The sequence below is a fragment of the Aulonocara sp. 'chitande type north' Nkhata Bay genome, linkage group LG11 (genome assembly GCF_057382095.1).
Source record: "Aulonocara sp. 'chitande type north' Nkhata Bay isolate Kocher_YH1m ecotype deep benthic linkage group LG11, A_spYH_male_GT1.1, whole genome shotgun sequence".
NCBI lineage: Eukaryota > Metazoa > Chordata > Actinopteri > Cichliformes > Cichlidae > Aulonocara > Aulonocara sp. 'chitande type north' Nkhata Bay.
Window position 1 is genome coordinate 29,687,391 of NC_141354.1, and position 61,174 is coordinate 29,748,564.

The 61,174-nt window shown below is 41.2% G+C and overlaps 1 protein-coding gene, 1 long non-coding RNA gene and 1 pseudogene across 2 annotated transcripts; 2 read left to right on the forward strand and 1 right to left on the reverse strand.

Annotated features, from left to right (window-relative positions):
* The first annotated feature begins 9,549 nt into the window (after window positions 1-9,549).
* LOC147319363 (C-reactive protein-like) lies at window positions 9,550-12,490 on the forward strand (annotated as a pseudogene).
* An 11,163-nt stretch (window positions 12,491-23,653) lies between these two features.
* Window positions 23,654-24,585, forward strand: LOC147319364 (uncharacterized). Its single transcript, XR_015131414.1, has 3 exons — window positions 23,654-23,937; window positions 24,028-24,195; window positions 24,332-24,585. It is a non-coding gene; the product is annotated as an uncharacterized LOC147319364 (long non-coding RNA).
* Window positions 24,586-27,199: 2,614 nt separating this feature from the next.
* On the reverse strand, window positions 27,200-33,734 carry LOC147319365 (metalloreductase STEAP4-like). Its single transcript, XM_086309993.1, has 7 exons — window positions 33,704-33,734; window positions 33,190-33,274; window positions 31,077-31,355; window positions 30,899-30,993; window positions 30,639-30,792; window positions 30,328-30,498; window positions 27,200-28,931 (listed from the first exon to the last, which is right to left on the reverse strand). Exons 1-7 carry the CDS (start codon window positions 33,730-33,732, stop codon window positions 28,668-28,670), a joined length of 1,077 nt encoding a protein of 358 aa, XP_086166119.1. The 5' UTR covers window positions 33,733-33,734; the 3' UTR covers window positions 27,200-28,667.
* Window positions 33,735-61,174: the final 27,440 nt, after the last annotated feature.

The following is a 61,174-nucleotide window of genomic DNA, read 5'->3' on the forward strand; positions in this document are numbered from 1 at the left end:
TTTTCTTCTTGTTGTTATTTAATGGTGGTTGGCAACCAGCGAAAGGAGCATTAACCACCTCGAGCAATATTTTCTATTTTCTATCCCCATTGTTGACGTGTGCGTCATACGTCACATTGTACGTAAGGTGAAGGTGTGGTGTCGGCTATCCCACCTGTCACATTAAAAAGCTTTAAAAACGTAACAATCGCTTTAAAAACACAACCCAACGCGCTAAACTGTGGTAATGTGTTACATTATCATGTATATCCAGGACATCTCTTCTGAACCAAGACGAAGTGGTGCTACAAAGGAATTATTTCTTTAGGACAGTGCATCTAATAGCAGTCTGGCCTGCAACAAAATGCACCGCTAAAAATACAGTTTCTGCTTGTCCCAGAATTTATTAATTTTGAGAGTGAAGTTGTAGTACTGATGCTGGTTAGTGGTGTAGGTTTCATGGATGTGACACCTTAACTTGTGTAAAATGACGACCAGAGCATATTATTAGGTTAGTTCACTGTAGTTAGGCAGAGGTGTCTTAAAAAGTACCACCTTATACAAAACAAATGAAGGTCCAGTATAAGAAAGAATAAGAAGAGAAAAAAAGGAACACCCTGCTAAATGAAGTCATTTTTAAACATTACTCTAAATGTAGCCATTAGTTTTTGTTGCTGGCCATACAAAAAATAAGTATACTTCAGTTATATTTCCCAAGTATACCTTACCTAGTACGTATACTAATAATGCTTCTTGGGACTATATTGGCCCCCGTTTTAGTACATAACAGTATTCTTGAAATTAACTTTTAGATGTACTTTTTGTTCACCATAATTGTACTAGCATAATGTCATAATGTCTCTATGACTCTATGACAATGCTAACCTTACAAGTATACTATTAATTAATAGTATTAATAATGTTTCACATTGTTTGAATAAACAAATACATTTATTAATATATGAGGTCCCATTCAGTTCAAGGAATTAAATTTTAGTGTGGCTGCAACTTACTCCTTAAGTTAAAAATTATGCTGTATATTGTAGTTTATATGTTATACTACTTTCACAGTGAATCACATTTTATAGTAATACACTCTGAATGAGGATTTAAGTAATTACTCTTAGATCTACAGTAGAAAACAACAGAAATCCGGATGGTGTAATAGTATAATCTCAGTAACATCACCAATTGTTACATTTGCTGTATTTTACAGCTGTTTCCATGAGTACGATGAGTTACCGTAAAAATAATGTAATCTCATGGAATTTTCCCACATTTACATGCAAATTACAGTACTAAACTGCTAACATCCTTTAGAGTTTTTTACTGTTGATTTTGCAGTACTAAGCTCTGGAAATTACTGCAAAGGCTAACAGTGCACTTAATACAACCAGGGCACCCTTAATTCACTTTAGTGTGCTTATTTCATGTTGAGTGAGGGTGTAAGTACCAGTGCACCACTTGCATCCCTAGCATTTGCATTTGCACTAATCTGGTAAATAGATTTCTGCATATAGAGGTCTAAGAGGGACGTTAAGAGGTCTGAGGGATAATGCAGGAATTGTGGCACTATATCCAAAGAACTGACTGGTCAGATGGTGATTTCATCCCTCACTTGCTCAGCATACACATATCCTTATGTTTTTGGAAATGGCAACATTTTTATACTACAGACTCATTATTTTTTCTTACCTTTAATTATTACTATTCTAATCATTTAATTTTTTTTTTTACTTAATAGTGGCTGTATTCAGCTCTGTGTCAAGGACATTACTGTTTTTAAAAACCCTGATGTAGCCCTGTGCATGTGTATGTGCGCTTGTGGTCTTCATTTCAGTAGTAGTAGTTTTAACTTTTTTCACCCTGTAAAACATCCCACATACAAGACGAACCAGTCATGCAAACGGATTTATTTTACATGGCACAAAAAGGTTTTTAGGATTTTTGTCATTCCCCAGTTTTACTTAAAAATGTTTCCTAGACATAAATGTAATTCACCAGACTTCTGCACGCACAGAGGGAAAATAAAACTATTGTGTGTAGTGAAATCATGATTCCCTTATATGAAGGAATATTACCATCAAGATAATAGGTATAATTAATATTTTGTTCACCGTTTCATCACCATCATGGCTTGTGGTTTTACTGACAGGCTGTTACATTTTATGTTTTTCATTGCCAAATTTCTGCACAGCAGCTCAGTGGTTACAAGGTAAAGTCTGACACTCTGACAGTTGCCTAAGGCTCTTTATGCAGGTCACTGCTTAGTGTTGTCCTCTGCTGCACCATACAAATGCTGTTTTAACAAACTTCTCAGAGAATAACTTACATCTCGTGCCATTTCCTCTTTATGTCTGTTATGTCACACTATATTGTTGACAGTTGTTTATTCACATTGTTTCATATGAAGTTGAAAAGCAGGTTCACACTTGAAACACTCCTCTTCCCATCATAGGCATGTAAATGCTGGCATATATGTTCGTTCTTGCTCTTCCCTTCCTCATTCTTTATTTGTCATCCTCTCTCACAGATGCCAGGCCTCACTGAGGCCTAATTCAAAATGCAGCCTTTGGCTTAGCTAGTTATTATTATTTATCTGTTATTTTCATTATGATAGTATGGTTCTTGTTGATAAAATACCACACCTCCTACTGCTACCTCTGTAGTATTAGAGTCTTTTTTTACTTTGTGATAACATTTATGAGAATGAAACATTCCCTCTTGTGTTGAGAAACTGATAAGAACACCCATTTTGCATTTAAATCTTGTTAATAACAAATGTTTTACAAATACAGAGTCGATTCCCAGAACCGTCACAGAAAAGTCATTTTCTTCTGTTTTTGTATGTTTATCTTTCTCTTTGTCTTTCAGCAAGATAAGATTGGGGGAAAAATGCTTAGCTAAATTTCCTGAAACTTGATGGAGGCAGAGCATGAGCAATAGATGAAGCCATTAAAATTTGATGCAGACGACAATTGCTTTAGAAAAATATGAAACTTTTTTATGAAGTTATAAATTATGAAAGAGTAGTATTGTAGTAGTTTGATATATTGCATATTCTAAACAGTAGCAATGTCTTGGGCACAGATATATACAAAGATGCTTCAATGTATGAATACCTGAGGACCAGTTACACCTGTTGTTCTGCACTCTCTTGTTAAGAAGGGAAACAAAGAACAATAGTACTCATTTCCTTTCAGTAGTAACACAATATTAAAATAGTACAGCATTTTATATTCACGATTATATCTAAAACCAGCTTCATACCTGAGCGTAAAAAATGTCAAAATGTTCCTCAAACTGATTCAAAAGTTTTGCTCCATTTCTTGCCTGCCAACTACGTCTCATCCTGTCTGGAGGTGAAACTTGGGGAGTCTTTCCCTGCTGAGTTCAGTGTGCTCTGCCTTGTCATTTCAGTCTGATCCCTCTCCAGGGTTCATCCCTCCAGTTCATGATTCTGTTCTCCATGACAGACACATCACAGATGTCCTCTGAAGACATGGTGTAATATTTGGATGTGACAGTACAAATAGGCCCTTGATGTTGTGCTTAGACAAGCCATTTCAGCTAATCAAGAGCAATGATTTTATCAGACCACCGACAGCTGCTTATCACAAGTAATCAACCCTTATTTAATTTAAGTCTAACGGGAAAAGGGTAAGTAAAAAGACCGTAAAGGAAAAAAGAAAGAAATCAGGAAATACTGTCTCGCATATCAAAATGCACACGTTTACAAAAAAGGATGCTCACAAAAGAGCTTCTCACTCTCATCAATGCTAGTTAAATAAAGAAATTCTGGACTTCTGACTAACGAAAAGATCAGATAACTGCAGCATGAAAAACCAGAGGACTGGAGCACGATCCTAAACTTTGGTTGCATTTGTTGAAAAGGTGGCATTAAATTAAAGTACCATATTATGATGGTGGGGTGTGGTCTGTGGATCAGCTGCAGGAGAGGTGCAGTGGGTTCATGAGTAATGCCAGGGGAGGCTGGCCGGCGCAGCTGGTGATAGTTATCTAATCATGCCTCCCCTATTTCTTCTCTATCTCTTCCATCTCTAATATATTGCATCCTTTAGCAGATTGAGGCATCTAACACCACTGACAGTTACATGTAGCTTTCCCAGTGTCTTGGTTTGCACATGGATTTTAAAAAGAAACACTTTGTAAGCTGCTGTAGTCTGTTTTATTTTGACGTCCCATATGACTAGGACTTCAGCCAAATTACCTTTTAGTGGGTCTGCTTGTAGTCCTTATTGCCTCAATTTAATGATGCAAGGGTGTGTTTATCTTTTTTAAATTGCATATACGCTGATTTATTTCCTTGTTTTATTATTATGAGTTTTATCACCCACATTATTGAATTTTTATCATTTGAATTTTTATTTTAACTTTCTCTCACACTGTCCATTCATCCATTTTCTTCTCCTTATCCTCATCAGGGTCACCAGGAGGGGCTGGAGCCAATCCCAGCTACCACTGGGTGAGAGGCAGGGTACACCCTGAACAGATCGCCAGTCTGTTGCAGGGCTAACACAGAGAAACAGGCAACTATTTACACCTATGGGCAATTTAGAATTACTGATCAACCTAATTCCTCTCATCCACTCTCAGCAACTCCATTTAAACATTTTCTAAAATAAAGAGACAATATTTTTAACACCAGCACAGTCCTGACCTTTAAAGTTCATTCTTCTTAAAATGGTCACATTTACAGTAAACCAGTGAAAAACATGTTGCACACTGTTATTTACCAGGACATGGTGTAATCATGAATGCTCCAACTGAATTGCACATCGATTCCAGCTAGAATGGGGAAGCTGTGAAGGCATGAACTCAAAATTACAGTTCATTGTTGATCTTGACAAAGGCTTTTTGTCTAATGGAAAAGAGCCAGAGTGTTAAGGTGGCTGTACTTTGTTTTCCTTCTGAATTGTGTGTATATATATATATATATATATATATTAGTTGGTGCAACGATACACAAAATTCACGGTTCGGTTCGATACTTTGGTGTCACGGTTCGATATTTTTTCGATACAAAAAAAAATGTTCATGCCTTTTTAATTTGTCATTTATTAAATTTTCACGGCACATTCCGCACCACATCTCTGTGCGTTCATCATTTGTTTGAAGCCAGCTCACATCCTGCAACTACTTTTCTGAGAATACGTGCTTCTTTTGTGGTTCGGACTCCTTCTGACATTTCTTTGGAGGTGGAGGAACACCAAAGTAATTGCTTAAAGGAGCTTCTTCGACATCTTTAAGAGTTCTAAACAAATGTCTGTCCTCCTCCTGAAAATCTTATGTACGCAAACACGCGTTGCAACTTCTTATCTTGTGCACATTTTTTATTTTTTATTTTGCACCACTATGCCTTCTTACTTGAATATTGTATATTGTATATTGCATAGCTTTTTTTTTGTTATACGTAAAATTGTATTGTATTTATTTAAATTTTTACTTTTTAATTATTTTATTGCATTTTTCTAATCACTAGGGTTTGAGAGTAACGCAATTTCTATTCTGTGTATGTCCTGTACATGTGGCAGAATTGACAAATAAAGTTGACTTGACTTGACTTGACTTGACTTGAATGCGCACCTGTGGACCACTTATGTGCAGCCCTGGTTATTTAGCTCATCATATTGCAGCCACAGAAATTCTTTTGTCCATGAAACCATAAAGCTGCACTTTCTTTTTGCCTTATAGTCTGATTTGTCATAACTTTTCCTTTTTGTGGTAAGCTTTTCTTTGGCTGTCACTTCTTCACCCTGACCTGTCTTATTTGGCTCAGCAGAACTAAAATATATATCCTGCTGCTTTTACACACGCACTCACATAATGCTCAGCGATCCTCTGCGCGATCAACCTCTCACATGTTTAAGCTGCCGGAGATTTCACTTGTCATGTTTGCATAGTAAGCTAACGATTGATAAGACGATGTCAGAGGAATTGGTGCGCAAATGATCGTCACTCATCAATCAGTACTGTCGCTCTCTATACACAGTTCGCGCGATTGGAAAGTGAAAGCAAAAAACAAGCGCAAATTCAGCTGGTTTTAGTCACATATTGACAGTGGCTCACCGATGCCAATGACATAATTACCCAGCTACATTTCTGAAAGAATGCAAAAGCATTGACATATAATTTTCCTTCCTGCGATAGCCCGACGGGCAGGGCAGAGAGAGATTTTGGTAGCCCGACTGGAAAAATTTTGCGAGCCCTGTATCTGATTGAGGAATCCCTCATCTTTGGAAAAGAGAGTTTATTACAGAGAAATGCCTCTTTCCAAAATAAAAGCTATACTATACGCTTCTTCTGGGCTATATTCTCAGCAGCATATTGAACATATCAGGTCCCCATAAGGAGAATCATGTGCTAACGGCTGTCTAAATGACTCGGGTAAAGTTTGTAGCATGCGTGCTTGTTGTTTTGGTCGGCTTCCACTTGTCTTTGCACCAGGATGATGTCGGAGTAAATGTGCAGTCATATTCGTTGTGTTCCCACTAGTGCTGTCAGCGTAAATCTCGTTGAAATGACGTTAACGCCACAACACGGCAAATCCCCGTTAACGAGCTACCACGGATCGCCCCGTGCGTGGGGCTGGACACGGCGTCAACACGTTAACGAGCTAACTGCGCTAATACACTAGCTAGTCCATGACGCGCTTACCTTCAGGGTCATACGTCACATGAAAACCAAAATAGTTCCAAACGCCAGATATGAATGAGGGTGGGGGAGGTTCAATTTGCCATGTTGCAAGGAGAGCTTAACTTCTGTCTCGCTAGCTTGCCCTGCGCTCAGTGAATCTGCACTCGACTGCTCCGCCTAGGCTGCACTGTCGAGTGCAGATCCACTGAGCGCTAAACACAGACAGCATCGTCAGAAGGAAAGTTGATAAAATAAATTAAAAATTTTGTATTGTTCGATATATGCGTACCGAACCGAAAGCACTGTATCGAACGGTTCAATATCGATACGAGTATCGTTGCACCCCTAATATATATACACTCAACAAAAATATAAACGCAACACCTTTGTTACTGCTCCCATTCCCCATGGGATGGACGTAGAGACCTAAAATTCATTCCAGATACACAATATAACCATCCCTCCCAAACAGTGGTCACAAATCAGTCCAAATGTGTGGTAGTGGGCACATCTGCTATATTGAGATAATCCATCCCACCTCACAGGTGTGCCACATCAGGATGCTGATCTGACATCATGAGTAGTGCACAGGTGTACCTCAGACTGCCCACAACAAAAGGCCACCCTGGAATGTGCAGTTTTGTCTACAGCAAAATGCCACAGATGCCACAAGCAATGAGGGAGCGTGCAATTGGCATGCTGACAGCAGGAATGTCAACCAGATCTGTCGCCCGTGCATTGAATGTTCATTTCTCAACCATAAGCCGTCTCCACAGGCGTTTCAGAGAACAAGGCAGCACATCCAACCGGCCTCACAACCGCAGACCTCGTGTAACCACACCAGCCCAGGACCTCCACATCCAGCAGGTTCACCTCCAAGATCGTCTGAGACCAGCCACCCAGACAGCTGCTGGAACAATTGGTTTGCACAACCAAACAATTTCTGCACAAACTGTCAGAAACCGTCTCAGGGACGCTCAACTGCATGCTCATCGTCCTCATCGGGGTCTTGACCTGACTCCAGCTCGTCGCCGTAACAGACTTGTGTGGGCAAATGCTCACATTCGATGGCGTCTGGCACGTTGGAGAGGTGTGCGCTTCACGGATGAATCATGGTTCACATTGTTCAGGGCAGATGGCAGCTGAGAATGTCCCAGTTCTTGCATGGCCAGCATACTCACCGGACATGTCACCCATTGAGCATGTTCGGGATGTGCTTGACCGGCGTATACGACAGCGTGTACCAGTTCCCACGAATATCCAACAACCTCGCACAGCCATTGAAGTGGAGTGGACCAACATTCCACAGGCCACAATTGACAATCTGATAGACTCCATGCGACGATGTGTTGCACTGCATGAGGCAAATGGTGGTCACACCAGATACTGACCGGTTCTGGGTCCCCAGACCCCCAATAGCGCAAAAAACTGCACATTCCAGGGTGGCCTTTTGTTGTGGGCAGTCTGAGGTACACCTGTGCACTACTCATGCTGTCAGATCAGCATCCTGATGTGGCACACCTGTGAGGTGGGATGGATTATCTCAATATAGCAGATGTGCCCACTACCACACATTTGGAATGATTTGTGACCACTGTTTGGGAGGGATGGTTATATTGTGTATCTGGAATGAATTTTAGGTCTCTACGTCCATCCCATGGGGAATGGGAGCAGTAACAAAGGTGTTGCGTTTATATTTTTGTTGAGTGTATATCCGCGGTGTGTGTGTGTGTGTGTGTGTGTGTGTGTGTATATGTATGTATATATATATATATATATATATATATATATATATATATATATAGTGGGGGGGGGGGGGGTGTTATATATATATAGTTAGTGATCGATGTAGCGGTTCCGAATGACAGCAATATCAGGAAGAAGGAACACGAGAAGCTGGAGAAATACCAAGGGCTCAGAGAAGAGCTCGAGAGGATGTGGAGGGTGAAGGTAATGGTGGTCCCCGTGGTAATCGGAGCACTAGGTGCGGTGACTCCCAAGCTAGGCGAGTGGCTCCAGCAGATCCCGGGAACGACATCGGAGATCTCTGTCCAGAAGAGCGCAGTCCTGGGAACAGCTAAGATACTGCGCAGGACCCTCAAGCTCCCAGGCCTCTGGTAGAGGACCCAAGCTTGAAGGATAAACCGCCCGCAGGGGCGTGCTGGGTGTTTTTTTTATATATTAGGGGTGCAACGATACTCGTATCGATATTGAACCGTTCGATACAGTGCTTTCGGTTCGGTACGCATATGTATCGAACAATACACATTTTCTTATTTATTTTTATCAACTTTTCTTCTGACGATGCTGTCTGTGTTGAGCACTCAGTGAATCTGTGTTCGACTACTCTGCCTAGGCTGCACTGTCGAGTGCAGATCCACTGAGCGCAGCGCAAGCTAGCAAGACAGATGCTAAGCTCGTTGCAACATGGCAACTGCCTCAACGCTACCCGAAATTGAACCTCCACCACCCTCATTCAGATCTGGCGTTTGGAACTATCTTGGTTTTCATGTGAAGCATGACCCTGATGGTAAGCACGTCATGGACAAAAGTAAAACAGTATGTTGGATGTGCTACGCAATCTCAATTACATTGGTGGGAACTAGTGCGTTAGCGCAGTTAGCTCATTAACGTGTTGATGCCGTGTCCAGCCCCACACACGGGGCGATCCGCGGTAACTCGTTAATGGAGATTTGCCGCGTTATGGCATTAATGTCATTTTAACGAGATTAACGCTGACAGCACTAGTGGGAACATAACGAATATGACTGCACATTTATGCCGACATCATCCTAGTGCAAAGACAAGTGGAAGCAGACAAAAACAACAAGCACGGATGCTACAAATTTTACCCGAGTCATTTAGACAGCCGTTAGCACATGATTCTCCTTATGGGGACCTGATATGTTCAATATGCTGGTGAGAATATAGCCCAGAAGAAGCGTATAGTATAGCTTTTATTTTGGAAAGAGCCATTTCTCTGTAATAAACTCTCTTTTCCAAAGATGAGTGATTCCTCAATCAGATAGATTTATTTATGTTTTATTATTTTGTTGTTTCAGCAACATTAAATTTAAAAACTGTACTTTTGAGTTAAAATATATATTTATAATTTTTTTTTCTTTTCTTTTTTCTCTTTTTCTTCTCTATTACATTTTCAACAAAACAGGACGCTCTCACATGAACATATAAACTATTTAGTTTAGTTTAAAATGTAGCAACAACTCAGGGTCCTTTCTAGTCCATCTTTAGATTTATTTACAAGCTAGTGATACAGATACTGATATTATAATTTTAATAAATGACAAATTAAAAAGGCATGAACATTTTTTGTATCGAAAAAATATTGAACCGTGACACCAAAGTATCGAACCGAACCGAACCGTGAATTTTGTGCATTGTTGCACCCCTTATACATATATAAATATATATGTATATATATATTTATATATATATTTATATATGTATATATAGGATATGCATATATAGGAAGGCTAGAGGGAACATGTTCCCTCTAAGCCTGAAGGGAAAAAGAAGGAACACACATGTAAAGGAAGCACTTAAAACATGCGGTTATCCTAATTGGGCGTTTATAAAGTCAGCAAAGATGCACAGAAAAGAAGATCAGACACCAGCGAGGGAGGATAAGAAAGTCAGACGCAACAACATTGTCATCCCCTATGTAGCTGGTGTATCAGAAAAACTCAGGAGGGTTCTCTCCAAGCATGACATCCCAGTGTACTTCAGACCCAGCAACACACTCAGACAGAAACTGGTTCACCCGAAAGACAAAAAAACCCTAAACACAAACTTAACAACATGGTATATGCTGTACAGTGCAGCGAGGAATGCCCAGACCTCCACATCGGAGAGACCAAACAGCCACTTCACAAGCGCATGGCACAACATAGAAGAGCCACCTCCACGGAACAAGCCTCAGCTGTCCATCTGCATCTAAAGGACAAAGGTCACTCTTTCAAGGATGCCAATGTTCACATTTTGGACAGAGAGGACAGATGGTTTGAAAGAGGAGTGAAAGAAGCCATCTATGTCCCCTGTGAACGACCATCTTTGAACAGAGTCGGTGGCTTAAGACACCAACTCTCTGCCATCTATAATCCAGTTTTGAGATCCCTTCCCAGACACCTTAACACCCACTCACATCCTGGGCCATCTGACCTCAGGAAATCACATGATAGGGTGGGGCCAGGTTTCACAATGAGCTCACCCAAAACCCTGGCTGATTGTGACCCACACCCACTTTCACACTTTGGCTCATGTGATTAGGTAGAGGATCATCAGGGGGTCCTTTGTCCCTCTTTGGGGGGAAACTCCCACTGGGTTTAAATCTGGGACTCTCCACCATTTGACCTTAGAACTGAAGAAGCTTCCCGAAAAAAAGTTGAAATGTCTTCAAGCAACTCAAAGAAGTCCAGACGCTTTTCTTTCCAAGGTCCTAAGACTACGATGACCTGGATGACTGAGAACCTTCACAGACACACTTTAATAATTAGGTTATTTAATAACATGGTTGACTTTTAAAAAGACCCACCCAGAATAAGTACGAAGGAAATAAGAAGAGCAACTACTACTAAAGCTACTTGGAAAAGAAAGCTTGTCTCAGGGAGTTCAGGCTGTGTGGTCATATTAAGTGTAGTTTGGTATGATCATCTGGTTGTATAAACTGTGTTTTTGCCCTCGCATGCTTCAGCAAATTGCTGGACATGTTTTCCTAGCAAAAAATAAAAGGGTGGATCAAGAGTTTTGCACATGCTGTACATCATTAAATCTTGTATTAAATAATAGTTCAATTTATATTTATATACTGAATGGCTAATGGGGCCATGAAAATAATAATAATGGATTGCATTTATATAGCGCTTTTCGGGACCCTCAAAGCGCTTTACAATTCCACAATTCATTCACTCTCACATTCACACACTGGTGGAGGCAAGCTACAGTTGTAGCCACAGCTGCCCTGGGGCAGACTGACAGAAGCGAGGGTGCCATATCGCGCCATCGGCCCCTCTGGCCAACACCAGTAGGCAGTAGGTGAAGTGTCTTGCGCAAGGACACAACAACCGAGACTGTCCGAGTCGGGGCTCAAATCGGCAACCTTCCGATTACAAGACGAACTATTTGCACCACTTGGGATTCCGAATCTGAACTGGTGCAGCTGTGGCTTAACGGAAAGCCCTCAATAAAGAAATTCATTGGGGGATTGGTCATCACTGATCCAGTTGTTATCATAGGATAGGTAAATTCATACTTTCTGGGTATTCTGGAGAATTTATTTATTGTATGAATATATTTCTGTGAGAACTCATCCTAACTCTCTGCAATTTATACAGGAGCAGGATTCCCATGGCGGGGGATTTGACATCAATCAGTGTTTTGTTGGGATGATGTCTGATCTCCGCATGTGGAACTATGACCTTTCCCCTTGTGAGATCCAGCTTAGAAGATCTGAACTTCACTCCTGGGAATGTGATAAACTGGAGGGCGCTAGAGTTCGAGGCCACAGGCAGAGTGCTAGTAGAAAATAAGCTGACTTGTGAATAAAGTTACACTATAAATAAATCAAGTCATTCAGAAGAAGCTTGAAAACATCTGCAGCTGGTCTTTGGGTAGGGTAATGTCATTAATCAGTTTCATTTCTATGAAAAAAACAATCTCATGCTTAATCAGAATAATCAATTTAAAGAAAAACATGTTAATTAATTGCTTTGTATGTGTATAATAGTTTGGGGTTTCTCTTTTACACCAGCTCCTGTCATCAATAATAATAAATAGTTTCCTCAGTATAAATACTCTTCCCTGTGTTTTCTGCCAGATTGTCTTGGTGCAGCGAAGCATTACGATGTGTGATCATGTGTCATTTTATTTCTCTAATGTTCTTCTTCATAGTTCATTAAAAACAATCATTTTGAACTGCAGTCTTGTGTCCAGTGTCCTTTATGACTATACTGACAAACCATTTATAACACTGTAGTATAAAGCAAGGGTTCCCTGGACTTTTTGACCTCTGAACATAATTCAGTTCCCCTTTATGTGTTATCATCCATGTTTATGAAGACTGAGTCAGCTCTTGGCTCTCCTTGTGGAGCTCATCTCTACACATTCATCTAAATGTGAGTAAATTCTGCTTTATATTATCTTTATGATTGTAGCCCTTGAAGGCAGGATAGGAGGAATACTTGGACTCCTGCACGAGTGTGCTCGTGAAGTCATGTTGATTTATTCACTGTAAAACTGCACAGCTCACATTAGGATCAAATTAGGACAAAACCCGAGGAAAGGCAGAATATCAGTGCTTTAAAAGAATTTCCTCTATGTCACATAGACAGTCACAAAACTACATTCAATTTTCCACCTACATTTTTACAACCATTAATCCATCTAATGCTCTATGATTTAATGGTTCATATCAGAACTAGTGTTACTTAGTTCAATGCCTGGATATTAAACTGAGCAGCTTGTAATTATTCTATATTTCTCCTCTTTTTATGGCTTCTTAATTCAACTTTAATGACCGTATTTTTAAGCCTTTTTTTTTTTTTTAGATATGAATGCTTGGTATTACTTTATAGAAGACCAAAAACTTTAGTGATTTCTGTCTTTGAGTAACTCCTTGGCAGAGCTTACCAAGAAAAGATAGCAGGTAAAGTGGAAATATCCACTTTAAATCACAATAAATCTCCTAGAGTGGTTATTGTTGCAAAACGCATTCTTGTAATATTTTTAAAGAGGATTCACCCAGTTACAGACACAGAAGCTTGCAGGTTTGTACCACCTTCAACATGCGCTTGGAATTAACCAAAACATCGAGTTATTCATCATCACATTGTTTTGCCCAGGTTGAGCTCGTTTTCTGAAGGAATTGCAACATTTCCTCAAACCATGGCACTGGTGATGCTGTAGCCTACTTGCAAACCTCCAGGGGCTTCCACAATAAATTAGGCTGCAAGACTGGAACTGCAGCAGTAACCCTGCTCACTTTAAACACTTCACTTTTGACATTTGTGCTGAATCAATTAAGCATATGTGCTGTGTGAAAACTCAGAAAAGCCCCTTGTGATAGGCTAGCTGGTTCCTGATGTAATGGAGGGCAACTTTTACCTCAACAGAGTGAGGGAGATGAGAATTTCTAAAGGTCCAATCCTCCAGACAATGGGAAACACTTTTTGCTTGAAGTACCATTTGCTCCACTGATGTGCTCGGCCACAGTGAGTGCACCTCATGCTGCGCTGAAAATGTAAGTCTTTAATGCAATCCTGAAGCTTACACAGTTTGCTTGCATGAAAAACAAATAAATGTGAAGATAGCATATGGCAAAATTTATTTTAAACAACACTGCTTTTTAAAAATATTTTTTTTTCTTTTTATTGAACCTGAAGACCTTAAAATTTAATAGTTCAGGGAAAGCAGAAATATTGAAACTGTGAAGTGGAAAAAAAACTTAAGTAGATCCTTCTTTGAGCACTGTGTTTATTTGGGTTTTAATAAGAGTTCAGTGAATACTTCTTAAGACCCTTTTCTGAATGTTGAATGTCTGCAAAGCCTTGGATTTCTCTGAGAGAAACCATGTGAAACAGGACAAAACAAAGAAAGAACATCACAGTTTTTACCATCTATTCTTCATAAAAATGCAGAAAAGCATTCAAGGCTCAACACTCAAATCTAAACTAAATATAAATTAATAATCAGGCTAAGTATGCAGAGGCATATTTCACATGAATCTTAGTTTAGAATATTTTTAACTTTACAAAATTAAAGACATTTGTCTGTGTAGTCTGTGATTTCAAAAGCACTTTTACACAACAGATGTGATACTATGAGGCCTTACCCAGTGTTGGGAATGTTACTCAAAAAAGTAATATATCACACAGTACCCATAAAAGTATTGCAGTACTTCACTTACTTGCCAGTGAAAGTCATTAGTTACAGTACATGTTGCTTTACTCTATAAATTACCTGAAACACATTGTCTTATTATTTCCTGTTACCAACATAAACCTTAGGCTACTATTCCACAGTGACGCAAATCCCTGAGGATAAAGGTCTTTCTTTTAGTTTTTTATGAAAGCTGAGCAACCCCAAGAGTCTTCAAAGTGCAGATTGAAATGCAAAAACACAAACAGCAACAAGCCTGAGTGCTCATCACTGCGTTTATTACCCGTTGAAGTTCAGGTTCTGACTGCTGGGCAGAAGTCAACATACGCTTTAACATCACTCTGGGTTCATGGATAGCTTTATGTTAGCATGCTGTCTGTGCAAAGACATCCAAAGATCCAACGTTCTGTTAGCAGCTTAATGCAGTTGTTTCTGTCCTGTACACAGTTTGTATTTTACCATTGTGCTCTTGTCCTTTTGTGCAATAAAAATAAAAGTCATGTCTATATTTCCACTGAAATCAGCAGATTGCAGCACAAGTCCACAGGAAAAACAGCAAAACAAAAAAAAAAGTCTTTTTGTTTGAATTTTTATTTTAAATGCCCAGTGTGCAGATATAACTGAACCTTACCAAACCTTTACCAAAATATTTTTTTTCTTTTGCAAAATATTTTAGCATTAGAGGGACATTAGTACGGTACAATCTCAAAAAAGGTTTGAAATCTTACAAATCCAATTCCCAAAAATAAAGAATAAAAAAATGGGATACTGTGTAAAATGTAAATAAAAACAGAATGCAATGATTTGGAAATGTCATAAGCCCATATTTTATTCACAAGCAAACACAGAAAACATCAAATCTTTCAACTGAAAAATGTACAATTTTAAGAAAAGCATATTTGCTCATTTTGAATTTGATGGCAGCAGTGCATTTTTAACACTGATGGGACCTTTCCAGATGTGCAAGCCGCCAGTTCCACAGGCACTAATGCACCCTCAAACCATCAGAGCCATCTGACCACAGAACACTTTTCCGCTTTGCTTGAGTCCATTTTAAATTTGCTTTAGCTTAGTGAAGACAATGGCATTTCTTGATCATGTTCGCATATGGCTTCTTCTTCGGATGACAGATCTTTGACCTGCGTTTGTGGATGGCGCAGTGAACTGTGTTCACAGTAAATGATTTCTGGAAATGTTCCTGAGCCCGTGCAGTGATTTCCTTGACAGAATCATAGCTGTTTTTAATGCAGTGTTGCCTGATCATCACAGGCAACCAGTACTGAATTTTAGGCTTATCTCTTGCTCTGACAGATTTCCCCAGATTCCCTGAATCTTATAATGAAAGGAACATTCTGAAAATGTTCCAAAATTTGTAGATGCAGTTTTTTTGTAGACAGGTGAACCTCTGAAGCTATTCACAGCTTTTAGCGAATTTGCCGTAAAACTGAATGCCTGTGGAAAGCCACAAAACTTGAGGTTCATAAGCTCCACTTAAAAGAAGTATTATCTACCTTCAACAACATGGTGAAAGATGCGAGAGCCACTTATTTCTCTAAACTACTCGCAGCAGGGAAAAGAAACAACATAGTAAATAACATAGTGTCCCCCCCCAACTCCGTGTGTACCTGCCTTTTCAGATAAGGGCTGCAATGACTTTCTAAGATTTTTCCAAGGTGAAATCAGTAACCTAAGAGGAAACATAGCTCCCTCGGATAGTCCTTTCAACCATGATCTTCCACACCCTGTAATTATGGAATCCTTTCACCCAGTTTCTGTAGAAGACCTATCAGAAATAGTGACCCAAATGAAACCCTCAATGAGTCCAGTTGATGTCCTACCTACTTTGTCATTTTGCAAAGTTTTTGACACCATTGAGCCCTCTGTGGTCACACTGATAAACTGTTTTCTGCTGTCTGGCTCTGTCCCCAGGTGCTTTAAACAGGGTGTTATTCAACCTCTGCTGAAAAAGCCGAACCTGGATTCGACTCTTCAGTCAAGCTACAGACCCATCTCAAAACGTCCTTTCATTTCTAAAATATTAGAAAAAGTCGTTTGGTCCCAAGTAAAAAAGGCACTGGAGAAACATAGCATTCTTGATAACCTTCAGTCATGATTTAGAAAATCACACTACACAGAAACTGCTCTCCTCAAAGTCACAAATGACCTTTTGATGGCCGCAAACAGAGGTGATTGCTCAGTCCTCGTCCTATTGGACCTTAGCTCGGCCTTCGATACCGTTGATCATCAGATCCTAATCCACCGCTTAAATCACATGGTAGGGATATCTGGATCTGTTCTGAAATGGCTCACCTCATTTCTGACAGAAAGAACAATCTTAGTTTCAGTGGGAAACTTTCGCTCAGCTGTTGCTAAATTGTCATGAGGAGTGCCGCAAGGTCCGGTTGTAAGCCCCCTATTGTTTTCTTTATATATCCTTCCTTTAGGTCATATCCTATATCCTATATTAGCAGCTTCAAAATTATTTCCTACAACCTGTATGCAGATGATATCCAATTATACATCTCATTTAAACCCTGGGAATTCGACAAATTATCCACTCTAATGACTGTCTTAAAGAGATTAATGGTTGGATGACAAACAATTTCTTGCAGATGAATGCAGACAAGACTGAGTGTTTGATTTTTTTTTTTTTTTTTTGCCTGTCCCATTTTCTTCTTTAGCCATCAGAATTGTTGTCTGAAGACCAACATGGATACCCAGTGGATTTACTTTGCCAAACGGATCACCACGGCTCATCATCCAGGCTCCATACACCCAGAGGCCCCAGAGTGCGAGAGCCCAAGGAGGACCACCGGAGGGGCATCCGTGCCACCCTCCTGGAAAGAGCTGAGGAGAGCCCCAGATGAGAGGTCACCCAGTAGCCACGGAGAAGAAGCCAGAGGGGGCTGCAGTGGCGTGCACGCCGGCTCTGCCAGCAGCCAGTTGTGCCAGAGTGAACTGAGCCGCAGGCCCGGAGGCCCGAGGGCCTCTTTTGCCCCGGAAGAGGCCTGACCGAGCAACAGGCACCAGGCCCCGCCAAGAGTGTTTAATTTTTGCCCCAGAGAGCATCAAGTCCCAAATTAGTCCACGTCTGGGTCCTTTCTCATCCTCAATAAAAGCTACCGCTCGGAATCTTGGGATCATTTTTGATCAATCTCTGTCTTTTGACGCTCATATCAAGTCCTTGACCCGCTCCTGTTTTTTTCATCTAAGAAACATTGCCAAACTCAAGACTATTGTATCCAAAGGCGAATAGGAGATGCTTGTCCATGCTTTCATCTCCTCTCATTTAAATTACTGTAACGCACTCTTTTCTTGTCTGTCTAAGGCTTCCCTCAATTGCCTCCAAGTGGTCCAAAATGCCACAGCAAGGCTTTTATCCCACAGTCATAAATTCGCCCATATCACCCCTGTGTTAAAATACTTGCATTCGCTTCTGGTTGAGTATAGATATCAGTTTAAAATCCTCACTTTTACATTCATGTCCCTACAAGGTGAGGCTCCCAATTATATCAGAGCTTCTCCAACCCTAGTCTCCAAACCGGATCCTTAGATGAACTGATAGTTGTCTTCTAACCATTCCACGGACCCGTTTGAAAACGAAGGGGGATCGCGCTTTTCAAGCCTTGACTCCAATATTATGGAACAGTTTACCTCGCCCACTACGCACCATCAACTCTGTAGCTACTTTTAAAAAACAGCTCAAAACACATTAGTTTAGACAGGCATTTAGGTAATATTCATGTGTAGCAAGCTGTTTTATTGGATGTGCTACTATACCCTATTTATATAGGGAGTGCAGAATTATTAGGCAAGTTGTATTTTTGAGGAATAATTTTATTATTGAACAACAACCATGTTCTCAATGAACCCAAAAAACTCATTAATATCAAAGCTGAATGTTCTTGGAAGTAGTTTTTAGTTTGTTTTTAGTTTTAGCTATTTTAGGGGGATATCTGTGTGTGCAGGTGACTATTACTGTGCATAATTATTAGGCAACTTAACAAAAAACAAATATATACCCATTTCAATTATTTTTACCAGTGAAACCAATATAACATCTCCACATTCACAAATATACATTTCTGACATTCAAAAACAAAACAAAAACAAATCAGCGACCAATATAGCCACCTTTCTTTGCAAGGACACTCAAAAGCCTGCCATCCATGGATTCTGTCAGTGTTTTGATCTGTTCACCATCAACATTGCGTGCAGCAGCAACCACAGCCTCCCAGACACTGTTCACAGAGGTGTACTGTTTTCCCTCCTTGTAAATCTCACATTTGATGATGGATATCCTGCTCTCCTTGTGTGTGTACGCTACACAATTCAGCAGTAGCCTAACTCCACTTGAAATAACGCGCGAAGTCAGGATGTAGCGTCCAACTCCTTTTAATTAGCAAGTATTTCCTCATGGAGTAAAAAGACGGTGGTGTCGATGGCACAAACAAAAGGCAGATGTCGCTGGATCAAATTTCCCCACATGTGATCCGCTAGGAACTAAACAAACATGGCTGACATCCTGTCACTTCCTGAAACTGGTTTTCAAAATAAAACGAATTTCAAAATAAAATTAGCTCATTGCAAAGAGCGCCTATATTGCAATAAATTAAGAGCGGAACACTCCCCGTCTGGTATCTGTTAAGATGCCATATATCAATATTCAAACCACAACATAACCTTTTCAGTCCTGGTTCTTTAAAACCATAACAACCTCCGTTATAGGCCTGAGGTACACTTTGGCCACTCCGTCTTTGATGACCCGGATCTCGATCTTGCGGACCTTTCCATCACCACCAGGGAAAGTGTTTGTTACAAGAGCCATGGGCCAGTCGTTCCGGCATGTACTATCATCTTTCATCAAGACAACATCACCTCTTTCGATGTTTGGGCTGGTTTCTTGCCATTTACAACGAAGTTGCAGTGTCTGCAAGTATTCGCGTTTCCAACGATTCCAGAATTGGTCAGCCAATCTTTGCACTTGGCGCCACTGTTGTTTATACAGGTCCTTCTCAGTGAATGTCCCTGGAGGAGGTGGAACACTCTTCTTCTGAGTGAGAAGCATTGCTGGGGTAAGTATCTGAGGGACGTCAGGATCTGAAGAGACAGAGACAAGCGGTCTGGAGTTGATGATGGCCGTCACCTCCGCCATCAGGGTGCACAGGACTTCGTGGGTCAAACTGGAGGAGGGAGTACGCATCAGCATTGAGTCTAGGATTCTCCTTGCAATTCCTATCATGCGTTCCCACGCACCGCCCATGTGCGAGGAGTGAGGTGGATTGAAATGCCATGTACATCCGCGATTGTTGGTGTATCTCTAAACTTCTGACTTCGACAAAACTTTTTGGAACTCCAACTCTTTGCAAGCACCAACGAAATTGGTTCCACAGTCTGAGTATAGGTGTTCAGAAGGACCTCGGATTGCAAAGAATCTTCTCAAGGAGTTGATGAACGAAGAGGTGTCTAAAGACTCTATCACTTCTATGTGGACTGCACGTGTGCTCATGCAAGTGAAGAGAACGGCCCAACGTTTACTCTGAGCAATACCTCCTCTTGTGCGCCTGGCTATCACGGCCCAAGGACCGAAAATGTCCACACCAGTGTAGGTAAAGGGTGGTGAAGTGCTTAGTCTCTCTTGCGGCAGGTCTGACATCTTTTGTTTCTCTCTTTTCCCACGAAGCTTTCGACAGGTGACACATCCGTGAAGAACAAACATCGCTTGCCGCCAACTAGCCATATGCCAGCAGCTCGAATGGCACCTTCTGTGATGGTACGACCTTGATGCTCGACCTGCTCATGATAGTGTTTGATGAGCAATGTGGATACATGGTGTTTGCCTGGCAGAATGACGGGATGCCTTTCTTTGTCACTTAAGTCAGCTAATGTCAACCTGCCTCCAACCTTTAGCAGACCATCTGCATCTATGATTGGGTTGAGTTTTGTTAGAGCGCTTCTCTTGGAAACATCGGCTCCCTTGGAGAGAGCATCTAGCTCTTCAAGGAAAGAAGCTTGTTGCACAGCAAGAAGAATCACTGTAGTTGCCTTGGACAACACGTCAGCTGTGAGAGGTTTAGGGCACCAGTGCCAACCATTACATCCGTTGGTTCCTCGGCTGCTTGCCTTAAAAGAACAAACCACATGGATGAGTGTTGCAACTCCTCTCCGTATGGACTTCCAGGAAGAGAATTTTGTGAATCTCTCACAACCCAGCAACTTGTCCTTTTGACTTGTAACACAGGTTGTAACTTGTGGTCGTATCTCAACATCTGCGTCTGGGTTGATAAGCTCAAAGGTCTCATGTTGGTCACTGCTTGGCTGTGACTTATATAGAAATGTTGGACCCGTGAACCAGTTGGTTCTGGTGAGCTGTGAGGCTTGAACGGACCTAGAAGCATGGTCAGCTGGGTTATGCTCCGTAGGTACATACCTCCACTGATTCGGTTGTGTGGACCGACGGATTCTCTGGACCCTGTTGTTGACATACACATAGAAACGTTTGGACTGATTATGAATGTAGCCCAGCACCACTTTACTGTCACAGTAGAAGGTGACTGCATCAATTTGGATATCGATCTCTTGAACGATAAACTCAGCAATTTCTACGGCTAGCACTGCCGCACACAGCTCCAGTCTAGGTATGGTAGGTTCAGTTGGTGGTGCAAGTCTAGCTTTTCCAAGAATGAAACCCACATGAACCTGGTCGTTTGCATCTGTTGTCTTGAGGTACGCCACCGCACCAATTGCTTTGGTTGAAGCGTCTGAAAAGATGCGTACCTCTTTACAACAGGCATTGGAACAGGAGGTGGTGGTATACGCTCGAGGGATATGAAGATGTTGCAGTTCTTGAAGCGAATTTTTCCATGTCTCCCAAACCTTACATTTGTCCTGAGGGAGTGGACTGTCCCAGTCAGTTCCATCTAAGGTCAACTCTCTCAGCAACGACTTGCCTTGAACGGTCACAGGAGCGACGAAGCCGAGAGGGTCAAAAAAACTGTTTATGGTGGAGAGAATCCCACGTCGTGTGAATGGCTTGTCACTGACTGACACTTGGAAGGTGAATGTGTCCCTTTTAACATCCCAACTCAATCCAAGGCTTCGCTGTGTGGGTACTGCGCTTCCATCTAAGTAAAGATCTTTAATGCCCTTAGCATGATCTCCTGCAGGGAAGGCTTTCAAGACGTCAACGCTGTTGGACGTGATCTTATGCAGTCTCAGGTTTGACTCAGAGAGAGATGCTTGGGATCTCTGTAGCAGAGAAATTGCCTCTTCCTCTGTGGATGTGGAAACAAGACCATCGTCTACATAGAACTCGCGTTCCACAAAATGTCTGGTGTCTGACCCATACTGCTGTTCTCCTTCCTTTGCAGCTCTTCTGAGACAGTATATTGCCACAGCTGGAGAAGGACTGTTGCCGAATACGTGAACCCTCATCCTGTATTCAACAATGTCCTTGCTGGGATCATTATCTCTATACCGCAGAAAGCGTAAGTAGTCTCGGTGGTCTTCTCTCACGACAAAACAATGAAACATCTGTTCGATGTCAGCCATGATTGCTACTCGCTCTCTCCTGAAACGAATAAGGACTCCCATTAGACTGTTACTCAAGTCTGGTCCGGTGAGTAGCACGTTGTTCAGCGAGATGCCATTGCATTGTGCGCTTGAGTCGAAAACAACTCTGATTTGGTCGGGTTTCCTGGGATGATAGACCCCAAACATCGGCAAATACCAGCACTCTTTACCTTTAGGGAGTGGAGGGGCTGGTTCTGCGTGATTGTTGTAGAAAATCTTGTGCATGAAGGCAATGAACTGGTCCTTCATCCTTGGTTTACGCTCTAGTGTGCAAAGTAATGAGAAGAGGCGGGTCATTGCTTGCTCACGATTGTTGGGCAAAGGTGGTCTGAGGGGCCTGAAGGGAAGAGGAGCCACCCAACTATTCAACTCGTCCTGAAAAACCTCATCACCCATTGTCTGCAGAAACTGTTCATCCTCTATGGAGAAGGCACGCTTGTCATCATCCGCTGTTCTTGCAAAGACTGTGTTGCCGAGTGAGTCGTCGTCCATTGTAGTGCTACGGCAACTGTGTGAGAGTCCCTTGACTTGACTGGAGTTGACCGTTTGCTTGAGATGGATGTGGCTCGTACAAGGTCTGAACAATGATGACCTTCCGTCTTCCAGTATGTTCGTTCTATAACAGTGGACAATGGGCTTATGAACCTTTCCCAAACACACATCACCTACTAAGACCCATCCAAGGTCAAGCCTTTCAGCAAAGGGTGCATCACCAGGACCGTTGATCTGCTGCCTCACCTTGTGAACCTGGAGAATGTCTCTCCCAAGCAAAAGAAGGATCTTGGCATCATTATCAAGAGGTGGGATTTTGCTGGCAAGGCTCTTGAGGTGCGGGTGATGGAGGGCAGCTTCAGGTGTCGGTATCATCACGATTATCTGGTAAGTCATCACATTCGATCAGTGTTGGTAGCGCAAGGCTAACTTCACCATTTACTGCTTCGATCTGATAGCCATTTGCTCTCCTGCCGGAGGTTGCGGCTAAGCCAGCACAAGTTTTCAGGATGTAGGGGTATGAGCCAACTTCGATTCCGAATAAGTTGAAGAACTCTGACCTGGCTAGAGACTTGTTGCTCTGGTCATCGAGCATAGCATACATTTTGATGGCTTGTTGTGGGCACTCTTAAGGATAAACTTTAACAAGACATATCTTGGAACAAGATTTTGACCTAGCGCAATCGCCACAAACTTCAGTGCACAGAGGGCTTGCAACTGGTTCTGGGATGGTGTCCTCTTTTCCCGGCTCCCGCCGTCACCTGTTCGGGGACTTGAGGCCTTGGTTGACAGTTGTGGTGGACCAGGATGAAGAGCTGTGATGTGCTTGTCACTGTTGCACTCATCACATTTCAGGACAACTTTGCAGTCTCATGCGAGATGAGATGTGGATGCACAGCATTTGAAACAGACGCCTTGATCTTTCAAGTACATTTTGCGTTATTCAATGGTCTTTAGCCTGAAACCACGGCATTTCTTTAAGGGGTGGGGTTTTTTAATGGATGGGGCAATGCTTGGATATATCCTCTCTAGGATCTGGATCACTTTGTGGGCCCTCAGAAACGACTTTGGTCGTATGAACTGAGACTGGGGTTCTTAAATTTGTGTGGCGTGAGATAGGCTTTTCTGTGACAGGACTGCTTCCAGAAAGAGCAAAGCTGGGATCGTTTCTTGTTTTAGCTTGATAGCAGATGAAGGAAGTGAAAAATGGAAAGGGGGGATAACCAACCTTGTAGTCCTCTTTGTATTTTGAGCCTTGAGTGATCCATTTTTCTTGCAGGTTGTATGGCAGTTTTTCCACGATGGGTTTGATGCCACGGGCGGTATCCAGGTATGCTAAGCCAGGCAAGTAGCCATCCTCTTTTGCTGAAAGTAGTTCCATCAATAGATCTCCAAGATCCCTTAACCTGTAATTGTCCTTGTTTGTTATTTTAGGAAAGCTGTCCAACTTCCTAAAGAGAGCACTTTCGATAACTTCTGGAGCACCGTAGCATTCATCGAGCCTGTCCCAGACCATTTTGAGTGCAGTATTTGGGTTGTCGATATGAACTGCTCTTAGGCGCTTGACATACACAGAAGATTCCTTCCCGAGCCATTTTAAAAGTAAATCCAGCTGTTCGCTTGCAGTAAGGTCCAAACCCTTAATGGTATTGGAGAAGGCAGATTTCCATGCTCTGTATGACTCTGGATGATCGTCGAAGTGGGTTAAGCCAGTGCTCACAAGCTCTTTTCTTGCCAGGTACTTCGCCATGTCCATCATCACTGAAGACTCTGGAGGGTATGTATGAGAAGTGTTGAGGTACTGAGGAAAAGTTAGCTCTGGCTTAGGGTAGGGCGTATTGCTCTTTTGTTCTTGCAGGAGTCCCTCACTGTTAACTTGGAGGCGACCATCTATGTCTGGCTGAGCTGATGGGATAGAGGTGTGAGCGGTTTGGTATGCATGCGTTACCTCAGAACTTGGTTGTGGCTGGAAAGGTGTGGGCCATGAGTCTTTCACGATATACTCTTCTTTAATGATGTACTTAGCCAATGGTGGAGGGCTCTTCTCAATGAGATGCTCTGATATTAAGAGATTGACTGGTTCATTGCGTTGGTTAAGCTGCATAGTTTGGTCTCTGATATAGTCGCTTACACGTTCATGTGTACTCTGCACCATAACTGGGAGACTTTTCCAACTAGGATGTGCTTCAACCTCTATCTCTGCTGCTGCTTCCAAAACTTCTGCTTGGGCAATTGCAGCTGCAGCTTCCTTTTCAAGATTTAAGGCTTCGAGATTAGCTTCTAATCTTGCTTTGTCGACTTTAATGCTGATCTCTCTCTGTGCGAAGGCAACACGTGCACGAGCAGCTTCTGCCTTGGCTCTCGCGTGTGCTGCTGCTGCACTGACGTTTGATCTGCTTGAATATCTGGAAACTGAACCAGTGCTTTTAACTGATGCTCCGTCTTGAGGAGGCTTTGGTTCTTTAAGTCTTGCACGTTCGGGGTGTGCTTCGTCCATGTTTGTTGACATAGCTTGCTGTCGTAGAGTTGTTTTGCCAGCCGCTAACCGTCTTTTTACTATCCTGCTCTCCTTGTGTGTGTACACTACACAATTCAGCAGTAGCCTAACTCCACTTGAAATAACGCGCGAAGTCAGGATGTAGCGTCCAACTCCTTTTAATTAGCAAGTATTTCCTCATGGAGTAAAAAGACGGTGGTGTCGATGGCACAAACAAAAGGCAGATGTCGCTGGATCAAATTTCCCCACATGTGATCCGCTAGAAACTAAACAAACATGGCTGACATCCTGTCACTTCCTGAAACTGGTTTTCAAAATAAAACGAATTTCAAAATAAAACAAAGAGCGCCTATATTGCAATAAATTAAGAGCGGAACAATGGACCACAGGTTCTCAATGGGGTTCAGATCAGGTGAACAAGGTGGCCATGTCATTAGTTTTTCTTCTTTCATAACCTTTCTTGCCAGCCACGCTGTGGAGTACTTGGACGCGTGTGATGGAGCATTGTCCTGCATGAAAATCATGTTTTTCTTGAAGGATGCAGACTTCTTCCTGTACCACTGCTTAAAGAAGGTGTCTTCCAGAAACTGGCAGTAGGACTGGGAGTTGAGCTTGACTCCATCCTCAACCCGAAAAGGCCCCACAAGCTCATCTTTGATGATACCAGCCCAAACCAGTACTCCACCTCCACCTTGCTGGCGTCTGAGTCGGACTGGAGCTCTCTGCCCTTTACCAATCCAGCCACGGGCCCATCCATCTGGCCCATCAAGACTCACTCTCATTACATCAGTCCATAAAACCTTAGAAAAACCAGTCTTGAGATATTTCTTGGCCCAGTCTTGACGTTTCAGCTTGTGTGTCTTGTTCAGTGGTGGTCGTCTTTCAGCCTTTCTTACCTTGGCCATGTCTCTGAGTATTGCACACCTTGTGCTTTTGGGCACTCCAGTGATGTTGCAGCTCTGAAATATGGCCAAACTGGTGGCAAGTGGCATGTTGGCAGCTGCACGCTTGACTTTTCTCAGTTCATGGGCAGTTATTTTGCGCCTTAGTTTTTCCACACGCTTCTTGCGACCCTGTTGACTATTTTGAATGAAACGCTTGATTGTTCGATGATCACGCTTCAGAAGCTTTGCAATTTTGAGACTGCTGCATCCCTCTGCAAGATATCTCACTATTTTTGACTTTTCTGAGCCTGTCAAGTCCTTCTTTTGACCCATTTTGCCAAAGGAAAGGACGTTGCCTAATAATTATGCACACCTGATATAGGGTGTTGATGTCATTAGACCACACCCCTTCTCATTACAGAGATGCACATCACCTAATATGCTTAATTGGTAGTAGGCTTTCGAGCCTATACAGCTTGGAGCAAGACAACATGCATGAAGAGGATGATGTGGACAAAATACTCATTTGCCTAATAATTCTGCACTCCCTGTAGTGTTTTATTGTATCGATTGATATGCTTTTATACCTGTTTTATACCATTTTTATTGTTTCATTTGATATGCTTTTATTCCCATGTGAAGCACTTTGAAAAAACTTCCAGTTTCAAAAAGCGCTATATAAATAAATGTTACTTACTTTACTAACTCTGCCTCTCTAAGATGCTCTTTTAATTTACTGACCTGTTGTTCCATTGTGAATAAAATATGGGTCATTACGTTGTTTGATCTCATTTTACAGTCCCAACATTTTTGGAACTGTGGCTGTACAAGTCAAAGGCAAACCTCATGATTTATCTGTAAGTATCGGCTCAGTCAAATTATCATCTTCTGTGAGTTAAAGTTAAAAGTGTTGGTATTGCACACTCCTGTGCGCACAATTTCAAATATCTAATTTCTGTATGTGAATAGTAACTAAAATATAATGACGGCTGAATGTCTGTGGATGTCCAATTTTGCAGAATTTGTCATTTTCCGAAGTGGTTTTAATGAAGAAAAAAGGACCTAATGAATAATAAAAACAAAATCCTTTGCAGAAAAGCTCTCATAAATAAACCATAATTTCTTAATTAAATGCATTTTATTCTGTCACAATTCTGGGATACATAATTTACATTTCTGAAGTCCCCATGCTATTTTGTTATACACCTTTCATTTAATATCTAGTTGTACATTTCACAGGTGGAGCTTGAATGTCAGTGATCTCTGTATTAACCCACAATTTCTGCAGCTTATTTACACTCACACAGGTTTAAGCCTTCAAGGCTAGACACAAATAAAGTTATTATAGGTTTCAGGGCTGTCTAGGTGTGTAAAATTAAAGATGAGAGGAAATGAATTATGTAAGTTAGCTTGTTTCACAGCTATTCTGCTCTGCATGTTGCTACATCTTAATTCTTTCCAGAGGCAATACTGGAATAATGGAATAACTCACACACCAACACACGCACACACCAATGCACACGAACAGCAGGCAGTTTGGTAAAATCAGTTCACTGGTAACAGGAGGCTAATACAATAGGAGAGGATGTAAGGGATTACAGATTGTGTATGCAGATAATGCTGTTAGATGCTAGATAACAGGATGTCTCTGCCTAAATGTTCTGCTTTAGGCGAGAGGCACTGCGTTTTCTTTATATAGCACCAGAATCTGTCATGGCGACAGCTACTCCATCTTCTTCTTTCCTTTTTCTGTCTCTGTATCATTAGGGATGTGCATACCAACCTCTTCTAACCATCCTGCACCTGTTCATCAGCCATCACTATTGAGTTTCCCATTTCTGCTCATCATCTGTTCAAATCTAACTGGATCTGCTTTCTCAGCAATTCCTCGGTAGTAGTGGGTATTTTGAGGGCAGCCTGCATGTTTTATTACTACCTACCTGCTTCAGCCGGGTAAATTTGCTGGTGACTGTAACACTGCACTAGACCTATGGTAGTAAAGGTGTTTGTGAATCTGCTTTTGACTACAAAATCTGTTGTTCCGCCCCCAAGTTAAGTGCTTCGTGTTTTTATTTTGTTTTTTCATATAATCTGCATGCAGAAATCCAATTAACTTATTCACCTTCATGCTGTGTATGTGCATCATAAGCATGTGTGTCTTAGTGTGCACTCTGGTGTGCTCTTGAGACGGAGGCAGGTACGGGTAGTGAGATATTTGTGTCAGAAAGCAGGGAGATCAATAACATCCTGAAAAGAGAGCAACCTCAGGGATACAATTGCTCCACTTGAAGGGAAAGGAGAGTGGAATACAGAAACTATTGCCTATGTTTATCAAAACAGTGGATTTCAACAGGGGATAGCAATCTATTTTTCAGCACATTTGGTGAAAAAGATACAACACAAACATCTGAAATGTGTTGGGGGGTTTCACTCAAAAAGAAAATACGCATTAAAAATATTTATATCAACAGAAGCATGTCAATTTGGCATAAACCTAACTTTTCTCTCAGTATTGCAAAGTCAGGAACAGGCAGGATCAGACAATAACTCACCACTGGAACCACTGGTCTTTCTTTTTCTTTACTTTGTGCAAAATCGAAACGATTGTTATGCTATTTCATTTTCCCTACTTTATGATTGTCTACAAATGAAAAATAATATAACATGTCATTGAAACATTCAGCAACCCTGGATCACATGTTAGTGGCTTTGAGTTCACCCATCTCATCCTTTAACCGGTTGCGTTCCCAGCCTTGGCGAATGCGCATGAGCGGACGGTTCACGCAGGGGAGGACGAGGACCAGCTTGAGCACCAGTGTTACCGAAGGAACAATTAGACAGAGCATGGAGTCCGGAGGAGTGTACCATTTATACGTAGATTTGCGAAGGAATTTATCCCAGGCATAAATGTAGCAATGTGCAGTGGAGAGAAAAAGAGTCAGGTAGCCCAGCGTCGACTGTGGGGAAAAAGAAACACACACACACACACACAATGGTAAAAATTAAAGATTAAATACAAAAGAGTTCAACAAGAAGACGATAAGCTTTCTGTTATCTGTTAAATAAACATGAAACTAGTGTTGAGTTTATTAAGTAGGTAATAAAAATTTTATTTCAAGCACTTTGTGATCAACATCACAAAGTGCTTTAAAATAAACTTACAGAGCATAAAAGCAAAAGTTAATCAAACACAAGTAAAAAATATGGGTTTAGCTTAGCTTAGCAAAAATACTGAAAATGTGTGGAACCTTTGTCCAAAGGTAGAAGGTTTTTTTAAAAAATCAAATTAACTGGTGAGGTTTAGAGGCGCTCAGTTTTGTTGTGACAGTATTTGCTTTCTCCTTTTGTCATGCTACTCTAAGCTAGGATAAGTCAACTCTAGGCTGGTACGAGCAAATTTACCACACAGACAAACTAATGGTATCAACTGTCTCATCTAACTCTGTGGAAGAAAGAGAATGAGAATGAGCTATCTCCCAAATTACCAAACTATCCTTGGAAATGCTTTATGCTGAATTTAAGACTGACATGCACAGACGCAGACATAATAACAAACAACCTAGTGCATAATGTGCCTCCATTTCCATGTTTTAGCATTTGCAATAAGGGCAAACAGCAGAGAAAGCAAACAGTGCTATTGCTATGGCGCAGTAATAAACTGTGCCCCTGTGTGATGACGATAAGGGATCTTGCACCTACTTGCACCTTATTAAACCAGTGGAGAGCAAATATCATATTACACAGTGTCCTAGCATTTTTGGATATTTGCTTGTATTCAGGGCTTTATATTCCCATGTTGACAACAGTGATCACAACTAGAAGCAAAAAGTAAGCTTATGTAAGCATATTATTGTTATTTCATGTCTTATTTCATAACTCTCCTCACTAGATCATAAGAATTAGTTTGACTTTCACCTCCATCTCTGAGTACCATTCGCTGTCTGAGGTCTATCTATGGACCTGACCTTTACACAAATGGGCCTGTGACCTGTATTAAAAATCTTCTCACTGGAGGATTATACCAGGTATCATAATTCTATTTAATGAATAACTTAACATTTAAAATCCTTGACTAAAGTCTCTCTGTGTGCCTGTGTTAGGCGGCTAGTTAACTAGGCTCTAGGGAGACAAGTGCCAGTGACATATTGCTATATTGCTTTTACAACACTTTAATAACTGATAAAAATCTAAGAAGTTCTAAATGTAGATTATCTAGAAGGCTCTAAAATATGCCTTTACTGATATGAAACACGTGACTGATAAAGCATGAGAATTTAAAGGTGTGCATGAGAAAATGCACATTCACACACAGCACATACATGTGAAGGACTGTGCATTTTTATCTGCACTGACCTGAACAAAGCTGAACTCTCTCCAGCTGAGAGTGCCTCCAACAGAGGGCAAGGATGTTAGCCCCAGCAGGACAAAAAGAAAGAAGCCCAGGATTCCCAGTGCATATAATGAGTCAGTGCGCCATGCGCTGGTATTGTCAAAGTAAAGTGGAGTGGTAGTATTTTTCTTCACCTACAAGGAAGAGAGAAAAGTGGAGGGACTGTTATTGCAGTGAATGTTCTACATGTACATATAAGCTTTATTTAATATTTTTCTTTGTGCAGGATTGCAGAAACACTCCAATCAGTTTGCACCAGCCTGCTGCACTTTACCTCATTCAACACATTGGAGATGACTATTTGTCTGTCAGAGTAGCGGGCAGGAATGATTAATGTGTAGATAGCATGGAGCAATGCAAAGCCTAGTGCAAGAAGACCCAACTGTTTCCTGCACAGCATCCAGCGATCTAGCCAATTGGGGAAACGCCTGGAACATAGGAAAATGAGTTAGGCACTTTACGCTGCAAAAATCATGCCCTTTTTTTTTTTTTACATTGTACCAGGAATGAAAATGTTTATGTTTGATGCCTGACCTGTACTTGGTCCCTCTGTAGAGCTGAAGGAACCCAGCTATAGCTCCAGGGAGGTAGCAGAGCGACAGCATAATGAGGGACACAACTGGAGTGATCTGACACATGGAAAATAAAAACACAATGAGAAATGTAAAATACCGTTTTACGAGCAACTAAACAAAGAGGAGCATATCTTTACCTTGTTGGCCAGGGATATCATTATGCGGTAGGAGATATCTTCATCATTTTCCACATATGCATAGATGATATCTCTAATGACCAAATACAAGAAAAAGAAGGCAGAGAGGCCGAAAGCCACGTACAAAGGCATCCTCCACTCTGGGAACAGCTGCAGAGGAAAGTCCTCCACCTCTTTAGCAGCTGACAGGGACCCTTTGTCCACAACAGTGAGGCCTAGTTTGGTGGCCATCTCTGCCACATCCCGTTTTGCTTCTCCATTGTTCCCACACAGGTACACCTAGGGCATAAATAGAAATAGTCTATAAATGTGTATTTCTCCAAAGGCATATAGAGCTTGTCACAAATATAAAATTAAAATTTTTTAAAGGTTTGAAAAATTCTCACTAAGCTTTGCACTGCAGGTTTTATCAAAGACTCCTGAAACAGGAATAAATGATGCTTTTGTTGGGGGCTTTTCAGCCGGCAGTCTGGTTCTCTAATGAGTATTAAGGCAGCAGGACAGCATATGTGCGACTGATTCAAAAACCTACACCTTCTGCATTCATGTCTGCAGGCAGGAGAATTTTTACCAGTGCAACAGCACGGACCATTAATCTATTCTTAGTCGTTTGTGACCAAAATGGAAGATGATGCGGTTTTAGCTGTCTGTGAAGTTTCATCGTGTCACTAATATTATCTTTTCTTTGCAGTTACAAACTGTATTAGTTGGTAAATTGATGAAAGCAGATTCTAAAATAATAATATGAATATTAACATTTATTAAAATTTTTCTCTCAACACTTTCTTATGATCTGTGTTTCTATTACTAATAGATGACTCACCTGATGCGAATATCTAGTGAATGACTGCACAGCTACACCTACATTGTGTGTCCACAGAATTACCCTTGTTTTATCTGTCACCCACCGCTCCTTCAGTTTTTTGGGAAGAAGCCCCTGAAAATGTATTACTAGGTAAGCACACGTGCCTACTTTATATACATATGCTGCTCAATATGTAATCCCATTCTAGATCACAGCATGGTGAAGCTTATTACTGCACTCACAGCTCTGTGATAAGACGATTAACTTGTTTGTAAAAGGCGAGAACTAACGAGAGCTAGAGAGTGTGTGACAGAGAGAGAGCAGTTTGACAGGCATATAGGAGAGTCAGTGGGATTGAGCAGTTTTCCCCAGGTGTGTGTGTGTAAGTGGACCGGGCAGCCAGCCATGTCTCCCTACATTACTGCACCAGTAACAGCAGGGGACAGCCGACAGACTAAATCTCCATCTGAATGTAAATGTGACAGAGCCACAGCCCCGCTGTGGATCTAATCAAATTGCTGGCTGGGGAATAGCACACACTTAAAAGCATGAGTGTGTGTGGATATATACTGTAACTACATATGCGCTGATAAAGAAACACACATTCAAACACACACTCTTTTCTCTCACAGCTACCTGTTTTCAAAGAAATAGAACACTGCAGTGGTGTGTGTGTGTGTGTGTGTGTGTGTGTGTGTGTGTGTGTGTGTGTGTGTGTGTGTGTGTGTGTGTGTGTGTGTTTACGTGCACACGTATGGGGGCTTGTTTGTGTTGAAGAGGATTTGAGGCAGATTCAGGTTTGGTCTCCAGAGGTTCGAGCATGTTTGTGTTTCTCTTTGTAGCCGTGAAACGGAAGCTGCAATAAACACTGGTCTTTCAACTTTGTAAGATCATGAAGTGTGCTTGTTTGTGTATTTTTACAAGCGCTGCCCTCATTTTCTCTCGCATTGTTATGGTAAGACAGCAAAATCAATAATCAGCAGCAACAAAACTGAAATCAATTGCTTCCCTAAATTTTGCACGGCGAATGTTGAAGCAGTCTCCTGTTATTAAGCAGTTCAAGAGACATTTTTTCCCATCGTAAAACAGAAAATGCTGAAAGCAGATGTTATTTTGTAGTTTGAAGTCAAACATTTCTCATGGTGATCAGATCAATTTAGTAATCTCCTCTTTCTGTTACTGCTTTGTTTGTATCTTTATTCTTGTCAGCCATAGCCTTCCTTAAGGCTCAGAAGCTTCCTGACTTTGTTTTGTCTTAAGCCAGCTGACATCTTTTTAACAGATCCCTTACTTCTACTCTTGTCTTACCTGTCTTCCTGCTAGAAGTCCATTCTGCAGGGCCCAGGTGGACAGGGTGTTAAGGCCTTTAACAACGGCTGCTTTAGGGACCAGCCTAGAGAACACACAGAAAGGACTTTAGTTGCTATTGTTTCTTTTACAAAGACGCCCAGGGGAAAGAAAAAGTCTCAAAACGATGAGAATCAATGTTTCCACTTCAACCGAATGGATACACAGCAGGCTCACCTGTCAAGGGAGCTGCAACCACTTGATTTGTTTCACTTCTTTAGGATTCAGTTTAGAGTTTTGATCTCTCATTTTCCAAGAGGTCTTTAGGAGCATTTTTCCACAACAATGTCATTCTCACATAGATTTGTAATAGGCACAGTTGCAATGAAAGAAAAAGATATCTTTGACAACAAATAAAGATTGAACAAAAAAAGGTTAGGCTCCCTTGGTGAACAGAAGGAATGACTTGCATGCACAGTGTATTCATGAATGAGAGACTCTTTTTCTTTTCCATACTTTTGAGGGCGTATGTTACCTCTGCAAGTAGACGGCATTTGCTTCCATGTACATGTCTTTCTTCAAGTTGTTACTGAGGTCCGCCAGCACCTTGAAATAAATCCATCAGCATTGATTGAGTAGAGAGAAAAAATAAAGTAGTTAGAATATTTGTCATTTATTTCATGCACATCCTTTTACAAAAATCATGTGAATGATTCCGTTAAGATGTGAACAGCAGAAAACACTGACATTACACACACATAAGGTTTGACTGGATAACGTTGTGTTTTTGTGTAGCACCTCTTGTCCACCCTCCTCACTCTGTGTATTCATTTCCCATGATTACATGTCAGTAGCCTCTGGTTCTTTCTCCTGTATTTTATGCTTTCTCCTCTCTCCGTACCTTTCTGGAGATGTGTCTCGATCCATAGCTGCTTGGTTTTGACCTGTGGTTACTGTCCCTGCAAACCTGCTCACTGTTTGTTATTTTTCAAGTGCTCATTTTTTTTTTCTCTCCACTCTCCTGTCAGCCCCTCAGCCTGAATTTGGTTCAATCAGAGGTTCTTCCTCAAGAGGGATTTGTTCAGTGTCTTTCTGTAATACTGTAAGGTCTAGAGCCAACTAAACCGCCCTCAGATAACGTCACAACAACACACAAATAAATTACTAATAATTTTGTCTCTGATTTGCTTTCCTTAAAAGTTTTTGTTTCCACTTCAAATATTTCTAAATAATGGGCCATTTTGATCTGCTTGTGTTTTTAATTTCCTGAGTTATTTTTGTTTATCATGGGCTAAAATGTAATATTCCCACATGTAACTTGGCCATTGTTTTAAAATGAGAATAGTTATTATTATTAGTAGTAGTATTACACTGTGCTGTTGCATGGCATTAGTTGTTGTTAAGATTTAATCCTTAATTCATGCTGCAAATAAAAGTTACAAAGTAGCATAATCATCTTAGCAGGATTTAATTGATAAAACAATGCAAACCTAAAAGTAATCATTTTTTCATGTCTTTTGATCTGTAACAGAACTAAAGTAATGCTAATATTTAATGTTTTCTTAACAATTCAGAACATTTACTGAGGAAAATGTTGTGGTTAATGTCTTGAGGACAAACTGTTCCACAATCCAACTGAGTGCAGAGGTGTCAGAAGATGTTCAAGCGAAGTAATAAACTTCCGAGATCTTGAGATTATTTTATTTAAAAAAAAAATTTCACAAATCACTGTCAAGGATTACCTACATACGCATACAAAAGCCCATTTTCAGACGTCCTCTCTCCTGTCTTACGGCGGCACTTTGCTTTATCCAGTGTGAATATGTTTAAAGTATTTTGAGACTGTAATTGAAGCTACGCAGGCTCAGATTGACCAATGTATTGCTTCTTTAATCAGCTGTGCTAACACCAGTTAGACCTTTAACATAATGAACTTGCATTAGGTAATGCTGTTATCAAAATGAGTTACAATTAATCAGTCATTGATTGTCAGACCCATGATTTAGATAACATGTGTCTAAAAATTATTTCCTTGATATATGAATGACACAGCAGTTAATATTTATATGTTCTCTCAAATAACATGAATTATTGCTGACAAATCGCCATGATAATTCCGTGAAAATGTCATTTTTAAACTCTTGCTATCATGTTTCACATGTGGGAACAAATGTAATAACCTATGTGTACACAATATGTTAAATATTGTTTCCAGGCCAGCTGGCAAATGAAAATGTAGAAATGTTTATTCACAGAAAGAAAGAGAAAAAAAAGAGTTTAAAGGTGTTTAAAGATTTAAAGGTGTATCTTTTTTATTCCAATTTTAACTTTGGACTAACCTTTCTTTCAAGTTGAGGTGCCATCTCCTCGAGATTCATAGTGTTCTCTGTGAACACAAACGAAGATCATCTTGGCAGACCGGGCTGATTCTTCATGGGTCATCACCTCCGCAAAACAAAGGACAGAACATGTTTGAGATACGTACAGTAATGTTTCTAAATTTAAAAACTCTATTCAGTTCAATATAATGCCATAAGTCATACCTGAGCTCCCTCAGGCAAGGGGCCACAGCTGTGAGGTCTGCGGCTGCCATACACCACCCTGTAGCCGGATTGGAGCAGACACAGGCCCAGAGAGCGTCCTAAGTCCCCAGTCCCAAAAATACACATCAGCTCAGGCTCAGGGCCATCTCCCGATGCCAGTGGATGCAGCATCGCACCTTCTGTCTTCATGTTCTCTGATATTTCTTTTTCCACACTTATGATCACACACTGAGATTGGATGGTCAGTTTTAGCTGTGTATTTATAATGTTTTGGAATCTGACCTATACACTGCCTCTCCCACTTTGTGCGTGATTCTTCTTTTAACCGCTTTAACCTCTGTGTGACATAAGTGTGTGTAATGAAGTTATTATAGCTGTTTATTACATCTGCAATCAACATCTGAAATCGCATGTGTTGGAATGCAATATAACTCATATCTGTGTTTTGTTTTTTATGCAATGTGAGTCAGCATTTTATCCATGATTTCTTTTGGATGTATATTTAGTTTATTTTTATATTGCTTGTGCTCATCAGCTATTGGCTGATAGAGCAAGACTTTGAACTCTAAATTAACTGTACGGGGAGCCATCTGCACTCTGCAGCAGTAACATTAACCTCAGATTCGCACTTTTTTAACATTTTATTATTCTTAGAAACGCCGACTGCTTCATCTACCTAGTTCAGCCAGAATTTGACTTTTACATTTGGTAATAATAAAAAAAATCTTTTGCTGCTGCTTTCCAGTGCTGCCTTATTCTATTTCTTCTGTTTCCACTCTAGACATGATGCCATGTGGGAAATCCCGGCCCACAGATTCATTATCATTTCAAAACCCGCTGTTCCAACCAAACAACCGGGAAGAGAATTTCTGCAAATTTAGTGTTCATGTCCCCATGGCTTAAACATCTGCAAAGTTGTGACACGAACAGACTCAGTAGAGCAGAAATGAAGCTTGGCACATATGTAAGTGTTTTGCGTGTGGCTGCTTTGCTTTGTATGAATGCATGGGTCTGTTCGCAACTGTCAGTTGGTGTATATATGTGTGTGTGGTCGAGCGTGTGTGTGTGTATCTGTGCACTGAAATGGGTCAGGAGGATCGGAGCTGAACAGAGTCCCAGCTGTGATGTGAGGTACCAGGGGAGTTGGCTTTGTGTAGACAGAATGACTACCTGGCTATAGAAATGACACACAGCATCACATCAACTTTAACTATTTGCACAAAAATATACTCATCTCCATAAAAGCAGCCTCATTCAAATAACAATATACATACATATAGCCAGAAATATTTATGTCAGACAAGCAGCCTGTTACCTCAGGAGCTTTTACACTCAAGTCCATAACCAAAGCGTTAATGTCTACCAGGGGGTATATCGCAGCAAAATGAGAAATCATTTTATGCCTAACCTTTAAGGCATCCATTCACTTGTAGCACTGTTAGAATAGACCTGATAGCAGATTCACTCCAATGACTCATTTACTAGCTCTGCCTCCAGGACAACTCTCTTTTCACGTCCTCTTCTTTCTTTCTTTTTCTCTTTGCATCGCCACTTAGCCCTCTCCTCCAAAGTCTGCGTTCTTTCTGTGCACTCAGTTCCTAGTGCTCTCCCACCTCTTAGCCAAGCTTTCTCTAACTTAATAATTATTGAACCCACCGAGTAAATTAAACCTACGTTGGCTTTAATTATGCTGTCCAAGGCCATGACTGTCTATCCGAGAAAGTTAGGTAACCTTCAAGAATAGTTCTTCCCACCTAACGTGATCAGTTTAAGTTTTTCCCACAACTCTTTCAAGTAAGTATTTCATCATTAGTGACTGTAAATAGCTCTTGATATGTTTGTCTATATATGTGGTTGATTTGCCTATTCATGTTTTATAGATTCCAGAAAAGTGTGAAATTCTCACGTGTCATTCACATGGGGCAGCAAATATGTCCCTGGAATAGAAGAAGAGAAACAGAGCTGAAAGAATTCATCACTTTATACTCTTTTGAAGTGACTAAGCAAAGACAGTTAGTGGCAGTGTTGCCAAGTCCGTAATTTCCCACAGAACTGGGCTACTTTTGAAGTCTTGCCACAGGGTGAATTTATGGTCCACTTGTTGGGTAGACCTAATTTGCATGAAAATTACACGAATATCTATAAATAACCACACATAAGTTACATGAAACAATGAATTCATACTCAGACCCTGCTAAATCAACCGCAGATCAGATCAACATGTAAACAATTCCAGCTACATTCAACCACGCACAGTATGCCATAATTGCCGCACAGTGTGGGCACTAAGCTAGTTTTGTCACAGTCGTGTCTAAGGAAGGGAAATGAAAGAATTAAGCAATTCCAATTGTATTATTGATATCAGTTATCAGTTTGATTACTTATTGATTTTCTTATAGATTCTCAATGAGTTCTCTCACTTTGAGAGTGACCATCAAGCAGCAGATCAAACACATTTGTGCAAATGAATTGCATAGTGTGGGTCTTCGCAGCCAGCAGCGGGGAGTTGGCGAAGCCAGCTCGCACCGGCATCTGCAGGAAGAAGACGTGACTGAAGAGGAATTCGCTGTCGTCCTAGGAAGGACAGCATGGGTGGGGGGATGCCGGAAAACGGTTATCACAGGACGGTTGGACAGCGGATCCAGCAAGGCCACCACGTGTTGGTATTTCATGTCGTCAGCTGAAAAGCCACGGGGAGCAAACTGAGCTTCAATGTGCACGAACCACGAAGGAGGGTCATGAAGCCAAAAATCCAGCAGCTTAACTGCCACAGCAAAAATTTAAACGTGCAGCTCTGTAATCACTTTCGACATAAATGAAGACAGAAAACTGAAGTTGGGCTAGCTGGTATATAATGATGTGCTGCGTGGTGGCTGGCTACACAGCTATGGTTAGCACAACATAAACACAGTGAAGCTTGAGGATGAACGCTAAGGTTTTTCCACTCAATAAAAGTTAACCTGAGAGTTCCCGATGATTAGGGACAAATGTAATTGCATGGCAGGATGCTGTAAACGGACCAAACTTCAGTCAGGAGAACAACTGCAATACAAGGTTAGTCATTAATATACTGCTGCATGGGCTGGGCCATAGGTACATTGTAAGGTTTTAAAAACTGAGCTTTAAAAATGAAAACTGATGATAACAACCGAGAGAAGTCGACAGTGGTCACTGACTTTTTTTTTTTGGGGGGGGGGGGTTCACATTAAATAAAACAAAATTCTAAGCATTAAACAGGTTAAAAACACAACAGCCTTAATAAATGCAGAGTAGTTTGTATCCGGAAGCAGGGTTCATACGTCATCACTTAAAGATTGGATATCCCAACTGCTGTGGATGTTTTAATGCAGTGCAGTTGTTATTATTAAAACTTGCCACATCCTGTTTATGACCACAGCAGGCCACAGCCAGGCTCCACCATCAGCCAGCAGGCCACAGCCAGGCTCCACCATCAGCCAGCAGGCCTAGCCAGGCGCCATCATCAGAAATTCCGCTTCCGGGTCCCTCGTGGTGGCCGCCTCGTGCTCTCGCTTCAGTATGCCACCCAAGAAAGGCCCAACACCAGAGGAGGTTGAGGACATTAAAACCTCCCTCGGAGCGCTGTGCGGAGACGTGGCCGCAGTCAGGGCACAGCAGGAGCTGCTTCTGGGGCTTCTGGAGGAGGTAAAACAGCTACGCCTCCAAAATGCCGAGAAGGACAGACGGATCATGGATCTCGAGCGGCGGGTGGATGAGCTGGAGCAGTACACCCGTACGAACGACGTGGTCATCAGCGGTATTAAAATCAAGCCGCGCTCGTATGCGCGCGCGGTGGCCGGGAACGTCGGGGAGCCCAGCGACGAGGAGACCCGCTCGGTAGAGCAACAGGTGGCGTCCTTCCTCCAAAGCAAGGGGATAGAGATGGACCTGGAGCACATAGAAGCATGTCACTCACTGCCCAGGAGGAGTGACAGACTGCCGGCCATCATTATGAGATTTGTCAATCGGAAGAACAAGGTCGCACTGCTGAAACAAGGATGCAAACTGAAAGGCACGGACGTTTTCATTAATGAGCATCTGACACGAAAAAACGCAGACATCGCGAGGAAGGCAAGGCAACTGAAGAAGAACGGTAAAATACAACATACAAACTGTAAGATTTTCATTAAGCTAAACGGGACACCAGAAGAGGCAAAAGTACTGATAGTGAGGAACATGGAGGATCTGGACAAGTATAACTGACACCAATGTATCAATTACACCAGGAAATGACATGGACACGTTGAAATTAGTTCTTCAACAGAAAGTAATTGATCTAGATTGTGAATATAAGGAGCATAATATAATAGATCCAGAAATAGATTCTGAAAGTAACTTTCTCTCTTCTTTTGTTAAAAATTGTAATTATTTCACTCAGGAACAATATGAAAAAGAAATTAACCTAGACGGGAAGCTCTCATTAATTCACTTTAACAGCAGAAGTATGTACTCTAATTTTGATTTCATTAAGGACTATTTGCAACAATTTTCTCGCCCCTTTAGTGTTATAGCCATCACTGAAACTTGGTTCAATGTCGATAAAGGAATAGATTTTTGTTTGAATGGATATGATTTAAAATACATGAATAGATTAAATAAGGCGGGCGGCGGGGTTGCTATATATGTTCATAACTCTATAAAATATAATGTTGTAACAACTATGTCTATGGCTATTGATGGAATTTTGGAATGTTTGACTATTGAGATTATGAATGAAAAAAAGAGAAATGTTATAATAAGTTGTATATATCGGACACCCAGTTCAAGTATTGACACTTTTAATGAATGGATAGAAAAAACGTTTGCTTCGGTGAACCAAAAATTACTATTTATCTGTGGTGATTTTAACATTGATTTGCTAAATCCAACAAGGTTAAAAGCCATTGATGACTTTACTGACACAATGTACAGCTTATCACTATATCCAACAATAACAAAGCCAAGCAGAATAACTTCACATAGCGCCACTATTATTGACAACATTTTTACTAATGTCATGGATTTCCAAATTAATAGTGGTCTGCTTGTCTGTGATATAACTGACCACTTACCAGTTTTTACTTTGTGTGACTGTGATTTAAAAAAAATAGATACCAAGATCATGATAGCAAAGCGAACAATAAATGAAGAAGCAATTCATGCCTTCAATTTCGATTTAGCACAACAAGATTGGAGTTCGGTGTATGAAGAGTCAGATGTGGACAAGGCTTATGATAATTTTCTAGATATTTTTACTATGTGGTACAATAAACATTGTCCTGTAAACGAACACATGACAAAGAAAAAAAAGATAAAAAGTCCTTGGCTCACAAAAGGAATTATTAATGCTTGCAAAAAGAAAAACAATCTGTATAAACAGTTTATCAAAGTAAAAACAAAAGAAGTGGAACAAAGATATAAAGCATATAGAAATAAATTGACTGATATTATAAGAACGAGCAAACAACTTTATTATAGAAGAAGATTATATGAAAATAAAAACAATATAAAAGGAACTTGGGATGTGTTAAACAACTTAATTAAACAAGGATCTTCTGGAACATCATATCCTGAATATTTTACTGATGCAAATGGTGAAAATCACAACATGAGTAATATTGTCGATGGGTTCAATAAATTCTTCATAAATGTTGGCCTTGAACTAGCAGCGGACATCCCGTGTCATAAAAATGAAAATATCAGTAATATAAAATCAAATCCCTTTTCACTGTTCCTCTCAGCTACAAATGAGCAAGAAGTAATAAATATCACATTAAAATGTAAAAGTAAGTCTTCAATGGATTATCATGACATAAATATGTCTGTAGTTAAACAGGTTATTCTGAATATTGCTAGTCCCTTAACATATATCTGTAATTTATCATTTCAGTCCGGTTGTTTTCCAAAAAAAATGAAAATTGCGAAAGTAATACCACTATATAAAAGTAATGACAAACACAGTTTTACCAATTATAGGCCTATTTCTCTACTGCCTCAATTCTCAAAAATTCTAGAAAAACTTTTTAATTCAAGATTAGAAAAATTCCTTGAAAAACATCAAATAATAAATGTTGGTCAGTATGGTTTCAGAACGCAAAGAACCACTTCAATGGCGATAATTGAGGCAGTAGAAGAAATTTCTGATACACTGGATAAAAATAAATATGCAGTTGGTATTTTTGTTGACCTCAAAAAGGCCTTCGACACAATCAATCACTCAATTTTACTGGATAAATTGGAAAGATATGGTATTCGAGGGAAAGCTGGTAACTGGTTAAAAAGTTACCTAACAGGTCGGGAACAATATGTTAGCATAGGGCATTACCATTCAGAGAAACTTGGTATTACATGTGGTGTTCCCCAAGGGTCAGTGTTGATGATATTTTTGATGTTTCTCAAGTACTTAAACTCATACTGTTCGCAGATGACACCAACATATTTTTCAGTAGCGATGATTATACTGATCTTGTAATGACTGTAAACAGGGAGCTAAAATTAATAAAAAAATGGATGGACATAAATAAATTATCATTAAATATAAATAAAACTAAAGCAATGTTTTTTGGTAATTTAAAATATAATATAGAATTACCAATTATCATTGAAGGTGTACCAATTGATAATGTGAGTGAAAACAAATTTTTGGGAGTTATAATTGATAACAAAATTTCATGGAAACCCCACGTCAGACACATAAAAACCAAAATTTCCAGAAGCCTCACAGTTTTGAACAAAGTGAAACAATTCCTTGATAAAGATGCACTTCGTACTCTGTACTGTACCCTGGTTCTTCCATATCTTACATATTGTGTGGAAGTGTGGGGAAATACATATAAAAATACAACTAATCCATTAGTCACAGTACAGAAACGAGCACTGCGTATTATTCACAAGGCTGGTTATCTAGAACATACTCACAAATTCTTTCTTCAGGCAAAGTTACTTAAATTCCAGGATCTGGTTAATTACAATACATCCATAATTTTGTATAAAGCTTTTACTAAACTTTTACCGGCAAATTTACAAACTAGATTTGAAATTCGAGAAAAGGTTTATAATGTGAGAGGCTTTGGAGAATTCAAATTACCCAGAACTCGAACAACCCGTAAAGGCTTTTGTGTGTCTGTATGTGGTGTGAAAATCTGGAACAGTCTGAGTTTACAATTGAAACAATGCAAAAATATTCATAGATTTAAATTTCTCTACAAACAGTTGGTCTGGTCACAGTATACTCAATGATGGGTTTTAGTGTGCTCTGTAATGTCTGTCCTCTTACCATTGCTGGTATGGATTCCAAAATAAAAAATAAAAAATAAAGTGTGCGTATGTATGTACATATATGTACTTGTGTGTGTAGATATATATGTATGTATATGTATGTGTGTCTGTTACTTGTAGTTATTACTGCCTGTTACCTGTGGTAATGCAATGTATAATTTATATATTCTGTATTCAGTTATGAAGGCTCTAATTGTTGGTTGCGAGCTGCCGCTTAGATGCTTGTATCTGCCCGGGGCTGTTGATGGGTCTGTATGCAATGATGGGCGTAGCTGCGGGAAGTTTATTGTTTTTTTTTGTTGATGAGTGAGTATAGGGGTGGGATTTAATAAGTTTTCTTCGTCCCACTCCTTTTTCAGGCAAGTTTTGTTTTTTGTTTTGTGTATTTTATGTTCAATATAGGTATTTGTTGTGCCTGAAAATGAATAAATAAATGAAATGAAAATGAAATGACAGTTACAATAAACACTGTTCCTTAGTTTGGAACTACAGTGGATACTCATATTACTCACTCATCCATCGCACATTAGCCATGGACATCTGGATTAGAACTCCAAAATTCAAAACCTAAACCATACAAACTCACATTGCTGCTGAGTCTCACTGATATGATGAAATGTCTCAGACATCCATTGGAAGCAGTTAAACTAAACTGTTGTATTGTCTCTGTTGTATGACAAAGCAAGCACACGTAAACTTTTAATTGCATTTTTAAGGACAGTCTTTCTGCTGCAGACAGATTTTCTAACCATGTGAGTATTTTGTGCTTTTTCAAAAACATCTTGCAACATTTAACCGTAATGCGCTCTGGGACATGTTTACATCGAGCATATGCTGAGCCTTCAATTTATAAATGTCAGGGTGGAGTTGCAAATTACAGCACACGTGAGAAAGCACACTCAGATTCTTCCAGTGTTATCTGTCACTCTGCAGTGCATTAAAAACATGCGTATAATAGTGAGCATTGAACATTTGTTTTGCCAGCTTAATGGACAAAAATAAAGAATTCACATTTGCAAGCAAGAGTGAATGGCTGTGGTGGGAATTACTTGAGATTACAGCTGTTTCCAGGCGTCATGAGGCACGCACAATGAGGGGCAGTTGTTAAAGACAGTTTTCAGTGAGAGTGCGCCTATTATACATAGTGCCATGGTGTTACAATGAGCAGAGAACAGCCTGTAAGATAGATGAGTTCTAAGAGATTTCTGTTATGGCAATGCATTACATATGAGATTCATATTGAGGCTCTGACTGAGCTCAGGTTTTGAGGTTGTTGAAAAAGCAGTGGAAAAAAAAATGGTAGGAAGACAGACACACACTGGCTATACGATGAGACACAAAGACAGAAACATAGGGAGCATAGCAGAGAGACTCAGGCACAGAAAAAAAGACACCAAGAAGAAGAAATTGAAAAAAATTGTGTTTCAGTAGAACAAAGATGCTTGTTACAACCAGTTTCCCATAAGTATTCCCAGAAATATTCTATAAATATTCCATTACCAGCTTTCCAGACAGAAACACTTGGGATGTTCATTATGAAACACTTAGAGTAGGTTTAAGGAAAATAAGAAACACTTTGAATGAAAGTGCACCCTATTTTTTTTTAGATGTTTGTCTTTGATGAAGTTGCTGCTTTAGGGCTGTTGAGATAAATGAATAGTGCGTGTCCTTTTGTATAGCATGTACACATATGGTGTGGGTGTTCTGTTATGGGTTATGTTTGTCTGTCCAGCTCAACATGTTCACTGATGTAAAGAAATGTTCATGTGTGTAAATTTATAGTCAATATTCCATTTTTATCATGTCTACAACAGGCCTACATGCATTATAGAAGCATCTCAACTCGGAGAGCCTCATCCCCTATCTCTGCTTTAACAGGATGAGCCCTGACTGTATGTTTGATGTTCAGAATCTTATCTGGCAAGCCAAGCGTCAGAAATCAGAGGCTGGGAGGAGCTGCATGAAACTGCAGATTTAGAGATTTTCCTCTTTCGTCCGGCACACATCGCTGCTGAATTATATGGCCTTGGTTATTTCAGAACTCAGGCTTTTTAAGAACAGAGGGGACTGGGACACTTTGAAAATATCTCCAGAAAGACAATGCTTGCATGGGATTGTCTTATCCTCTCCTTGGATAGCAAGCTTTGATAATCTTTTTGCCTCGTTTAACTTCTTTTCCTCCCCTCCACCCTGCGCCGTTCTTTGTGTGATCCAAGATAGAAGAAATTGAACAGTCTTTTTCGGTTTACATGCTGAAAAGGTTGAGATTAAGATCTCCAATGTATCTGTGTCATTCTACATAGTCATATCTCCACAAACAGCTGTGGTCTGCAAATAGCATGCATCCCCACTGTTCCTCCTTTGTGGCTGAAGGGAAATCGACAGCCCATTATGAGGCTGAGATAGGCCTAAAGAATTTTTCGCCTCATCTCCTCAGCCATACCTCCAGTCAAGTGAAAGAGCTGACAAGGTAGGAAAAAGCTGACACGGAAGTCTAATTCTGTAATGATGAAAACCTCATAGTCATCAGAGGTGCAGGTTCCCTACTCTGTATTTTTTTTTTTTTTTTTTTTTTGGCCTGTCCCGTTTGGCTCTTTTGCCATCAGAATTGTTGTCTAAAGGCAAAGAAAGATGCCCAACGGATTTACTTTACCAAACTGACCATCCCAGCCTTGCCGTAATGGTCCATTTGATTCACCTTTTATTGTTTATTTTATTTTCACTTACTGAATACGGGACAGACTTGACTGGGGGAAAGAAGGGGAGAAAGAAAGAGGGAAAGAGAAACAGCTGAGAAGAGGGACGGGGGAGAAGGGCAAAAGACAAAAACCAACAGAACGGGCAGAGAAAAAAAATGCATATATCAATCAGAAAGCAAGCAGAAGAGAACAAGAGTAATAGAATAAACAACATCACAATGATATATGGGAATATGACAGTAAATACTAAATGTTAAACATTATTGTGCAGCACATAAGATCAACAGAACACAGTGTGCTTTGAGGTAGGAGCCAAAAAGGGTGTAGTTTGTGGGTGTGATCACCCGTGTGTACACCTGTGAGCATGGACGCGCTTGTTTTTTGTTTTTTTTAAAAGGTTCCTTCATGTAATAATCTGCTAGAGGGTGTGGGGGGGCCACAGCCCCGTCCTCCAGGGCGTGAAGCAGGTGTGGAGGAGATCAAAACTCCAGACATCCAGAGGCCCGCAGAACACAAGAGACCAAGGAAGACCAACAGAGGGGCAGCTGCGCCACTGTCCCAGAAAGAGCTGAGGAGAGTCCCAGATGAGGGCTCACTCAGCAGCCGCGGAGCAGAAGCCAGGGGGAGTTGCAGTGACGCGCCCGTGAGCTCCGCCGGCAGCCAGCTGCGCCTGAGTGACCGAGCCCCAGGCCGAGAGGCCGGGGGCACCCCACCTCCGAAGTGGCCCGAGCGAGCCCCAGGCTCCAGGCCCCGATAAGCGGCCGCCAAGGAGTGAGCCGGTGTGTACCTGGACGCCCATCCCCGGACACAAAGAACCACCAACGCACCGATGTCTGAGGGGGTCCGCCACTGGCAGGGGAAGTGGTGGTAGGGGGAGATAGGCCTCCAAACCTTGGAGGGCCTGAGATGTCCCCAGAGAGGTGGCGCCTGACACCCAACCTGACATATAGACACAGACATACAGGCACACACAGATACAAACATCCATTCCCACCCTCATGCTCTCATATGCACTTACTCCACACTCAACCAACGTGGAGACAGACATAAAGAGACGCTGTACACACGATCACACTCCCCAAGCGTACTCTACAAACCGGGTCTAGGTGCCCCCGCCCCTGGAGGGGGGAACTGCACCCAGACCCAGGTGGTGTTTCCCTTTTCCCTGCGGTGGGGGGAGGCAGACCGCCCCGACTCCGCAGCAGCAGGAAGGCTCCACACTCCAGACCGCAGTCGGACGGCCAACTCCTCCTCCTAGTCCTAGCCCCCCTGCTCCAGCAGGTCGCAGAGAACGGGGGTGAGAGAAGACTCCGAACCTCCCTCCACCCGCTCATTGTAATGTTGATGCATGTGTGTTCTAAGGTGCATTTAAAACCCAGGAGGGCTTGGAGCTACCTGCCAGAGAGCAGCAGGTAAGCGCATGGTCCCTCCTGCTAGCCCTCAATGTCTACGTGTATTTAAAATTGAGAGGTGGGCAACGATGCCAGGGGTGGGGTGTACACCCTGATGGTACTTTGGACTCCGTGTATCGTGCCCACCCCCAAGATCCTATATGTATGTGTAATGAGAGTGTGAGTAATGTGAATGTCTAAGTTGTGGGATAAAATTGAGGCAGAGGCAGCCAGAAGGGGACAGAGGGGGGGTAGCCTCCTCTGCACCCTGGTGACATACCCCTACTCCAAGGCCCTGCATGTGTGGGTGGTTGTGGTGGAGTGGGAAGAGGGAGGCAGCTGGAGATGGGGAGGGAAGGAAGGGAGGGGCAAGTGACCCCTCCCTGGGGCCAGCTCCCCCGCTGACCCCAGTAGGCACCCCCATACGCCGCGACCCGCCAGGGAAAGGGGGCCCAGGCCCATCCAGACCGGGCCCAGTGCAGCAGCGCCGCCCGGCCCCACAGAGCCCGGGACAGTCCACCCAACCCCACCACAGAGAAAACTGCACCCACCCCACCATCCACTCATCTTCCAGACTACATAAGACAATAAACACCCAGGCTGAGATCTTCCTCCACCTCTCCTGTATCTCCCCCTCCTGCAGAGGCAGCTCCTGAGGAGAGGAAAGCTCCTGCAAGATGTGACAATCTCCCCCACCAGTTGAAGAGCCCCCCAGGTGGCTCGACGCACCGGCGGCACCCTGCTCCAGGGCTGGGCCCCCATGCACCCACCCGCCCACAACCCCGGCAACACACCAACCAGGACCCAAGCCCCCGAGGCCCGGTCCGGGTCCCAGCCCAGAGACGGAGCGCCCCCAGAACCTCACGCCCATCCCGGACCCACCCAGGGGCAGCCAGGCTACCAGGTCAGTAACCCACGTCCGTCAGCACAGACCCTCCCCTAGCCCCGCTGCACGCAGATACTCTGTATTTTTTAACGCAGGTGGTGTGCTGAGGGAAAACGACAGAGAGTCAGGAAGCATGCAGTATGCTCAGGTTCACAGGCAATATGGTTGTGAATGGTGATGAGGCAAACTGTTGTTGCTAGGTACAGTTTCACAGCAAAGCTATAGTTAACAAGGCGACAAGAACGTTCCTGACAGCCAACGATGGCATTTGTTCTAATTTCCTTTCAAACTACCCTCTGGGTCGCAATGCCTAAATGAGGTTACTGATGATTGGTGCAAAAAATAATTATGAGCCAACAGTCCTCTTAGATCAGCAGCATGGTAACCATGTTTGTGTATGGCCCTGACTGGCAGTCAAGATCATAGCTAGATATCTATCCTTTTTTCCATGTAGAGTTATATCGGATTAGTGACTTTTTTTCCCTGAGTGTCTCATCTGTTGTTGTTTGTATTTATTGATTGATTGATTGATTCTTTATTTTGAACATGTTGAAAAAGTACAACAAAATAGAATTAAAAGAGACAAATGAACAAAGCAAAACAAAAGGAAAACGAGCGTCTCATCTGTTGTTGTTTGTATTTATTGTTTTATTATCGTGAAAAGCAACACAAAGCTGTGGCATTTGTTTGTGTATCCTTTTAATTAATAAGGTCTCTTTCAAAGAAGGTTAAATCTCTGCTTTCTCCGGTATGTGGAGATGATAGACAATTTCCAGGTGATATTTGAGCTGTAGCCAGGAATGACTGCCTGGAATTGTCTTTTAAAATATAAAAATTCTTGAATTAATACAGACTTGTCAGTTCTGGTGTTCTCTGGCCAGCATTCATGCCACCCACATTTTTCAATGATGAAGACATTTAAGTACAAAGAAAGTTCTTGCTTTGAGCACCCACTAGAAACTCAGAGCTAGATGGATGCCCAGCACTCATCAGACTAGAAAACAGAAAACCAAGAAGGACAGGGGGCTTCAAAAACAAACAGAAATACATAAAATAGATGTAAACACACAGCAAACAGATAAACAAAGTCATTTTCAGATTTTTTTTAAGGGGAGTTGTTAAGCATCCTTTATTCTTTTAGTTTGATTTGTATCAGTATCCACACCATAAGCAGGAAACACAGGCTCTCAGTGTATTTCAAGGTAACTTTATTGTGCTGTGGAACCACCACAATATGTAGCTTAAGGGTGTGAGAGAATCTCAGATACACTGACTCAAATACAGCAAACCACAGTATAAACTGATGTTTAGATTCATGTTTGAACATTAGTTTATAAAGTGTGTTTTTCTTCCTTTCTTTACCTCCGGCTGGTCGAGTCATATGGTCTTGCCAATCCTGGTTTTGCCAGAGGGTTCTTCCTGTTAAAAGGGAGTTTTCCCTTCCCACTCTTGCCAACTGCTTGCTCAAAGGGGCTTCTTTGAATATATCGATGTTCTCTATATTATGCTCTTTACCTTACAATATGAGATTCCTTGAGGCTGTTGAGATTTGGCCCTATATAAATAGAATTCAATTCAATTTGATTGAATTGAATTTGGAATTTATGTTTTAGATTTATTTTTTTGTCTCACTTCATTAAAATTAAGCTTACATAAAAATAAGAGACTTTCCCTTCTTTGTAAGTGTGCACACTTACTATGAAACATGAATGTACTCATCAGTTTATACTGTGTTTTATTTGAGTAAGCGTATCAGCTGATATTTTGTCACACCCTGTTAGCAGCGTTTTGTTGTAAGTCCAAACCACACTACAACAAAGTTATCTCGAAATATGCTGACAGTCTGCAGTTCCTGTTTATGGTGTAGAGAGTGCACACAACCCAAACTAACAGAGTAAGAAAATGCTTAAAAATCTCTCTAAATCCCTTGAGATAATCTGGAACGGCCTTTGTTTATATGCTTGTTGAGTGTTTACATCTATTTTATGCATGTCTGTTTGTTTTTGAGGCCCTCTGTGCTTCTTGGTTATCTGTTTTCTAGTGTTATGAGTCCTGGGCATCCATCTAGCTCTGAGTTTCTAGTGGATCCTCAAAGCAAAAGCTTTCTTTGTACTTCAATTTCTCCGTCGCTACAAAGAAAATGTGGGTGGCAGAGAACACCAGAGCTGGAAAGTCCACTAGTGTCCTGTTCTCTTCAAAGATGAGAGCAGACTCACACTGAGTACATGTGACAGACATGAAAGAGACTGAAGACACCGCTGCAAAAATAATGCGGCCTTCAAAATCATCCAGCATAACTGGTTCGGTGGTGGATCAGTGATGGTCTGGGGAGGCCAATCCTTGGTGAATGTCAGTCAAGCTGCAAGGTGCTCGGCTGTGAGCACAGGTCCTGTTAAAGGTTTTTTCTGACAGTTTGGTCAGAAACATACACATGGATGTGCTGCCCTTAAATTACCCCATCTCTGTCTGTCAAATTTATATATATATGTCTGTGTGAGAGAGAGAGTGTGTGTGCATATGTGCGTGTGTTAATATGTTATTCCCAGTAATTAACAACTATTCAGCCTTTCCATGTTTCTAGCGACCCTGGAGAAAATACAACTGTACAAACTGTCAGCGCTGATAAGAAACACCAGATTCTTGCGCATTCTGCAGTCCCGTGTAGGTTTTTAATAGAAAAGGAGAATTATTCATTGTCTTCTCAACAAATCTGTTATTTCTACAAAACTGTACTTCTGATTGCCATTGCGTATGTTTCTGTGATGTTCTATTGTGTTTCCAAATAGCAGATGGCTTGCTGGCAGCGATAAGAAACACGCATTTAGCAGGTAATGAATAAATAAGGATGATGATTGGGGAGTAATATCTAATATTCATATACTGCCAAACTGCCATAACAAAAACAACATTTCTTCACTTATTTCCGTGTGCATGTGTGTACAAAGAGGCCTGAGTGTCTATCATTCCAAAGAATTTAACTTGCTGCGGATGCATAGATAACATTAAATGTAAGACATACTTGTTATCCGCATTTGTTATTTTATGAAGCTTGCTTAGTACTGAAGTGCAAATTACAAAAAAGTTGTTAAGAATTATAATTCATGCAAATAAGCCTATGGCCTTTTTCAAACTCTGAGCATGTGTAGCATGAAAGTCTGTGATGGACAGAAAGATGGTGCATGTCCTTGTCATGCAGGAAGATATATTTTGAGAGAAGCACAAATAATTAATGACTTGTGGCAATCAAATATTAGGGAATTCAGGCATGAATCATGAATGAAGTGTGTATGTGTGGATAGGTGTGTGGGTTTGTGTGTCCTGAGGTAGCGTCCTTGCTGCAAAGCTGTGGGAAAATTGCAGAGCTTGCAAACCTGAAATGGCAGGTGTCGGCAGGCTGAAAATCGCACACTGGATGATGCATTGTGTGCGTGCGCCTGTTATTTTGTATTACTGACATTGAGGGAACCTGCCTCCTCATGACATAAATCATTCAATTCTGGATGAAGGTTAGAGTGAGGTTAGGTTTTGGTTAAAATTAGGTTTAGGCAAGTCACGATTAGTGTTAGAGTAGGTCTTCTAGTAGGAACCCGTGTGTATGTTTGAGAGAATGGAAAGACAGAGTGTGTTGATGCAGGGAATCGACACACTCGTACTGTGTGTGTATTTGATGAGGAAAACATGCTGTAGAGAATATTTTGCTTTAAAATGAAATCTATTCAGGAGTGGTGCAGAATCATGCAATTCAAATGTGTAATACCTGCAGTATAATCATATGAGTGTGTATTTGTGAAAGAGCGAAAAAGAGACAGAGAGTTAAGGGGAGTGACAGTTTGTACAGCAAGTGCAGGTTAATTGCTGTGTGACCATGCTGAGAGCAGTGAACTCTGACATGCTTGGAGTCAGGCATAGTCCTTTCTGATTGGCTTACAGAGAAAAAAATCTATAATTACTCAGAAAAGCCTCGCTGATAGCCTTCATAATCAGCAGAAAACACTTCAGAACACATATATAAGCGAGGCACAGGCACTCACAATGTTGACAGGGCCACAGCCCCATTATTTTTGAAATAGAGTAACATGACAGACATTAGTTTCCTTCTAAATTCTAATTACTTTTTCACCTTTTCTGGATAGATTATAACCTTGCCACTGGACACTGTAAAGATTTAGACATAACCACCTTGACCCACTCACTGGTTTGGACCGTCCAGCTGACTGTGTCAGAACACCTATCAATCAGTGCTGCCACAACCTTAATGCCAGTTTCTAGATGGATGATTTTTTTATATATTTTGTTTTAATCACAAAACTCTTTTATACCAGGCTGTAAGCTGTAGGGATGTTTTTCGGTTTGTTTTAAATTACTGCTGCCTTAGATTTATTTTCAGTGCTGTAGGTTGCCCTCTGTCTCACACTGGCGAAAACTATAATGCTAACAATCACATATGTGTGGGACAGAGTCCTCATAATTAGCTTCATCTCTACAGAAGTGAATATGGTGAACAAATATTTCCCAACATGTCAAATAATTTATTTGTGAAAGGAGTACCTTTGTGTTAAAAGAGCACGTGCTTTATTGTGTTTTTGCTAATGTGTCTGGGTGTGTGTCCGCACGGTCCTAAAGCCATTAATCCCTCCAGCTTTGTCCAGGTCACGTATCGTGTCAGGTACCCATGGAGATTCAAAGAAGGAGCCAGTGGAACGTCTTTGTGTCAGCAGACGAGTATAATTAGACTTCCTGAGCTATACAATGACATTTAAGTATCATCCTTTTTTGGTGTGTGTTTCACCACAAAAAAAGAAAAAAGAAAAAAGAACAGAGTTAATGATCATATTGTATTGTTCTGCCCTATTTTCATGTGTACAGACACAAACACTCACAGTAAAAAAAAGCCTCAGAATGTGATTCACCCTTTCTATAGCATGTCTGAAGCTGGTCATAATCTTACTTGACAGGTTATGACAGAAACTATGACAAGATATCATATCACTGTGGCCGGCAGACCCCAAACACAGACAGCCAGACTGCACTCGATACTAAACGGATGAGGGAAAATGCAGCAAATTTTATTGTCCTGTACGGTGACGTTGTGCTCTGAGCAGAGTGCTGCTATGCCACACCGTGTTGCATTGTATGGTAATTTTTCATACTGTATTTGGTAATGCTCTGTGCATGTTTGGGGAAATTGTTTTCTATTGTGTAGGATTTTTCTTTGTCCTGCAACCAATTTAGTCCTGCAGCTGACATGACCCAAGGACTTCTGTAAATGTTGATGTTAGCAAGACCCAGTAGTCCTGTGTGTAGCTGTACACGCTTTCTCTTTTAATGTGTGCGTGTATATGTGTTATCGTGTCTGTGCGCCTCTTTTGGCATTAATGCCACGGAGGAATGTGTGAGAGCTGTCAGAGAACATCAGGTTCCTAAAATAGACACTTCCCTTGGGAAAAATAGGAAGAAAAAGAGAGAGAAATGATAGAGTAGCTTTTCACAAAAGCTAGCAAAAAGCCCAGAATCAGGAGGAGAGCCAATGATTAATTATAGATTACAAATTATAGTAAAAAAGCAAGTGTATACATGCACACAATAAATTCCCACGCACAAACATACTCATATTTTACATCTACATCACAATACGTCCTAAATTTCTAAATAGATTTGAATACAAAGCACAGCAGTAAGTTCATTTTGAACTTTACAAAACAGCTGAAATACTAATATAATAAAGTAGGAGGTAATAAAATTCCTTTGACTTTAAACAACTGACTTGTAAAAAAAGAGGAAAAGGAAAAGTTTTTCCAGAAAGTATTACTCACAGTATCAAAAATATAAACAGGTTTTGGCATAAAAAAAAACATACTTAAAGCAAAACTTTGAAGTGGACAGCACTTTATAGTATGAGCCCTATAAATTCAGACCCTACTTTAGAATTGAGCAGTGAAAAATTGGTTAAGACAAGATATTTACAATTTATACTTAGAGGAATTTAACTGCATGTCTGACACTGCTGAATCGACCAGCCATCCCAATGTGAAAATTACAGAGAATAACAGCATAATTCTTGGACTTTTCACTATACTTTGCACTGTGCTGCATGTCGTAAAGAATAGATCACGTCATGTCTGCACTATTATTTTAATCTGAGCCAGAGGTCTGATCATTGTCAGCTTTATGGCCTTCCTACTGACAAAGACATGACCTATGGCCTGCCCTGCCCCAGAGTAAGACACTTCTGCAAAGAGGCGATGCCAACAAGTTTCTCTGAGTTACAACAGTAGCTTTGTGATTGTAATAGATTAACCGAATGCAAACTGCACTTCACTAGGTAAGGACCACAATGTCAAAAACAACTAGACAGTGTTTAATGATAGAGAATGAAGAATAGAAGGTGAGCAACAACTTAGGCCTGAGTCATTAGTTTGGTGCTGGTATTAATGAGGATTGTCAGCAGCTGTCAGACCAGATAGATCCCCCTAATGTGTAAGGAGGAACATGGGGTAGGGGTACCATCTGTTTTTATAAATGGATGGTTCATTAAAATGTGCTACTTTACTCTAAAAGAAACAGTCAAATTTAGAAGTTTTTTTATAATCAGTTTGGGGGTTTTCTTAGTAGTTTCTCTGAAGATAAGTTTTTATTGTCATTGCACAGTCATACCTAGTACTGTCCCACGTCGGCATTACGCACAACACTGTGCTTAATAAATAAAAAGAATGAGTGTATGTTTATTGCACATTATTACTATTATTGTTGTTGTTGTCTTTGTTGTTCTTGTTATTGCCCCCATCAAAAAGTCGAGGGAGGTAGCCAATCAGGTAAGCTGCTAGCTTTGATTAGGGCTATTGCCCTGTTGTAAAACTGAAACTGCCCATTTGAGATCACAAAGGGTTGTTGTAAATTAAGAAACATTTACAACAAGAGTTTGACAGCAGTGCAGTAAAAGAATGAAAGTGATTTTGCTGCTACAAGCTTTGTCCTTCTGTTGACATTTTTTTTAGTATTTAGTATTTAGTATTTATTTATTTATTGTCATTGTCAAGAACAATGAAATTGCGTTTGGGGCTTCCATACAACCCAAAAAAAAAGAAGAAAATAATAAATACCCCTTAAAACCCAAGTGTACATATTTAACCCAGTGTGACTCCAATGCAATAAGACAATCCTTAGCAATAATGTTCGTAGAAATTCAGACAAAGACCTGAGAAACATGACAAAATACAACAATGCAACCCATTCAATATTATTGTACTGTGAGATATGATATCAGATATGATAGTTATCTATTTAAGAAAGAGGGGGGGGGGGGGGGGCAGGAGGGGGAAGAGAATAAAGATATGATGCACCAATGCAGACCAGTTCATTGCTATTAAGAAGTTGGATATGGTTATTGTCCGTGAGAGGGGGGCAGAGAGTTCAGGAGCCTCACAGCCTGTGGATACAGGCTGTTGGCCAGTCTGGATGTTCTGGCCTGTATAGACCTGTACCTTCTCCCTGAGGGCAGCAGATGGAAAAGGTGGCGCGCAGGGTGATGTTGGTCCCGCAGGATACTGTGCACCCTCCTCAGACAGCGAGTGGGGAAGCTGTATGAAGCGGTTTCTCGTGATGTTTCTGTGTGGACAACACGCATTGTCCAAGAGTTGTAGCTGTCGGTGGCTAGGGAAAAATGTGCATTCCTTGACCAGGTGGCAAGTGGTTTCTTGGGGAGATGAAGGGAGATGTTCACAAAGAGACTGCTGCACCTTCAATGTAACTTTCGACACTGGCAGATTGCTGAAGTGACCCATAGTTTGTATTGTAATCCTGCAAACAGTGTCTAACTAGTAGCCAAGTGCTTTTAAAACTTGAAAGTGTGGGGGAAAAATTACGTTTTGCCTTAGCGCCACAGCAAAAAACTTTGTTTCACACTTTCTATAGTTTCACTAGGGTTCTGCAATTAATTGGCGAGTATTTGCAGACAAGTCATCAAACTACAGGTGACTGTGGAAATCTGCCAGCCATCAAACCCAGAAAATATTTGGACATTGAATAGTTGTTGGCTGAAAAATCTAAACTCTCAACTGGCTAAATTGTAACTTCAACATAGTGGCACGATTGCGTCACAATTAGTCCACGATCATTAAAAACGCAAACTTATTTTGAATCAGTGAATGAATATGTATGATGGAGCAATCAACTAAAATTAAAATGTATTGAAATTCTAAATGGGAAGGAGTGCTCTGAAACAGATAATGATAATAATCATTATCATCATCATTTGGGTTGCTTACCACGCCCTATTCAAAGCAGTTAGGGATGACGATTACTTAGTACAGTCTCAGGAATTGTGTAATCCATCACTGTAAGCACTAATTCAGCACTATTTTTGCAGAACCTACAAAAGCGTGATAATGCATCACAGGCTCTTCTCCTCTGATTTGCATGTAAATGAAAATACCAGTCAATGACAAAGAGAAAAAATTGTGTCAACGTGATGTTCAAGGTGATGGATTAGAAAACTCGATACATTTCAGGTGTCTGCTTATTAATTATCATATTATTAAAAAATGAAAAGAACTATGACACTCTCACCCCCCAAACAACAACAGCAACATTTGCAAAATGTTATTTACTTTCATGTAAATATAAAATATTTAATTAAAAAAAAAACAGTGGTGTTGTCCTTTAAGATCATCTGCTTTGGCAGCCGTTAAAAGGCGGGCCTTCTTTTATAGAGAGAGCGGTGAATAAGCTGCAGTGACTCGTGGGTCAAGTTAAATATCAGGTTGCTGAGAGTGAGTCATGGTTTGGTGACAGATTTCATAATGCTTTCCTTCACTGTATCCTTGTAACAGAGATTTAGCTGTTTGGAGATTGTTGTTTGAAGGTGCGTTCAACATTCTTCATGTGCCCCTCGTGCTTGCCCCTCGGGTCTTTGCCCTATTTTCCTTTTTTTTTTCCCCCATACTATACCAACACTTTGTCCCTGAAGTTTTAGGTCATGTTATTTTCTTCTGCTTTCAACTTCAGGATCCCCCCATAAGTATAAAGTATGCAAAGGTGATTTTATACTGTGAATATTTGGGAGAGATGTTTTTAAAATGACAAAGATTATTCCGCCACTGCAATAAAAGACACATGAAAGATAGATATGTGGTGTGTGTGTGTGTGTGTGTGTGTGTGTGTGTGTGTGTGTGTGTGTGTGTGTGTGTGAGAGAGAGAGAGAGAGAGAGAGAGAGAGGGAGAAAGGGGAATCAATCGTTAAGTCATCACACTACTCTATCAGGCAGTTGATGAGAGAATAGAAGCCCCCTCCTATCTCCGCCTTTCCACAGCAACCCTCTGCTTTCCATACAGGAGTGGTGGATAATTAAAAGATAGACCGATTGCACAGAAGAGCAAGAGGGCCGCTGAGACCTCATCTCTGTTCTCCCTGCTCTGACATAATTAAAATAGTAACTCCATGAAATCCTGCACAGGATTCTTCCAGCCACACTTACTCCATCAACACAAATCATTTCTCCGATTTAATAACTCCGCTTAACAACACAGAAAAGATGATCTGTGAAAGAAACACAGTATTTTATGGACACAGTCATGGCAGCCATTTAATTGCTTTGGGCAGGTTATTGAGAGATTCACTGTCTTGCCGTGGTCTCAGTTTAATCAATGCATGATTCTTAAGAGAACCGTTCCTTGAGTTATGCACTGTACTGCTGTAATTATGACAACCACAAATTGTGTTTTTGTCACTATTCATGTTTGCATGTTACCTCAGAAGACTGATTCTTTTGAAGTATAACTGATCACAGGTTGAAATAAAACTGCATATGTAATGTTTCAGTTTCTTTTAGGTATAAAATGAACTGGGTTGCTGCAGGGTTACAGCAGCTCTTTTTGCAGGGCGTTTTTCTTTTCCTGTTTTTTTTTCTGAGGATGTAGGTTATTTTACATTGTGAAATAATCTGTTTTATTTTCTAGGTATGACAACAGCAAACTCACAAGGGGTGTTTTTAACATCGTTTTGAGGAAAAATCTTAAAAGATTTGACTATTTTGTGTTTTTTTTTTGGAGGGTGAAAGAGTAGCCAAAGACTAAGTTCCCTGGTGCTATTTTTTTCTTTCTTCCTCTTAGTCCCTGGACCATTCTTGGTCACCTAGGGTGGCTCTTTTCAGCCTCTTAGATAGACAGATCAATTTTGTCTGACACTCAGTTCACTTCATGTTTTTTTGAGTATCTTCCTAGATTCTTTTCCCCTCCCTGTCATACCGCTACCATTCCCAGTTTGCCTCATTGTAATCCCTTGATGTCTCCCTGACTCTCATTTGCTCTCTCTGCTTATTTTCCACTCTTTTTCTCAGTCTTTGGATGTACTTCCTCTTCTAGCCTTGAGGTGTGTGTGTGAGAGAGAGAGAGCGAGAGAGAGAAAGAGAGAGAGCCCTACAAGAGCTTTTCTAAATCCCAGGTAAGAGCAGAGCTTTGCTGTGGGAGAATTTCATTTCACCGCCTCTCATCTTGCACAGAGAGCATGAGGATAGGAGTCTCACCAGTTATGAATCCAATAACCATTATCTGTGTGTACCCATGTACGTTTGTGTGTGTGTATGTGTGTGTATGTGTGTGTGTGTGTGTGTGTGTGTGGGAGGGGGGGGGGGGGGGTGGCTGTGGCCTGTTTACAGGATTGGAGGTTATTCCCATAAACTCAAACTGAAGGTCAAGAAGTAAACGGAAGAGAAAGACAGAGAATAACAGTGGCTATGTGTGAGCTGCTTTTGAACTCAAGTGTATGAATGAGAAGATCGATGACTGAGCATGTGAGGGGTGAGATTAAGGGGGCATTATGACACAAGGCCGTTGACAAATAAGCAAGCTTGATCTTACACTTATACACATACACACAAATGCACGCTGCAGCTGAGTGGAAACGATTGTATTGAGTTAGAGAGATGGGGTCAGCTCTAAATCATTACAGGTCACCGTGGCAGGGTTGCTACCAGATTAGATTAAAGTCCAGCTGATAGACCCAGCCATGCACATTAAAGGCCACGCACAAACATACACACACACACGCTTGTGCATAGAGTAAACACAGAAGTGGAAACCCTAGCACATTAATCACTGTAAGCCTGGATGTAATGTGCTGTGATGGAGCTTTGGTTTCTTGTACAGTGAGGCAGCTTCCTGACCCCTGATCAGTAAACAGCCGTACAACAGATAAAAGCAGCATCTGTCCCAGTGGAGCAGACTGTTGGGAAACCAGCCTATTAGGAAGTTGAAGAGACTGATTAGATTAAAGCAGGCTGAGTCGGGTCACTGTACTGGTCCTCTGGCTCCAAAAGCTTTCACCACTGGGATGACACACTCCAGAGCTAAGATACACAGATACAAGCTTGCGCTGAATTCTCTGAGAAATACAATTCTTTTGTTGAGATTAAAATGTGTTTGTGCGTGCATCTGGATGGAAGAAAGGACAAAATGAATAGAGGAGCAGCTGCTGTTTATCTGCATGGCATCTCTCCTTTTAAGCACAAGCATAAGAACAACACTATAAAGCTCCCTTGGTGGGCTATATGTTACTGCAACATACTGCTCTCTGCACCAGCTGCACTTCTCTGTTTCGAAAGAACAACAGAAAGAAAGATGGAAATTGTTTCTCTCGTTCCTTCTGTACTCCCTGTCTTCCCTTATAGACCCTTTCTATCGCTTTCTAGTGCAGCAAAACGCCAGTCTTTCTCTCTTAGGTGGTGGATGTCTGACCTTCAGTGATGAATTCACCATTTGCTGCCAAGTGGATCTTTAAGTGTGTCCGTGATTCACATGACCTCACTTCCTCTGACCCTACTAGGCATTCTTTGGCATGGCTTGCAGCCAAGCGCAGAGGGGCACCAAGCCAGGCCCGATAAGGGCTTCTCCAAATCAGCTTGGACCGCTATGATAGCTGTCCTCCTTACTCACTCCACTCTGTTCTAACCCCCCTTTTCTCCTCTCCACCTATACAATTACTGATGTGGGGTGGCGCAGCCTCTGCGCTCCCTAACATCGCATTTAATCTTAACTGTCATTGCTTTGAAGTACAATAACTGTAGATGAGAGGACTCTTGAGTGTGCTCCCCTGTTTGACTGAAATTGGCCGTGTGTGCTTCCTCCGTGTGTTTCACACTGTCCTCTGGGACGAAGCAACGACCCATCAACAGACCTTATGTATTATTTACACAGTACCACTGATATTCCAATAAATAACCTAAGTGCCATTCTAAACAACTCTCTACTGTCGCAAACAAGAGAAACATATTCATGTGCTTTCAGGCAGCCAGACACAGCAGCATCTTTTGATGTAGTGAATAGCATTTTGAATAGGGCTCCACAATGCCGAACAGGTATGGGGTTGATCGATGCAGTAAAAGTTCATGGCACACATGCAGTGACTTGCAAACACAAATAACAAAAGGAGAGAAATTTACAAAACGGGCCGGGAAGCCAATGGATGTGTGTCCGAGCAGACACACACTCAGGACAGATAACGACCCATTCTGGATTTGGTTTTGTGTATGTCTATATCAGTGCTAACTCTAAGGCCATTACTTTCATCTGCAGGAGAATATATGCTAATTAGCTTCCAGGGAGTAAGCCAGGGGAGGTGAGAGGGCTGCAGAGGGGGAGTAGGGGGCAAAAGAGGAAAGTGGAGGTGCTGGGAGGATTTTGTGAGATATGTGAAATGAATTTCTGGTGAAGTGCATTAAAAACTACATCTTCAAACTTTTACCCACCGGAACATGGCAGAAGGAGCTTGAGCGAACGTATGCAAATACAGATGCAAACGCGCAGTGAGAAACTAAATGAAAAATATGCGCAAATAAACGTACACACTTTCTACAAATATGTATGAGTGAGAGTTGTGGTCTCATTAATAGCATTGGAACAGCAGCACACCTTAATGATGCCTATCTTTCTTAGTGCATCTGCCTCTGACATGATTTCACATCGACTGCGGGGCCAGCAGGGTTCAAGTCAGGACAGAACACTACTCATACTCTGACCATATATCACACATATCATCCTTTACCAGAGAGTGACTAATTGACCACCGCCCATGATATCAGGTCCGCATCTAAGTCAGGTTGTCAGCTCAGCCAAACCAAAGTCTGGCCCTTGTCCCATATTTTACCCTCCCCTCCTTTTTTCGGGGTTCTGTCTCAGTGGGCGCTTTTGAAGAGATTTGACTAGCTTCTTATTTCCTAT

Excerpts from the sequence above, each read along its gene's own strand:
- LOC147319365 (XM_086309993.1), bottom strand. The coding sequence starts at position 33,732 with ATGGAAGCAAATGCCGTCTACTTGCAGAG. Across the intron at positions 30,499-30,638 it reads TCTCCAATGTGTTGAATGAG|GTGAAGAAAAATACTACCAC; the intron begins GTAAAGTGCAGC and ends TCTTCCTTGTAG. Across the intron at positions 28,932-30,327 it reads GAGAGTTCAGCTTTGTTCAG|TCGACGCTGGGCTACCTGAC; the intron begins GTCAGTGCAGAT and ends TTTTCCCCACAG.